The 72,089-nt window shown below is 42.7% G+C and overlaps 1 protein-coding gene across 1 annotated transcript; it reads left to right on the top strand.

Moving 5' to 3' along the window:
• Positions 1 to 1,511: 1,511 nt before the first annotated feature.
• macc1 (MET transcriptional regulator MACC1) lies at positions 1,512 to 46,304 on the top strand. Its single transcript, XM_068003701.1, has 5 exons — positions 1,512 to 1,662; positions 32,480 to 32,594; positions 33,116 to 35,184; positions 43,134 to 43,322; positions 43,436 to 46,304. The coding sequence occupies exons 2-5, from the start codon at positions 32,486 to 32,488 to the stop codon at positions 43,646 to 43,648; spliced, it is 2,580 nt and encodes an 859-aa protein (XP_067859802.1). The 5' UTR covers positions 1,512 to 1,662; positions 32,480 to 32,485; the 3' UTR covers positions 43,649 to 46,304.
• Positions 46,305 to 72,089: the final 25,785 nt, after the last annotated feature.

A 72,089-nucleotide genomic window follows, 5' to 3' on the forward strand; every position in this document is an offset into this window, starting at 1 on the left:
GATATGAAACAACCAGTATTCATGAGAGGAGTTATGTTGGAGTGGCGGTAAAGTACTGATTGGAGTGTCTCAGAGCTCGGTGGTGGGACGACTGTTTCTAATTTACATAAATAACTTGGATTCAGAAATTCAATGCAAAGTGGTCAAATTTGCAGATAATACTAAACTAGGAGGGACAGTGGAATTGAAGGAGGCAGCTCTGAGATTACAGAATGAGTTGAACAGACATATGTAAGTGGGCAGAACAATGGCAGATGAAATTCAATGCAGAAAAGTGTAATGTGCAACATATAGAAAGACAAAATAGATGTCATGTGTACTTTATAAATGGTGACAAAAAAGCTCAGTGAAGATGAAGAAGTCCGAGGAGTTTTAGTAGACTCAACACTAAGCATATCCAACCAATACAGAGCAGCAATCAACAAAGCCAATAGGATGATGAACTGCATAGCCAGAGGAGGTAATTATTAAACTTTATAGTATTCTAGTCAGACCGCACATCAAATACTGCATCCGGTTCTGGTTTACCAAGAAATGAGACATTCAAGCACTTGAGATAATGCAGAGAAGAACCCTGAGGATGATTCCTAATATCAGGGGTCAGAATTATGAAGAAAGATTGGAGGAATGGGAGGTTTTCAGTCTAGAAAGCAGGCATTTATCTGAAAGGTGACCTTTTAGAGGTATATAAGATTGTTAAGGGTATAGAAGAAGTTAATCCACAATAATACTTTAAATTAAACCGTGAGGGTATAATCAGGACATGGATTCAAACTGGTAAAAGGTAATTTCTGGATTGATGTCAGGAAATTCTCCACACAAAGAATGATCAACATGTGGAATAAATTTCCAGATAGAGTAGTAGAGGCATAAATCCTGGAATCATTTAAAAAGCAATTGGATGCTACAATGGGATCTTTCTCCACGGCTGAATCAGACGGGCCAAATCACCTTGTGTGTATGTCTGCTGTCACTCTTGTCTGCGTTTCTTCCTCCTGTCCTCAAAGTGGTGACTCACGCTGAGGTATGGTTCCACAGGAGCTGGGAGTATATTTTTTGTGTGTAAACCGAGGCTGGAAGCGTTGGCGTACAATTCCCCAAGGGCTTTTTAACTAAAGTATGTCGTCGTGTTTATTTTTTCCCCACCTGTTTCCCTCCTTTCCCCAACACAAGGTTATCTCTTCAGATAACTGAGTATTTCGATTTGCCCTCTAATCCTTCTCCTAAATGTTCTAACTATACGTGGCTGGAAGCAATATTATTTACAGCTCCCTGAGATTAGATTAGATCAGATCACGTAACGAAACTTCCCCTGATGTCCATACCGAGATTCTGCAAATTCAGGTGTGCCGCTTGGGCGCGCGCTGGGCACTCTGGGGATTGTAGTTCACGGTGGCGGAATGACATCACAGTTTAGCCCGGGGGTCCTGGGCGGTGCGGACTCCAAGTTCCACAATGCACCGGGCAGTGCTGCAGGTTGGTGGGGGGGACGGGACGTCGGGAGCGAGGTGCGGCTGGAACGTTCACCTGGAGGTTCGGAGTGTTCACCGCAGGCAGCGCGCGGGGAAGTAGGACAAAACTTTTCCATTCAGAGAAAAATTACTAATGTGGACATCTCATGCTCACAGAGGGCTTGTATCTGTTTGAAGTGTAGTTAAAATGGTAAGTGGGGTCGGCATTGGCATTTCTGAGCCTTTTTTTTTGGGGGGGGGGGAAACTTCCGCACTTTCTTGTTTCCAGACTTTGGGAGGAGAATTAATGATATTTCGATTATTGGAGAAACGAGGTTTATGTTATTTCATGATTTTGATTTAAAACTGTCACCAATTTTGCTGCATGTTACTCTTTTAAAAAAAAAGAAATAGCAACTCCATTTATTCAAATGGGATTGCTGTCTGGTTCTTTTGTGGTCGGAAATCTTATTGGTAACATAACCTTTCACATTAATAGTTCTGCATAAAGTGGAGTATATTTCAGTGTAATAAATACTGAAATAACACTGAGGCGATTTATTGTAAATGTGGGCATTTCAGACCTTTTGAAAGCTCAGTTCCGTACTGTCTGTTTAGACCGTGCCTTCGGCCACCTTCCTAAACTTTTCTCCCTCTTCCTGCCTGGATCCACTGGCTCTCTTTAAAATGCTTTGATTTGTACTTCTTAATGTGAGGTGCAAGTTAATTTTTTTCCCTGGAAAAAAATGGTATCCTGTTTGCTTTTGTGCCTTTTCAAAAAGAAGCCTACTTATTCATTGTTTTCCGGGTTCTTCGACTTTTTGGAACATTCTGATCTCACAGAAAACCAGATTGTGTCACTTTCCTTTGAAGTCCTGATGTTTCTTTACTGATGGATAGGAAAACGCTTGTAGTGCAGGACAGCATCAAGGTTCAAAGTAGTCGGACAGAAAAAAAATCTAAACCAAGGTCAGGTGACAGTCTCTAGATCAAAACCACAGCCATATATAGAGTTGTAAACAATTTTACAACACCAAGTTATAGTCCAACAAATTTATTTTAAATTTATTTTAAATTCCACAAGCTTTCGGAGGCTTCCTCCTTCGTCAGGTGAACGGTGTGGAAACCTGAGGAAGGAGGAAGCCTCCGAAAGCTTGTGGAATTTAAAATAAATTTGTTGGACTATAACTTGGTGTTGTAAAATTGTTTACAATTGTCAACCCCAGTCCATCACCGGCATCTCCACATCATATATAGAGTTAAGGGGGGAGGGAACTACGGTTCCTTCAGGATTTGCAGTAATGGTAAATATATAATCCACAGTGGTGATGGGTAAATATGTGCTTAGTCCCCTCGAGTCTGTGCTGTGCTGTGTCAAGAGAAGCAAGGGAGGAAATAGCGGAGGCTCTGACCATCATTTTCCAATACCCTCTGGCTACAGGCGTGGTATTGGAGGACTGCTAATGTTGTAGCGTTTAAAAAGGGAGAAACTGAGTAATTACAGGCCAGTCAGCCTGACCTCTGTGGTGGGCAAATTATTGGAAACAATTCTGAGGGACAGTACAAATCGTCATTTAGAAAGGCATGGATTAATCAAGGACAGTCAGCATGGATTTGTCAAAGGAAGGTCATGTCTGACTAACTTGATTGAATATTTTGAGGCGGTAACAAGGAGGGTCGATGAGGGTAACGCGTTTGATGTAGTGTACATGGATTTTAGCAAGGCTTTTGACAAGGTGCCACATGGCAGACTGGTCAGAAAAGTAAAAGCCCATGGGATCCAAGGGAAAGTGGCAAGTTAGATCCAAAATTGCCTCAGTGGCAGGAAGCAAAGGGTAATGGTTGATGGGTGTGTTTGTGACTGGAAGGCTGTTTCCAGTGAGGTTCTGCAGGGCTCAGTACAAGGTCCCTTGCTTTTTGTAGCATCTATCAATGATTTAGACTTAAAAGTAGGGACATGATTAAGAAGTTTGCAGATGATACAAAAATTGGCCATGTGGTTGATAATTAGGAGGAAAGCTGTAGACTGCAGGAAGATATCAATGGACTGGTTAGGTGGGCCAGAAAGCTGACAAATGGAATTCAATCTGGAGATATGTGAGGTAATGCATTTGGGGAGGGTAAACAAGGCAAGGGAGTACACAATAAATGTGAGGATACTGAGAGGTGTAGAGAAATGGAGGGACCTTGGAGTGCATGTCCACAGATCCCTGAAGGTAGCAAGACAGGTAGATAAGATGGTTAAAAAGGCATACGGGATACTTTCCTTTATTAGCCGAGGTATAGAATATAAGAGCAGGATGGTTATGCTTGAACTGTATAAAACACTAGTTAAGCCACAGCTATAGTTCTGCCAACAGTTCTGATCACCACATTACAGGAAAGATGTGATTGAACTAGGGAGGGCACATAGGAGATTTACGAGGATGTTGCCAGGACTAGAGAATTTAGCTATGAGAAAAGATTGGATAGGCTGGGGTTGTTTTCTTTAGAACAGAGGAGGCTGAGGGGAGATTTAATTGAGCTATATAAAATTGAGGGGCCTAGATAGTGGATAGGAAGGACCTATTTCCCTTAGCACAGGGTTCAATAACCAGGGGGAATAGATTTAAAGTAATTGGTAGAAGGATTAGGGGGGAGCTGAGGAAAAATGTTTCCACCCAGAGGCTGATGGGGGCCTGGAACTAACTGCCTGAAAGGGTGGTAGAGGCAGAAACCCTCATTGCATTTAAAAGGTGCTTGGCTGTGTATTTGAAGTGCCGTAACCTACAAGGCTATGGACCAAGAGCTGGAAAGTGGGATTAGCCACGATTTTTTGACCGAATGGCGACCTCCTGTGCAGTAAATTTCTATGATTGGAGGAGGACGGGATGATGAAAGGTGGTTTAACCTTTAGGATCTACTTAAATAAAGTATGGGGAGAGTGATATAGATCACTCTCCTGTGTTTATATTGCTGCCTTGTTCTAATCTCTGTGTAGGCCCATGGAAAATTCTTCAGGGTGAGGGTCTGTGAAGAATGTGTCACAACACAATTGCATGTCATGACAATTATATTAAATAACAGGTCAGGGAATTTGAGATTATGTTGCTTCTTTTACACGCACACGCAAGCAAAAGCCTTGGGATCATTGAAAAAACAATTGCATTCTACAATGGGGGCAGGCTCTGGATGGATGGAATAGGATGGGCTGAATAGTCGCCTTGATCCATAATTATCTTGTGTTCACACAAGTCTGCGTACTCGTGTAATATTTTTTCACAGTGGAAGCATGCTGATGCACTGAACTAGCTGAATGTATTTAGAAGGCTATAGGAGGATGTTAGCAGATCAGGACCCCTATGAAAATATTACGTTTCTCTTGCTGTCAGCTGTATGGAGGTCAAATTGTTTATGCTTATGAGTGCTGTCAACGGTACCAGCTCTATGCGTCAGCAATTATTGGCCTGCAGTAAGGTGAAAGTGCCTTAGAGGACGTGAATTGAACATATTTGAGTACCTGGGAAAAACAGATTGAGCAAGGGATAGTGTTTGATTTAAACACAATGAGGATGTAAGGCAGAGACAGTGTGTATAGACCTGGAGCTGAGTAATGAGAGAGGAAAGTTCAGATGACCACAATGGTATCAACTAAATAGAGGGATGAGCGGTTGTAGCAGAGAAAAGGATTGGAGGCTGGAGATGAGAGAAGGATTTGCCTTTTATGATCTGTCCAAAAATATGAAAGCTTTTGGAGTCTCCCCAGAAATGGTAGCTGTATTTGACAGACTTGGCATTTGTAGAGAGTTGTTGAAGGGAAAAGACATCTTTAGCACAGAAGAGGCATCCAAACTTCTTGGATGCAGCTATAGCAGGAGATATGAAAAGCACAAGATATCAGAGGAGATAGTGTGGCTGAGAATGTTAATAGAGGAAGAAGGACTATTGTTAGTGTCATCAAAGAGGTGGGATCTGTTGGTTACATTTGTGAGAAATGTAGAAACGGTGTCTTTAAAGAACTAAAAGAAACAAGATTTTCATCGGAACATTTAAAATCATGACAGAAATTTAACTGCCAAAGTACTGCTGGCTATGTACACTGAGAACATGTGATCTGAATAAAATTAATAAATGTAGAATGGGATCATCAGCAAAAAAGGGTTGGATGATTGAAGGAGATACTGGATGTTTCTTTGTCGAGCAACAGAGGATGGAGAGGTGGAATCTGGGAAAAGAAATTCAGTGTGTGGGGATATATGTACATTAGTGACTTCTCAGCCAGTAAAATAAATCCATCCTATGTAGTGTTGGGGGGGGTGGTGGTGTGGAGAGGAAGAGGAAACGAAGACCAAAATGGCAACTGTACATACAGTGAAAGAGCTTTTGTATGGAGACCACTGAGGTAAGGAGAACAAAAAAGAAAGGTACCGAAGGAAATAATAAATTAAAACTCTTATGGCATTTTATATGGTTAGCAGAGTGCCAAGAGAGTGGTGCTGAAATTGAGAATTGTGACCTGAGCCTTGCTGTCCCCATTTTACATTTACACAATGCTGTTGGTCCCTCGTGGGTTTATTTGAGGTTAATAAAGCAGGAAGCCCACGTTTTGTGCTGCCGTCGGCCATTCTCAAGGACCCACAAAAAGTCAGGTCCCAGATGTCATTGAAGATGTTCTATTGCTAATGTGCCTCAACCAGCTGGAGGATCATACGCCAGACTCCATAGCACATTAACAATGTGAAAACACTTTCAATCTAATGAAAAGAAACATGCAGATACGATTTGTTTTGTACCATGAAGCATACAAGCACTGAACATTGCTTTTCCAAGATTCTGTTGCACTGCTGTCATTGTTTCTGGTTTTCTGGTCTCTAACATCTTCAACTTTTGATTTTATATGTAGCACTTGCACTATTCACTGTTCCATGGCAGACATTACCTTCACTTGGCCACCAGAGATACACACGGTACTGATAGTGCCTGACAACATTTAGCAAAATTGGAGCAAATTTTTGGTGAGCAGTAATTCCTAGTAAACTAGGATTTCTATTATGCTGCCAGGCAAGTACAGCAAAAGAAAGACCTTGCATTTATATAGTGCCTTTTACAACCTCAGGACCTCCCAAAAGCTTTACAGCCAGTTAAGTACTTTTGAAGAGTAGTCGCCATTGTAACGTAGGAAACACAGCAGCCAATTTGCGCACAGCCCACAAACAGCAACATGATAATGACCTAGATAATCTGTTGATGATGTTGGTTGAGGGATAAATATTGGCCAGGGGATCTCCCCTGCTCTTCTTCAAAATAGTGCCATGGGATCTTTTACGTCCACCTAAGAGAGCAAATGGGGCCTCGGTTTAACGTTACATCTGAAAAACAGCACCTCCGACAGTGCAGCACTCCGTCAGTACTGCACTGGAGTGTCAGTCTAGTTCTTGTGCTCAAGCCTCTGGAATGGGAATTGAACAACTTCAGCTTGCATTATATCGCGCCTTTAACATAGTAAAATGTCCCAAGGTGCTTCATAGGAGTGTTATCAAACAAAATTTCACACTGAGCTACATAGGGAGGTATTAGGACAGATGACCAAAAGATTGGTCAAAGAGGTAGGTTTTAAGGAGCATATTAAAGGAGGAGAGAGAGGTAGAAAGGCGGAGAAGTTTAGGGAGGGAATTCCAGAGCTTAGTGCCTAGTCAGCTGAAGGCATAGCTGTCAATGGTGGAGCGATTAAAATCGGGGATGGGCAAGAGGCAAGAATTGGAGGAGCGTAGAGATCTTGTAGGGTTGGAGGAGGTTACAGAGATAGGGAGGGGTGGGGCCATGGAGGGATTTGAAAACAACAATGAAAATTTTAAAACCTGTAACTTTCTGACTCAGACGAGTGTGCTACCACTGAGCTACGGCTAACACCTTGCAAAGAAGAATCTCAACAATTAATCCAGGATTTATTGCATACTTGAGTTAGGAGACATGTGTCCCAAGTTCTGGCCATTTGTCCCTGGTTGGCTGGCTAGGAAGTTGCAGGGTAGCAATGGTTATGCTACGTTTGGACTTAATGTGCCAGAGCTAGGGAGGAGAAAATTGGCTGGGTCTTTGTTTCTGCTTGTTATTCAATGATACCTACTGAATGTGTATGGACGGAGCTGTAAAGGCTTTCTTGATCATGTAGCCTGCCAGCAGTCACTGTCCAGTATCACACCTGGATGAGGTACTGGAGGCTACTGCTGCCCATTACACTGTATCTCAATGTGAATTACCACCTTCAAGAGGATGGTAGAATTTTGAGTTTGGGGCAAAACTCTTTACTTGTCTTTGCATTATTGGATTGCAAGAGCTCTGTGCTTTGCCAAAATTATCTTTGTACTATAGAATACAAAAATATTGTTTTTGATGCCAGAATTCAAAAAGAAAACTTTTCCAACCTAAAATGTTGTTTCTGTGTTTTGTCATTCACTTAAAAATATGACGGTATAAATCTCAGGTTTCAGAACTGTACCAAAATATCATACTCCCTTTCCCCAAAGACGTCAAATTTGAAATTTGATTTTGCTCATCTATGAAAACCCATATCACAGCTTCAAGAGGTGAAAAGAAACTTGTTTTAAAACAACACTGCTTGATAAAACTGTCAGGTTATCATTCTTAAATACATCAAATACTTTTTAATGGCAAGAAAAAAAAGTTACGTTCTAATACACTGCTCGATTGTGCTGGTTCATTGAAGATTTTATGTTTGCGATCATGCAAATGAATTTTAACGAAAACTTTAACTGTAACCTAACAAGTGCATTTTGGGTGCAATTTTCCAATTGTGCCTAAAGTGGAAACTCTATCTCTTTCCCCCGCTCCCCCCAGCTCTTGCTTAAAATACAATTGTGTGCAAGGCCAATAATACAGCAGAGCTTCTCTTTAGGAATTGGTTTTGAGAAAAGTCTAAGGTGAATTATTTATTAGAACAAAATATTTTTTTGTTGTCTTTATTCACAAAATTGCTGTCTGATGTGTAATCTTTGGAATTTCAGGCAAATCACTGAATGACTTCATTGGGTTTTGATCCTGAAGTTGGTCATTTATCTGCTGGTCTCAAGACACCATATAAGGCAGGAATGTAATAACATTAAATAGTTTGTGCTGTCATATTTTGTTATTTAAAGGCTATAAACAATGCAAAATATGCATTTGTAATTCTGTTAACCATTTCTTTGCATTGGGGAGGTTATAATTGCCGTTCGAGGTTAAAAAAAAAGTTCTTTTTAGATCTCCACTTTTTAAGGAAGACATTCTTAGAATATCAAATAAAATATATTCAAGATACATAGGCATTTAGTAGTGATAATATTTTCAGTAGAAATAAGGAGAAACTGTACAAAGTGTAGAAGTTGTATGTATTTTTCATTTCTACAAAGGTTTGGAAAAATCAATGTTGGTTTTAATTCAATCCTTTTATGTAAGTCGGTTCTACTAGAAACTTAAGTCTTGTGATTTGATTAAGTGCTTTATCCATTTCAAAACTTAAAAAAAATACATATTTGGGCTGTCAAATTTATAGTTACTAAAACGGGGCAATGTTTTAAAATCAGGCAGCAAACAGTGTAAAATGTGTTGTGTCCTGAGAAAATCAACATCCTAGGCTGCACCTATTTTATGGCTCAAGCTCCAATTTCTATTTCTGTTTATTTTTTTGTTTAAAAGAATTTTCTCAACAATGTAATAGAAAAGTTTACCATATAACTAAAACAATAATACACTGAACCAATCTACTCATCCACAAAAATATAGACATCTGCGAATAGAAAGCTGTGCATAGCAAACAGCGTGGGCATTGGGCACATGAGGGCTTGTGAGCTTTGGCAGACTGGCCCACAAAGCGCATACAACTTAGTTCAATTTGCATTTATATTTCCTATTCACAGGTTTGTCCTGTTTGAATTTTCTGGACCTGGCGGTTTAGAAAGGTATATTCTTAATTGACTCATTGGTAGCTCAAAACTAAACCAGAATATCAAGATCTATTAGTATCAGCAATTTGAAATGTATGCAAAGTAATAGGAACATGGATTTGAACTTTATATGTGGATCACGAGGTTTCATGCTATTCATATAAGCGGCATGCAAAGACAAAAAGCTTACACTCTTTGCATACAGGATATAGGGCTTAAAATCGTAGGAACCAAATTGAGCTAGGTTTAATTGGAATGAGTCTAATTATCCAGACATCTATACATAGACTCTGAGATTGAGTTTGATCTTCAATTTTTATAAAAATAGTTGAAAAACTATGGTGCCTGCTACAAAAAAGGAAAGCCAGTTGTAGCAAACTAAATCTCAAGCTTGTCAGGCCTTTGGAATTAATATAAGGACTTTTTAAGTGTCAGGGTCAGCCCTATACATTCCATAGCTATGACCAGGGCCACTGTTTTATGGTAAATGAATAAATACACTTCTGTGTTTATAATTGATGTTTTGGGAATAACATTCCATGATTCCGTCTGTTTATGTTTAGCCTAATGGTTTATGGAATGCTTTTCCACAGGGAACGGTTGAGGCAGAGACTGTTGCATCTTTTAAGGGAAAATTGGATAACTATTTGAAGCAGAAGATGATACAGGAATATGGGGAGAGTGTGGGCAGTGGGATTGTTTTAGATATCTCTAGCAAAGAGCCAGCACAGATACGATGGGCTGAATGGCCTCCTGTGACTAGGTCAAATTCTATTTTTATTATATGGGTTTGTAGAATTTTTTTCAATTTATTTTTTTCCTTCGTTCTCCCAGTCTCTTTCCCCATTTCAGTTTTGTGAATCATGTTCTGCAATTCTATCTATTTTCCATGAAAAATCACAAATCAGTGCTTTTGCCTATAATCAATGGTATTAGACTAGCTGGGAAAGCTACGGCCAGAAGGACATTGGCAGTATGACAGGAAAACGACCAAGTTTGAGAAACTTGTCCTGCATGCAGGCCATTTTCTAGGTATTCTGGAACCAGGTGGACAATAATGCACTTCAAACAATGATTCACCCACTGGCATTAACCAAAACAATATGCTTTGTCGAATATAGTTAATATCGATCAACAGGTTTTAAAGTCCATGCTTGATACCATCTAAGCGCTACTACCACATTTCTTACTCTTTGTAACCTTGCTAGTGTCCTGCATTTAAGGTCTCAATATAAAAATTACACTTTGATGTGCTGGTACCGTAACACTTTATCTATTCACTGACTGAATTACTGTTAGTAATCCTCAAAAAGCTCACCCTTGATCCACCTACCGCCTTATCTTTAACTTTCCTTTCTTAAGGCCCTCAAACATGTTATTGCCATGCCGTTCCTTGCCCATCTCTCCCAAAGCTCCCTGTTCGAATCCCTTCAGTCTTGCCTGACTTCTTTAATGTTTCCTATCTTCGCCCTCCATAAATTCCATCTTGTCCAAAGCTCACTGCACGCATCCTGTCCTGCAATAAATTCTGCTCATCCATCACTCTCATCCTTACTGTCCTGCATCAGATCCCTCCCCTGAATGCACTGAATATTAAATCCTCATGTTTGTCTTCACCTCGCATTGCTACCTGCTCCTCCAGCCTTGTATCCCACCTATATCCTTTGGTCGTCCCACTTATTTGAAACCGTTTCTTTTGACATTTTTGATTGCTGATGTTGCTGTATATACAGGCTGTCCTAATATGCGTATGGTACTAACTTCTCCGCTAGGATAGGTTGTCAGAATTACCTGTGATAAGTTGTCACCATAACCACTTTGACAATACAGACTGGGACCAACAAAAACAAAACAAAATGGCCATTATTGCACAAGCCAATCAATATATGATCTCAGTTCTGACTGGCTGTCACAATCAGCTATGACAAACTGCCACAAACTTTGCCAGTAAAAATTTGGACTAGCAGATAAATGCATTAAGGGCATTTGACAGTCCTTCCAGCATATGACCTCTCAGCTATGATAGGTTGTCACAATAACCAGTTTGACAACACTGAGAACAACAATATCATAAAAATAGTTAGGAGCAAAAAGCCTTTGTAAGTAACACACTATTGTTGCTCTGTGTCTGCATTGGTAACTTGCTTTCTATTTATAAGTAAAGTCTTCAATACACTACATTACTGCCCGTGCTATGTATAGAAGCAGCGGTTGAACAAAGCTTTCTCTGACAAAGCTTTGAATTTTCTTTGAATGGATTGCATACCTCCAATATTAGTGTCTCAGTAACTCAAGCGGGTCTATTCAAGATTTAATAGCCTCGATTTTAACCCCCTGACAGACGGGAGAGGGTTGGGTGGGGTTAAAATATTGGGATCAAGCAACCCGACCCCATTCCTGCCTATTTAAAAATTTAACAAACAGAATCAGACCATCGTCAAGTTTCCAGCAAAAGGCAGGCGGGTGCCCAATGAACATTCAAAAGTCACAGCCAGATGGCATAATTGGTGCGTGACTTAAATTTAACAGTGTGAGGGGGAGGCCTCTCTGAGATTCCCAACAGCAGATCCGAGGTGGGAGGTGCCGACTGGCCAAGGTAGGTGCTGAAGATCAACTCCTTTTAGCACTTCTTGTAGGCCAGAAGGAGCAGGAGTGCTCCCCACAGGCCTCACAAGTAAGCCTTTAGCCTCCCAGCCCATGTTGTGGCCCCATTGTTCTCTTTCTGCCCCCCCCACCCCCATGATGGCCTGATCGCAGCCCCACCCTCCATTGCACCCTCCCCAATGGCAGCCTGGAGCCTTCATACTGTACTGACTGCTGGCGACCAACCCCACAGGTATCCTGCCACTTGTTTGAGCGCCTGCTCACCGTTCAGCCTGTCAATTTGGCCGACTGTTGGGCAGGAGTCTGCAGCAGATTATTTAAACGAGGCCCTGGTGTTAAAATCGGCAGGGCCTCCACATCCCCGGCCTTGCCAGGTTTCCCCCGCACCCTCCCCGCCTCCCCGTCAATATCTGGGCTAATGTGTTATAATTGTTCCATTGTGTTACAGTTTTACTCCAGTATTAATGCAGCCTTTAAAGGCTGGAAAGGCCTCAAAAATCCATGAAAAAGTTCAAATTTTCTATTTTCAAAAAGCTTTTTGTAGCTTTCCAAAATTTTAGAAGTTAAATTAAATAGTTGGGATAATTTATACATTCAGTATATTCTATATCCTTTTTGGGAAGTTTGCTGAACATGCTTACGTAGCAGTTTTTGCTATTTTAAAGTCCAGTTGTATCACTGTATTTGATAAAAGGCTTTCATCATTGTTTCTTGCTTCAGTGATGGTTACTGTTTTATTCCAGCAAGCTTGTACTTCAAATCCTAACTGAAACTTCTTGGAAGTCACAAATACAGTTTAATTGTGTTACTTCTTGTTGAAATCAGAAGGCTTCAGTGCCTTTTAAGGTATAGTGAACAGCCAACGAGGTGATTGTCAAGGGACTGAAAGTCATAGCAGCATTTGAGTTGAACTTTCTACTTCAGGCCCAGAATGACAGTACAATCCCCACCGCTTATAGCGGGCGCGTTGGGGTCAACACGATTTGTCCACTACACGCAGTGGACACAGTAACCAAGAAAGCATGGGGGCTGGAGCTGTGGCACCGGCGAAGAGCTCGAGAAGCTGGCAAGAAGGGCTCGCAGGAGTTCTAGTGGCCCTGGGGGATTGGAAACAGTGAGGCTGCTGTTGCATATTTTAATTAGTACAAGCAGTTCCGATTACAGTCAGAGGTTGCGCAAACAGCTGCTTGAACTGCCCGAAATAGTCGGCATACGATTTAAACAGTGCCTTTATAATTGACATCTGTGGAAATGGTTAGCGCCATTTCCCCAGATATAGGCAGCTGTCCGGGATAAGCAGTGATGGTGTACGTGGTGGGGACTGTACGAAATCTGAGCTCATTACTTCCGTTTCCTTTTTTTTTCATCTTCCCCTCTGTCCTTTCTCTCCCATCTCCTCCACTTCCTGTCACCCAATCGTACCACCTTGCATTTATCCCCGCCCTATCCCAAATCTTCACTATTCCTCTGCCTTCCTATTCTCCTGCCACCATCTCAACCATGAATCTGCCTTGAATAAGCCCAAAGCTATCCCCTCTGTCTCTCTCAGCATTCTCCGAAGGGCCCATTGAGACACCTGTCGCTGCCTCCTTACAAGCCCCATCTGCTGCACTGCACCTCTCTCCTGCCCTCTTTTCATTATCCCTTAACCTCTCCTTCTACATAAACGCTCTTTCTCATATTCACAGCCTCTCACGCGACCTCTCCATTACTTTCATTTCAATCATAGAGGCCATCTCTGATCACTTCCGCATATCCCTCACCACTCCAACCCCCTACCACCTTCCAACTCCATTTCCTTCTGCGCCCACTCTAAAAAAACAACCTCTCCTCCAAGTAACTTAGAACTACACTTTCAAACCTCCAACTGTCTAGCCTTTGGCACTTCATTCACCACAATAGTTCTGCAGCTGTCAACCTACTCAATCATTCCCTCTCCTCTACCTTTGAAGCTTTCGTCACCATTAAAGCCTTTACTTTTCCTCCATCCTGTCCACAAAAAGCAGGACAAATCCAATCCGGCCAATTACCGCCCCATCAGTCTACTCTCAATCATCAGCAAAGTGATGGAAGGTATCGTCGACAGTGCTATCAAGTGGCACTTACTCATCAATAACCTGCTCACCGATGCTCCATTTGGGTTCCGCCAGGACCACTCTGCTCCAGACCTTATTACAGCCTTGGTCCAAACATAGACAAAAGAACTGAATTCCAGAGGTGAGGTGAGAGTGCCTGCCCTTGACATCAAGGCAGCATTTGATCGAGTGTGGCACCAAGGCGCCCTGGTAAAATTGAAGTTCATGGGAATCGGGGAAAATTCTCCAGTGGCTGAAGTCATACCTAGCACAAAGGAAGATGGAAGTGGTTGTTGGAGGCCAATCATCTCAGCCCCGGGACATTGCTGTAGGAGTTCCTCAGGATAGTGTCCTAGGCCCAACCATCTTCAGCTGCTTCATCAATGACCTTCCCTCCATCATAAGGTCAGAAATGGGGATGTTCGCTGATGATTGCACAGTGTTCAGTTCCATTCGCAACCCCTCAGATAATGAAGCAGTCCGTGCCCGCACGCAGCAAGACCTGGACAACATCCAGGCTTGAGCTGAAAGTAACATTCGCGCCAGGCAATGACCATCTCCAACAAGAGAGAGTCTAACCACCTCCCCTTGACATTTAACAGCATTACCATCGCCGAATCCCTCACCATCAACGTCCTGGGGGTCACCATTGACCAGAAACTTAACTGGACCAGCCACATAAATACTGTGGCTACAAGAGCAGGTCAGAGGCTGGGTATTCTGTGGCGAGTGACTCACCTCCTGACTCCCCAAAGCATTTCCACCATCTACAAGGCACAAGTCAGGAGTGTGATGGAATACTCTCCACTTGCCTGGATGAGTGCAGTTCCAACAACACTCAAGAAGCTCGACACCATCCAGGACAAAGCAGCCCGCTTGATTGGCACCCCATCCACCACCCTAAACATTCACTCTCTTCACCGGTGCACCGTGGCTGCAGTGTATACCATCCACAGGATGCACTGCAGCAACTCGCCAAGGCTTCTTCGACAGCACCTCCCAAACCCATGACCTCTACCACCTAGAAGGACAAAGGCAGCAGGCACATGGGAATAACACCACCTGCACGTTCCCCTCCAAGTCACACACCATCCCGACTTGGAAATATATCGCCGTTCCTTCATCGTCGCTGGGTCAAAATCCTGGAACTCCCAGCCTAACAGCACTGTAGGAGAACCTTCACCACACAGACTTCAGCGGTTCAAGAAAGCGGCTCACCACCACCTTCTCAGGGCAATTAGGGGTGGGCAATAAATGCTGGCCTTTCCAGCGACGCCCACATCCCATGAACGAATAATTTAAAAAAATCCCCGCTGATGTAGCCCCCATCTTCACTCCCTTAAGTCCCCCTCCCCACCCCCGCCTTCCTCCCCCTTAAGAGGGGGAGGAAGGCGGGGGTGGGGAGGGGGAGGAAGGCGGGGGTGGGGAGGGGGAGGAAGGCGGGGGTGGGGAGGGGGAGGAAGGCGGGGGTGGGGAGGGGGAGGAAGGCGGGGGAGGGGAGGGGGAGGAAGGCGGGGGAGGGGAGGGGGAGGAAGGCGGGGGAGGGGAGGGGAGGGGGAGGAGGGGAGGGGGAGGAGGGGAGGGGGAGGAAGGGGGGGGGAGGAGGGGAGGGGGAGGAAGGGGGGGGGAGGAGGGGAGGGGGAGGAAGGGGGGGGTGGGTGGGGGAAGGAAGGTGGACCAACTCTCATGTACTTGGGGTTATTTATAAGCTGGAATAAGATCCTAAGTTTTTTTTTTGAGCAAGCTACATGTATATATGATGGATTGACAAAGTATTTATATGCTATGTTGTGTTTAAAACACTGGTGTATAAGTCAGTTTGCAGGTCTTAATCCCACTGATGGATTATTTTTTCCCCAAACACTACTGCTTATACCACAACCGTAACCCACTGAACCTCCCAGATGTTGGGCTCACTTTGCCCTAGCTGTAGTCCCTTCCATTTCCTGTTCTTCTACATATTTGTATCACCTGACCCTTTATGACTATTGTTCCCCTGTTTGTCTTTCTTTATGCTTCTTCCTCCCTGCTGCTCTCTGTCTTGCCATCATTTTATTTGTCTATTTGTGAAATAAGCCTCCATTGACTCTAATCTCCAGACAGTAGGATAAATGCGATCAACACACCAAGCGTCCCATGTAGTACAAATATTTTAAGATTAACCATTATTTATAAAACAAATATATGCCGTAACAAAATATGTATTGGGAAACAAAATACAGGTGTGTCGCAGCAGTCTGTAGAAAATAAATCAGTTGATTCTTGTGTTACTTGGTTTAGGTCCATAATCTGCCGACTGTGTGCATTCTTCCTTCACACCCATGTCCTATACCTAACAATATTTGAACCTCTAAACTGGTATTACAGTATTAAAAGAAGGGCCATTTCCTTGGAGCAGAAACGGATACAAGCTCGAGTCCTCCATTAAATTTCTGATCTGAGGGTGGAAAGCTGGGTAGAATTATAGAATCATAGAAAGGATGCAGCATGGAAGGAAGCCATTCGGCCCATCGGATCCATGCCAGCTCTATGCAAGAGCAATCCAACTAGTCCCATTCCCTTGGCCTATCCCCATAGCCCTGCAAATTTTTTCTTTTCAAGTTCCTTTTTGAAAGCCATGATTGAATCTGACTCCACCCTCCCCACCCCCAAGCAGTGTAGTCCAGATCCTAACCACTCTGTTCTTTGGACAATCACCTTAAATCTATGCCCTCTGGTTCTTGACCCTTCCGCCAATGGGAACAGTTTCTTTCTATCTATTTTGTCCCGACCCTTCATGATTTTTAAATACCTCTAACAAATCTCCTCGCAACCTTCTCTGTTCCAAGGAGAATAACCCCAGCTTCTCCAGTCTATCCACGTAACTAAAGCCCATCATCCCTGGAATCACTCTAGTAAATCTCTTCTGCAACCTCTAAGGCCTTTGCATCGTTCCTAAAGTGCGGTGCCCAGAATTGGACACAATACTCCAGTTGTGGCCGAATCAGTGTTTATAAAGGTTGTACTTGGAGCAGGCCATTCCTTCACCTCGTTTTCTTTTCCAACTTTTCAAAATTATGCAAGGGTTCTCCATTAAGGAGTCACCTCCATTTCTGAGAACCATGTGGTTATCACCGTAGCCATGTGGTTTACCTTGCAGTGCATCCACTCCCGGACGTTGGTAAGATCAGTCTGTAGAAACCAATTTTTGATCATCTGATATTTTTTAATTACATTTTTGCTATATGTATGCTATATATTTTGAATGTCCCAATAAGGATGTGTTCCTTAATTCTGTTTTAAAACACTAAGTACTTCATACATGTCAATCCACAACTAAAACCTCTAAACAAGAGATAGCAAAGCATTTTAGAAGTGTAACTACCCTTTATATGAAGTATATTTTACATGATGTGGAGATGCCGGTGATGGACTGGGGTTGACAAATGTAAGGAATCTTACAACACCAGGTTATAGTCCAACTGTTTTATTTGAAATATTTTATTTGAATAAAACAGTTGGACTATAACCTGGTGTTGTAAGATTCCTTATATTTTACATGATTCATGTGGTGAATAATTTTTTTTGGGAGTGTGACTCAAAATTTGGAAACAATAGCAGATAGTGACACTAATTTACAAATAAAACTTATCAGGCTAATTCCACATCTTATTGGCATTTAACTCTGCATAGGTTCCTTAAGCTATATAGTTTAATGGTATAAATAAAACTGAATGTTTTGCATGTTTCACACTGTCTAGCCTGGGAAATAAAAGTGAAAGATAAGCAGCAAGCTTAGAACACCTCTTTGTTGATTTAATTGTCCATTATTCTGGAACCAACATTTTTCAAATTCTTGTAATTGTCTGCCACAGACATAGTTAATGTGTCATTGTGATAGATTCCATTGGAACAAAAGAAATAGGAACCACATTACTCATGGTACATTTAGCTCTGCACCAAGACATTGAATACTTCTCACTGAATATTCTTTGCATCTCATCCAGTTTATTTTTGACCAGCTGTTTTGTCCTATTTACAGTTGTAACTTTTCACTGCGCCCTTTAAATCCACCCTTGTCTACACTATTTCTGTTTGAAGTTAAACCCACATACTTAAATGTTTGAGGTTCTATTTTCCATGTATGCAAAAGACGCCCACTAATTTCCAATCTGAAATGTAGATGTACTGAGTTATATATTCGGCATGTTTAAAATCAGTGGAATGTCTAATACATTTCCAGAAGTACTTTGCTACCAAATTTTTAAAAAATCCTAAAGAAAGAAGACTGAAGGCTGATTTGTTTCCACAAACAATGAGGACATCCTAAGCTACATAAGGAACTCAAAGAACATTCCATATGTAAAACATCAAGGGGAGGCAGGACAAACCACAGATGTAGATCAGAACATTGCTTTAAAAGCCTACATGGTACACTCATCATTAAACATATTTCAGGAACAGGACATGCTATATTTTTATGTTGGCACTTATTTCTCTGTTGAGCATCTTCTTGGAACTCTCTCATTCCTCTCAGGCAGCATTTACACTACAACTTTAGCATCGATGTGGAGCGAAATCACTTAATAACAAACAAGCTACAGTTGTAATGAAATTGCAATGTTAAAGCTATGAAGCATTAGTGTAGCAGTTCTGGTGCATAAGAGTGTTGAAAGAAGGCATTCTCAGTATGGGACCAAATGCCTCTGTTATCAATTTAAAACTTATCAGCTGCATAATCTTGGTGCAGGGCTAGAGAGAATTTCACAAACTAGTGAGCTGAATCAATGGATCACCCTGGATCTAGTAACCTCCCTGGTAGTTGAGAGTCTTTTGCGCACCGGTAACTAGAAGTGCCATAATTTCCACTGGGGTACCCCAATTTCCACTGTAACTTTGGTGGAAGATCAGCAAAAACCCCAGAGAAATGGGATAAACAGCCACTTGCGTCGTTTTTCCTGACTTTCCAACGAAGTTACGATGGGAGATTGGGAGAACACCTGTGGAAATTACTGGCAAATGATTTTATAATTTAAAAAATGTTAAGTGTGTAATCCAGTCCATTTATATGAACTGGAAAACTGTCAGTGTCTTCTAACAAGAATCTTTCATTGACTTTTGTGGCCATTATCAAGGACAACCTGAAGATTCTGGATAAATGCAACTAGACATCAGTCTCCAATGCATTGTTCCATTGTGCAAGATCTCTGTTCTAGAGTATGAAGGGTATAATAGTGAGAAGACAGTTTTCCAAAAGGCTGAAGATGGTGGGATTTGAGTTCTCTAAAAATGCTCCTATTTTTAGCTACAATGACTGTATTTTTAGTTAACTTTGTGGGACTTTACGATTTCAGTTCTGGTGTTAGGCTCAAGTTGCTATGAAAAAATCCAAGCATAGGTGATGTGAAAAGCCTGATGGTAAATATAAATGCTCGTGATTCTGAATATCTTAGATTGTTTAGAATGCAGACAATTCCTGGTAATTGTGTACACATATTTAGGGGGAAAAAAACCCTGAAATGATGTAATGTTAAGTGACAACAGCACGCTTTGTTGAATGTTGTTTGAGTCCGTGATTCTGTTACATTTTCCTTGTACCATTGATGTAAGTAATGCAGAATCAACCTGCGTGGACGGTGAGGATTTGTTCTGAACTTGAACCTGTCAGTTACAATTTTTAGATCACAATCCAAGAGTGAGAGGCAGAACACCACAAGCAGAGAGGCTTAGTGAAGAAAAATATTCTTTGTTATTGTGCAGCTGGCTGATGGGAAGGCAGCCAAGCAAACAGAGGGGGGAGTGTTCCAAAGGGCGACACTCCACTTCATTTTTAGCAGGCTTGCAAACAGGCACTTCCACAGGAACGCCTTTGTGCTTAAAATGGGGGAGTGGAAGAGAGGTTCTCGAAAATCCAACTGACCTTTAACGATCCTGTTTTACTTATATGCTTTTTAATGTGATTTTTAAAATACATGAACTTTTGATCACACAGCTACTAAATTGTACTGCAGCACATTGTGTGTTCTATTTGAACGCTACACTACTGTCTGCTCCACGGCATCAAGCTGGAGTACCCTGATTCAGACAAGCTCCGTGCTGTCCAGCAACGCCAGCAGTCATGTCCTTACTTGTGTATTGTGCCTCTAGGTTGTCGGAATATTTACAACAACTTGGATTTCATTATGCTTCTCACATGGAGCTCAGAGTGCATTACAGGCCAGGGGGGAGAAAAGTGGACAGCGAGCATGAGAGCAAAATGAAAAACAGAAGGGTGTGAGAAAAGTGTGGTCATTGAGGAATATGAAGGAGGCTTTTGAATGCAGGGAAGGGGTGTGTGAGGCAGAGGGTGTTTGAGAGGATGGGTGCGGTGGCTGCAGTTGAAAGAACTGCTGTTGACAGCATGGAGGGAATGAGGAATAATCTGGTGTTTGGGGATGTGTGTGAGGTCATATGAGAAGAGATTGCAAAGGTAGGGTGGGGGAGCCCATGGAGGGATTTGAAGATGAACATCTCAAACAATTTAACAACTTACATTCATATAATGCCGTTAATGTTATAAAATGTCCCAAGACATTTCACAAATGGGCTGAGCAACATTGGGAGAGTTAACCAAAAGAACAGTGACAAATATAGATTGATTAAATAAAAATCTGGAATTAAAATACTAGTATCAGTAAGGATGGCCATGAAACTACCGGATTGTCGTAAAAACCCATCTGGTTCACTAATGTCCTTCAGGGAAGGAAGCCTGCCGCCCTTACCCGGTCTGGCCTATATGTGACTCCAGACCCACAGCAATGTGGTTGATTCTTAATTGCCCTCTGAAATGGCCTAGCAAGCCACTCAGTTGTAAAATCTCGCTACGAAAAATCATAATAAGAATAAAACCGGACGGACCACCCGGCATCGGACCACGAGGCACCGGACACGACAACGGCAAAACACCAAACCCAGTCGACCCTGCAAGGTCCTCCTTACTAACATCTGGGGACTTGTGCCAAAATTGGGAGAGCTGTCCCACAGACTAGTCAAGCAACAGCCTGACATAGCCATACTCACAGAATCATATCTTTCAGCCAACGTCCCAGACTCTTCCATCACCATCCCTGGGTATGTCCTGTCCCACCGGCAGGACAGACCCACCAGAGGTGGTGGTACAGTGATATACAGTCAGGAGGGAGTGGCCCTGGGAGTCCTCAACATTGACTCTGGACCCCATGAAATCTCATGGCATCAGGTCAAACATGGGCAAGGAAACCTCCTGCTGATTACCACCTACCGTCCTCCCTCAGCTGATGAATCAGTCCTCCTCCATGTTGAACACCACTTGGAGGAAGCACTGAGGGTAGCAAGGGCACAGAATGTACTCTGGGTGGGGGACTTCAATGTCCATCACCAAGAGTGGCTCGGTAGCACCACTACTGACCGAGCTGGCCGAGTCCTGAAGGACATAGCTGCTAGACTGGGCCTGCGGCAGGTGGTGAGCGAACCAACACGAGGGAAAAACTTACTTGACCTCGTCCTCACCAATCTACCTGTCGCAAATGCATCTGTCCATGACGGTATTGGTAGGAGTGACCACCGCACAGTCCTCGTGGAGATGAAATCCCGTCTTCGCACTGAGGACACCATCCAACGTGTTGTGTGGCACTACCACCGTGCTAAATGGGATAGATTCAGAACAGATCTAGCAGCTCAAAACTGGGCATCCATGAGGCGCTGTGGGCCATCAGCAGCAGCAGAATTGTATTCCAGCACAATCTGTAACCTCATGGCCCGGCATATTCCTCACTCTACCATTACCAACAAGCCAGGGGATCAACCCTGGTTCAATGAGGAGTGTAGAAGAGCATGCCAGGAGCAGCACCAGGCGTACCTAAAAATGAGGTGCCAACCTGGTGAAGCTACAACTCAGGACTACATGCATGCTAAACAGCGGAAGCAACATGCTATAGACAGAGCTAAGCGATTCCACAACCAACGGATCAGATCAAAGCTCTGCAGTCCTGCCACATCCAGTCGTGAATGGTGGTGGACAATCAAACAACTAACTGGAGGAGGAGGCTCTGCAAACATCCCCATTCTCAATGATGGCGGAGTCCAGCACGTGAGTGCAAAAGACAAGGCTGAAGCGTTTGCAACCATCTTCAGCCAGAAGTGCCGAGTGGATAATCCATCTCAGCCTCCTCCCGATATCCCCACCATCACGGAAGCCAGTCTTCGGCCAATTCGATTCAAGAAACGGCTGAGTGCACTGGATACAGCAAAGGCTATGGGCCCTGACAACATCCCAGCTGTAGTGCTGAAGACTTGTGCTCCAGAACTAGCTGCGCCTCTAGCCAAGCTGTTCCAGTACAGCTACAACACTGGCATCCACCCGACAATGTGGAAAATTGCCCAGGTATGTCCTGTCCACAAAAAGCAGGACAAATCCAATCCGGCCAATTACCGCCCCATCAGTCTACTCTCAATCATCAGCAAAGTGCTGGAAGGTGTCGTCGACAGTGCTATCAAGCGGCACTTACTCACCAATAACCTGCTCACCGATGCTCAGTTTGGGTTCCGCCAGGACCACTCGGCTCCAGACCTCATTGCAGCCTTGGTCCAATCATGGACAAAAGAGCTGAATTCCAGAGGTGAGGTGAGAGTGACTGCCCTTGACATCAAGGCAGCATTTGACCGAGTGTGGCACCAAGGAGCCCTCGTAAAATTGAAGTCAATGGGAATCAGGGGGAAAACTCTCCAGTGGCTGGAGTCATACCTAGCACAAAGGAAGATGGTAGTGGTTGTTGGAGGCCAAGCATCTCAGCCCCAGGGCATTGCTGCAGGAGTTCCTCAGGGCAGTGTCCTAGGCCCAACCATCTTCAGCTGCTTCATCAATGACCTTCCCTCCATCATAAGGTCAGAAATGGGGATGTTCGCTGATGACTGCACAGTGTTCAGTTCCATTCGCAACCCCTCAGATAATGAAGCAGTCCGAGCCCGCATGCAGCAAGACCTGGACAACATCCAGGCTTGGGCTGATAAGTGGCAAGTAACATTCGTGCCAGATAAGTGCCAGGCAATGACCATCTCCAACAAGACAGAGTCTAACCACCTCCCCTTGACATTCAATGGCATTACCATCGCCGAATCCCCCACCATCAACATCCTGGGGGTCACCATTGACCAGAAACTTAACTGGACCAGCCATATAAATACTGTGGCTACGAGAGCAGGTCAGAGGCTGGGTATTCTGCAGCGAGTGACTCACCACCTGACTCCCCAAAGCCTTTCCACCATCTACAAGGCACAGGTCAGGAGTGTGATGGAATACTCTCCACTTGCCTGGATGAGTGCAGCTCCAACAACACTCAAGAAGCTCGACACCATCCAAGATAAAGCAGCCCGCTTGATTGGCACCCCATCCACCACCCTAAACATTCACTCCCTTCACCACCGGCGCACTGTGGCTGCAGTGTGCACCATCCACAGGATGCACTGCAGCAACTCGCCAAGGCTTCTTCGACAGCACCTCCCAAACCCGCAACCTCTACCACCTAGAAGGACAAGGGCAGCAGGCGCATGGGAACAACACCACCTGCACGTTCCCCTCCAAGTCACACACCATCCCGACTTGGAAATATATCGCCGTTCCTTCATTGTCGCTGGGTCAAAATCCTGGAACTCCCTTCCTAACAGCACTGTGGGAGAACCGTCACCACACGGACTGCAGCGGTTCAAGAAGGCGGCTCACCACCACCTTCTCAAGGGCAATTAGGGATGGGCAATAAATGCCGGCCTTGCCAGTGACGCCCACATCCCGTGAACGATTAAAAAAAAAAGGAGGCTTTTAAAGGTGGGGAGGGAAGTATCGAGGCGAAGAGGTTTAGGGACGGCATCCCAGAGTGTGGGATCCAGATGGCCGAAAACTCACCCAGCAAATGAAGAATGCCAGAGGGATGCACGGGACTATAATATGCAGGATGGGTGTCGGGCTGAAGGAGGTTGCAGAGGTAGGAGAGATAAGAGGCCATGGTGGGGTTTATTATTGAGGGCAAACGTTTTATGGAATCATAGAAGTTTACAACATGGAAACAGGCCCTTCGGCCCAACATGTCCATGTCGCCCAGTTTATACCACTAAGCTAGTCCCAATTGCCTGCACTTGGCCCATATCCCTCTATACCCATCTTACCCATGTAACTGCCCAAATGCTTTTTAAAAGACAAAATTGTACCCGCCTCTACTACTGCCTCTGGCAGCTCGTTCCAGACACTCACCACCCTTTGAGTGAAAAAATTGCCCCTCTGGACCCTTTTGTATCTCTCCCCTCTCATCTTAAATCTATGTCCCCTCGTTATAGACTCCCCTACCTTTGGGAAAAGATTTTGACTATCTACCTTATCTATGCCCCTCATTATTTTATAGACTTCTATAAGATCACCCCGAAACCACCACCTCTCCAGGGAAGAAAGTCTCAGCCTATCCAACCTCTCCCTATAAGTCAAACCATCAAGTCCCGGTAGCATCCTAGTAAATCTTTTCTGCACTCTTTCTAGTTTAATAATATCCTTTCTATAATAGGGTGACCAGAACTGTACACAGTATTCCAAGTGTGGCCTTACTAATGTCTTGTACAACTTCAGCAAGACATCCCAACTCCTGTATTCAATGTTCTGACCAATGAAACCAAGCATGCTGAATGCCTTCTTCACCACCCTATCCACCTGTGACTCCACTTTCAAGGAGCTATGAACCTGTACTCCTAGATCTCTTTGTTCTATAACTCTCCCCAACGCCCTACCGTTAACGGAGTAGGTCCTGGCCCGATTCGATCTACCAAAATGCATCACCTCACATTTATCTAAATTAAACTCCATCTGCCATTCATCGGCCCACTGGCCCAATGTTAGGAGATAGGGACTCAGAGGAGGTTGAAAGGGTGGGATGATGGGTGTGCAAGGCAGAATGCTGGTGGCGGAATTCTTGACAAGTATGTGGCAGGAGGAGAGGATTCGAGGAATTGATTCTTGGGGTAACTAAGTATGGACAAGGTTTCAGTGGAATTGGGTACAAGGTGGGGCGAAGGCAAGCAATGTTATGAAGGTGGAAGTATGCTGTCTGAGGGATAAATGGGTTGTGAGTCTTGAAGCGTAGCTCTGGACACCTAAGTTGCATGCACTATCTGCTTCAACCTGAGTGAGTGGCATGGGAGTTTGAGCCAAGGGTCTGGAGTTCCAGCAGGAGTTGAATAAAATGGCTTTGGTTTTCCTGATGTTCAATTGGAGAAGGTTCTAGTTCATCCACAATTTGATGTCAGGTAGAGGGGGAGAATATCTAAGGAGAGGGAACAGTTTACAATGTTAACCAGCATGGGGGCCAGGAAGGGAAGCTGGGTGGTCAACAATTTAGAGGGCAGAAGGGGAGATAGGAGAGAAACTAGGAAATTCGCAGGTTCAAGGCAACTGCGGGGAGAAGATTTGGCTTGATGGGAAAGGGAGGAAGCAGCTGGGGCAGCGGAACAAATGGTCTCATATTTTTAATGAGAGAGAATTTCATGAGCTTACATCTAGTGGCGGGGGCAGTGGAGAGGAGTTTCAGGAGATGGTTGATAGTGGAGAAAAGAAGACTGAGTTATCTTTGCTCTCCAGGATGATCCTGGAGTAGTGAATGATTTTGGTCCAATAGCACTTGATGTGGCAAATGCAGGGCCAAAGTCTCGGCAGCTGATAGCTTGAAAGTGCAGTTGTAAGTTTTTTTTTTAACAGGGGTGGATGCAGAAGGCAGTAGTGTTGGAGGAAGGTAGGAGGCTGTGGATGGTGAGGGATACAAGGAAGTAGTCCTCATCTGTAATTGAGACCACAGGGAGTAGAGAGAGACTGTGTGAGAGGACAAGGTGGAAGAGGTGGCTGTGAATGTGAAGGTAGAGGTTTAGGGAGAAAATTAGGTAGTGAATTCAAAGGGCAAGATGAGTTGAGATAGAAATCATCAGCGCAGAAGTTGACCAGAAACTTAACTAGACCAGCCATATAAATACCGTGGCGACAAGAGCAGGTCAGAGGCTGGGTATTCTGCAGCGAGTGACTCACCTCCTGACTCCCCAAAGCCTTTCCACCATCTACAAAGTACAAGTCAGGAGTGTGATGGAATACTCTCCACTTGCCTGGATGAGTGCAGCTCCAACAACACTCAAGAAGCTCGACACCATCCAGGACAAAGCAGCCCGCTTGATTGGCACCCTAAACATTCACTCCCTTCACCACTGGCGCGCAGTGGCTGCAGTGTGTACCATCCACAGGATGCACTGCCGCAACTCACCAAGGCATCTTCGACAGCACCTCCCAAACCCGCGACCTCTACCACCTGGAAGGACAAGGGCAGCAGGCACGTGGGAACACCATCACCTCCACATTCCCTCCAAGTCACACACCATCCTGACTTGGAAATATATCACCGTTCCTTCATCGTCGCTGAGTCAAAATCTTGGAACTCCCTTCCTAACAGGACTGTGGGAGAACCTTCACCACACGGACTGCAGCGGTTCAAGAAGGTGGCTCACCACCGCCTTCTCAAGGGCAATTAGGGATGGGCAATAAATGCCGGCCTCGCCAGCGATGCCCACGTCCCATGAGCAAATAAAAAAAAAAATCTCAGGGAGAAACTCTAGGTGGGGATTGGGGGGTGGTGGAGAACAATTTTAAAAGACAGACAGGAGGCTGGAACAAGGTGAGGTGCTCAAAAGTGAAGTTATCAGAGGAGTAAGGGGAGCATCCAAGGTGTGATTCAATGATGAGGACTACACCGTGGAGTTTTGGTTGGGACAGGTAGTGGAAATTATATCCAGGTGGGAGGCTTCAGCAAAGGACCACCTGTGCGTCAAGTTTCCAACAGGACCAGGATGTCAATGCAGTCATCCATAATAAGATTGTGAATGGCAAGGGTGGTGTTCATGAATAAACAAATATTCTGGAAGGAAATGTAGACGGGGCAATAATCATAGAATCATTGAAGGTTACAGCACGGAAAGAGGCTATTCGGCCCATCGAGTCCGCACCAGTTTTATTCAAGAGCAATCCAGCTAGTCCCATTCCCCTGCCCTTTCCCTGTGGCCCTGCAATTTTTTTCCTTTCAAGTACTTATCCAGTTCCCCTTTGAAGGCCATGATTGAATCTGCCTCCACCACCCTCTTGGGCAGTACATTCCAGATCCTAACCACTCGCTGTGTAAAAAAGTTTCTCTTTGTCATCTTTGGTTCTTTTGCCAGTCACCTTAAATCTATGTCCTCTGGTCCTTGACCCTTCCTCCAATGGGAACAGTTTCTCTCTATCTACTCTGTCTCGACCCTTCATGATTTTGAATACTTCTATCAAATCTCCGCGCAACTGTCTCTGTTCCAAGGAGAACATCCCAGCTTCTCCAGTCTATCCACGTAACTAAAGTCTCTCATCCCTGGAATCGTTCCAGTAAATCTCTTCTGCACTCTCTCTAAGGCCTTCACATCTTTCCTGAAGTGCAGTGCCCAGAACTGGAAACAATACTCCAGTTGTGGCCGAACCAGTGTTTTATAAAGGTTCATCGTGACTTCCACACTTTTGTACTCTCTGCCTCTGTTTATAAAGTCCAGGATCCTGTATGCTTTTTTAACCACTTTCTTAACCTGCCCTGCCACCTTCATCGATTTGTGCACATATACACCCAGATCTCCCTGTTTCTGTACCCCTTTAAGAGTTGTGCCCTCTGGTTTATATTGCCATAATTGTTGATAATAGGGTTAATTTATCATTTATGACAATTGTAGCCAGTTAATTATAGCTGAGATCAGATGTACTGTGATGGAGTTTATCAATAACAACCACTGCAAAATTAAATTTTGCTTCCATATGTAAGCTGCCATTTTGAGGTCTGTATAAATGCTTAGTGTAAATATAATGACAGTAACCTGAGATTCACAACCTGCCAGCCAAATTTGGGGATTCATACCTTTTTGAATAGGACTGAGATTGTTATGCATACCCAATTAAATCTGTATACACTGTGAACTGTTCAGTGGATATCCAGTACAATAATAACAATCGGTCGATGTTTGTGATGAAGCATCAAATGTCTGTCAATTGCTGCTAGTGCATAGTATTGGCACAGCTAGAATAGTGTTCAGAATAAATTATCCATTGTTTTCTGAATGAGTGATCAATATTTTGGCCTTCCATCCATGTTACTTGCATGGTGCTCCTCTTATTCGTGTTTATGGGGATTTTAAAAACTGCCCTGCAACACTTTTATCTTTTCAGTGTATGTGCAGGAGAGTGCACCATGCGCTGTGGGGTATTAATAGGCTCCTGGGGATCCTGTGTATTTTTGGCAGGGATGGACAAGGATGCAGTAATGCAAGGCTGTATCAAAGAAATAGCTGGAGGTAGGTGTTGGGCATTTTGCAAAGTACAAACTAATACTGGTACTATTGCAGATTACAAAGGGTTGGGTTTCTGTTAGTTATCTTCTGACCCCTAGCTCAGTTCACCCATTGATTGTACAGGTGAGGTTGCAAGATTTACATACAGTGAAAGGTAATTTTTTCACGGGCTGAAAGCACTCTAAAGCTGCTCATAGCATGCGTTTTTTGACTACTTTTGAGTGGTTTTACCTCCAACTTTACTTGCAGAATGATTAACTGCAGGAACGCAGTGACGATGACCACGATATTTCTTCTTTTGATTATTGTTTTCCCAATCTGGGGAAATATACAGATAATCCTCACCTTTTTAGTTTGGTTATATAGTAACTCAAATGCAACAGAATCTCAATCACAGAAGCTTAAAAAATTTATATATAGTGAATAGGTATGTTGAAGCGCATTGCTTCCTCGCAATTGCAGTTTTATTGTCTCGTTACAGTGCAAGCTCAGTTGCAATTCCCTTCACTCAATGTCTTTCATGAATACTTGTTGGATATGTGTTCAGTTCCATTCGCAACCCCTCAAATAATGAAGCAGTCCGAGCCCGCATGCAGCAAGACCTGGACAACATCCAGGCTTGGGCTCATAAGTGGCAAGTAACATTCGCGCCAGATAAGTGCCAGGCAATGACCATCTCCAACAAGAGAGAGTCTAACCACCTCCCCTTGACATTCAACGGCATTACCATCGCCGAATCCCCCACCATCACCATCCTGGGGTCACCATTAACCAGAAACTTAACTGGACCAGCCATATAAATACTGTGGCTACAAGAGCAGGTCAGAGGCTGGGTATTCTGCAGCGAGTGACTCACCACCTGACTCCCCAAAGCCTTTCCACCATCTACAAGGCACAAGTCAGGAGTGTGATGGAATACTCTCCACTTGCTTGGATGAGTGCAGCTCCAACAACACTCAAGAAGCTCGACACCATCCAAGATAAAGCAGCCCGCTTGATTGGCACCCCATCCACCACCCTAAACATTCACTCCCTTCACCACCGGCGCACTGTGACTGCAGTGTGTACCATCCACAGGATGCACTGCAGAAACTCGCCAAGGCTTCTTCGACAGCACCTCCCAAACCCGCGACCTCTACCACCTAGAAGGACAAGAGCAGCAGGCACATGGGAACAACGCCACCTGCATGTTCCTCCAAGTCACACACCATCCCGACTTGGAAATATATCGCCGTTCCTTCATCGTCGCTGGGTCAAAATCCTGGAACTCCCTTCCTAACAGCACTGTGGGAGAACCGTCACCACACGGACTGCAGCAGTTCAAGAAGGCGGCTCACCACCACCTTCTCAAGGGCAATTAGGGATGGGCAATAAATGCCGGCCTCGCCAGGGACGCCCACATCCAATGAACGAATAAAAAAAAAGATGGTTTTATTTAATGTTCAGATGCTATAACAGAAGAACCAGAGGGCAAATGGTAGAAAATGAATTTATTAGGTTAAAATATGAGGTTGCACAAAAAGCAAAAGGAAACCATGAGATTACAGTTGTGGCGATTCAGCACTGAAAATAAGTGAGTTTTATTTTAAGGACAAAACCTTAGTGAATGTGGCTTTCCGCCTCAGTAACATGTTAATAACACTGGAGTAAAAAAAAACTGACCTGACCTTTCAAAAAAAACATGCAACTGAACAAAAGCTCTGATTAAAGGCCTATCATCACAGCAACTGCTTCAAGAAGACTGAATAAGTTAAATTCCTTTTTATAACACTGGATTTCAGGATTTTTATTACTGTTTTGCAATCACAGTTGACTTCATGTATTACATATGAAAAGTCATTACAATGGGAGTACAGTTGGACACGAATGCTGCAGCTGTACACAATATTCCATCAGCTGTACAGAAATAAGTTAAAGTATACAAAATTATACTTTTTGGTGGTTCTAGAAATTTTTAAAGGAGGGAATGAGAGAGGCAGACAGTGACAGAGAGAGTAAATGAAGGACAGAGAATCACAGAGATTGAGAAAGGCAGGGACAGATAATGACTCAACAACTGGGCAATGGACTGAGGTGGTGAGAATCCAAGGAACTTAGCTTCCTTTTCCTAGATGGGAGATTTCTGTGCATGAAATACTAGCCTTGTTATTGGACTAATTTAGAATTGAATACTCTTTTTTTAAAGTTCTAATTTTACAGTAGTAACATAAGAAATGCCAAGGACAGGAAAAGATTATTCAGCCCATCAAAGCTCAACCCACTAGTATCTTAACTATCCCATTATAGAAGTTAGCTCTGAGGCTTTGCCCCTCCTGTCTCGCCCAGCAAAATCCCCCAAAAATGATCACTCTTTGAGTGAAAAAGTTCTTCCTAATATCTGCTTTTAAATTTACTTTTCACTAATCTAATTTGAAGTAATATTCTGCGTTTACTTTCTCTATACCAGTTAATGTTTATATATCTTGGTGAGATCCTCGCTTAACTGCCTCCTTTCTGGACTGTGGAGCTTTAGCTTCTCTAGTCCTCACCCCTTTACAATTGGGATCAGTCTTGTTCCTTTTCTCTGTACCCTCTCCAATTCTTGTATATATTGTTGTGACATAACCAGAAACAAGCACAGTACTCCAAGTGCAATCTGACCAGTGCATTGTAAGACCTCTGTAGACCTGCACTGTATGCTGCAGGGGTCTCCAAGTATTTGTCTTTGTGCACTGCATAAGTGCATTCCATGGTGCCTCAGGGACCATATATAAAGTTTCAATCGGTGTTCTCATTGATACTAATCGATACTGATGTTCTGATTTAGGATTTATCCAACAATGTGGTAGCAAATCTAAGAACAGCCCTTTCCAAACCTCCAGGCCCACAAAGTTCAAACAAGGCAAGTCAACAAATAACAAGTGCAAATAGGACTGGATTATTTCAGTTTCGAGGGCCAGATTGCCAGGCTCAGAGGTCGCACGTTGTACACCCCTGCTCTATTATTCTAGCTACAAATGACAGGCTTGTGAGATAAATCCAAATCTATCTATCACACAGCAAAGCATTTCGAAAGTACTTCACACAATAAACTACTTTTTGAAATGCATTTACTTATGCTAGCAATATTATATATTGCACCATTCTATTCACTTTTAAAAATTCTTCCCTTACACTATCTAGACATCAAAAATAATAAAGACTCTAATAATACAAATTCCCCTTCTAAGTCTCCCTGTACCAATGCAATGTTTACAAGCTAAATATTCACCACCCATATCAGATTACTTTTAATGTGTAATCTTATCAGTGACATTCATTCCCCTTCAAGCACCCCAGAATGAATCAGAAGTAGAAACTGGCTGTGTTAAGGAATGCTAAATAATGGGGGGTGTACATTATATATAAAGTTTTTATTAAAAAAGTATAAGCAAGACTTTTTTAATAAGAATTCCCACATGACCGATGTACCTTTGCTTAACTTTTTTTTTAAAAAAATGACCAGACAAACAGGACCCGTGCAATAAATGAGACCATTCTGTGCCCCAGTGGTGACTCCAATTTGAGTGCACTGATTATAAGGGCCGGAAGGTCATCGGCTGCCCAATGACTGTGCCCACTCATTCAACCTGGCCACCAGTTGCAGTCCCGCTGCACAGCTCATAGGTGGAGCGGGGCTGGGCCCCTGTTACCTGTGAATAGAACTAGATGCCCTGGATGCCCAGCTTGATGCACATGGAACACTGAAGCTACAACCTTGTTAACTGTCTGTCTTGCATATGTACCTCAATAGCTCCTCGGCCTGGAGAGCATTGGGATGGATTGCAGCATAAAGTGGAGCGACTTAAGTGATCTCAGATTGACAGTTCTTGAAGCCAGTGCACAAGCATATGTTGGAATTTCTGGCTGTTTGCTTGGAAAGTAACTGAATAGCAAATGTTAGTACAAAAAAATCAAATTGCTCCCAATATTAAATAAATATTTGGAAGTAATTTCAAGGCATTAATCATTCCCTAGGTATCCATTGTTTCTTGAACAATGAAAAATCATAATGCTTATTATATGTCTTTATCGTTGCTAGGACTAAATGAAAATGGCTCTTAGGACACATTCTCCTCGTCATGCACGCAGCAGGTCAGAAGGAACACTGATTGACCTGGATGAAAACCCATCAGCAAATAACATATTTCTAAAAGGTATTGAAAATTCATATAATGTATAATAAATGCTTGCTATAGTTCTGGTTTACTTCAGGCTATCTATACATCAGTTTTAGTGGATCGGTTCACTTTCTGTTGACTAAATATTTAGGGGTAGAAATTGGTATGCATTGTGCCCGTTGTTCAGGTGCAAAGCATTCCAATTTAGCAGTGGGATGGCCTGCACCCAATTGCCTCCCTTTCCTCCCCGCCCCCCCCAACCTTCAGGAGCTACCCGATCACTGCTGCCAGCATTGCAGCAGCCTGAAATTGATGTTCGCTTTGCCGCCAAGCTGCCTGGGGACACACAGTAGGCGTTCGCAGCTCGTCGGTCTACTTTAAATGAGGCTGGAGGCCTAATTTCGATCAGCGCTATGCAGTTTCTACCCCTTGGTGTCATTATTGAGAGATGGTCGAGTTGTGCCTTCTTTTGATTCTCTTGCTTATATATATTTACTGTCTTGCCGTTTGTTCTTTCAGGATTTTTTACCCACTTGTATTTTTTTCATCCTCTATAGATATCAGCAACTATCAAGAAATTTCACACGGGCAAGAGACTGATTCACTGAAAGACTGGAATGAATTGTTATTTGATCCTCCTAGCCATACAGATTCTCAGACCACAAATCCATTTTGGAATGGTTTGTCAGGATCAAACCCATTTTTAGATGAGATTGTCAAAGCAGGTGACAGTAAGGTAGCAAACCCAACATCTGTATTAAAGGAGGACCCACTGCTGCTGTTTGAAAATCCACGGGCTGCAGAGTCCATTGGTTCTTCAACTGACGAATTGGACATTGACCATCTAATCTATATTGGAAAACCTTTTGCCAAGCAGCATGGAAGGTGGAAAAGTGCTTCTGATATTTTGGATTTTTCAAACAAAGAAAAAATTGTTCCTCAGAATAATCGTCCAGTGAGCCAATTTTTGGTTCCAAATTTGGAATCATTTCAAAATGACAGAGAAGCCTACAAAATGGCATGGTTGAGCCATAGGCAACTAACTAGATCCTGTCTTGATTTGGATATGATAAGCCAAAACCCTGGCTGGGGCCAGACACAGGCTATTGAAACGCACATTGTCTGCAAGATGGACCATAAAGGGGGATCACTTCAGTTACCTGAATCGGATATAAGTGTCCATATACCTGAAGGTCATGTTCTACCAGGTGAAATCCAGGAAGTGACTATAAAAGCTTTGCTTGACCCACCTCAGGTGCTTAATAATGACCTTTGTACAACTATTAGTCCATTACTAGAGCTGAAACTGAGCAATTTCAACACAAAAGATTTTATTTCTTTAGAAATGAAGGTGACAGCTGAAGTGAAAACTGATCCTATGAGTCAAGTTATGACTGAAATTGTGTGTCTTTGTGGTGATAGTAAAGAGGGCCCTTTTGAGAAGATGCACAATCTTTATATATATAAAGATGTTATGCAAGTAAAGCTGGAAAATTTGAGTCCTTGTATGTATATTGTTGCAGCAGTTGAAGCTAAAACCATTCAGCCTCCAGCGTTGACAGTATGGGACTATCTTAACAAAATGATTACCATTGGAATTTACGGCCCCAAACACATTCACCCAGTTTTTACTGCAGTTTGCACAATTTTTGGTCACAATCAAGTCCCACAGAAACTTACAGATGTTAAGAAAAGCAATAAAAATTTGCCACCAGTCGTTCTTCAACTTTGGGGAAAGCATCAGTTTCAGTTAAATAGGCCACAAGATCTTGAAATTTCAATTTTTCCCAATGACCCAAAGTATGAGGTACAAGCAGCTGATCAGAACAAGCAAATTCAAAGAACATTGCTGAAAATGGGTAGCACAGTTCGGCAGCAATTTTCTTTGTCTATGTGTAGATCTGGAGAAGTTAATTCCTTTGAACTTGGAATTCAGGTTACAGGAGGCAACCAGGATGTAATAACACATTTCAGTGTCCAGACACCTATGCCAACAGCCAAGTCAAATGTGAAAAGACGTTTCCAGAGACGGAAGGAGCCGCTATCGGCCACCCCTTCACGTGAAGTACCATCTGTCAACTATCCCATGTTTAAAGAGAAGCTAATAAATATTCGTCAGTATGGAGTGGCACTGAAACCTGTGCTACGGCAACCAAAGATTGAGTACTTATTGGAATATTTTAAAGGTGACACTATTGCACTTCTTGGGTTGGACAAAGTCAAGGTAATAGGTCAAACAAGGATCAAAGAGTGGTATGTTGGTTTCTTACGAGGAAAGATTGGCCTTGTGCACTGCAAAAATGTGAAGGTGATTTCGAAGGAGCAGGTCATGAACTTTTCAGATGTAAAGGTTACAACCAAGATACTGCTTGATCAAATTATTATTCCTGCTAAGAAATTGACTTACATGTATTCATCCATCCGTACAATCATCGCAGAGAATATTTCCAATTGGAAGGCATTTGCTGAAGTGCTTGGATACACTGATCTCTCACTGGACGAAATTTGTAGGACACCTGTTGAGAGTGAATCAGAAAGTGTTGCATGTATACTAGAGAAGCTGAAAGAAGACTGCCACACTAGTGACAAGAAGATAAAGAGAAAATTTCTATATGAAATTGTTCTGGTAAGTAGTCCTGGTAAGGCAGTTACTTCACTGGTTCAGGTGATGTTAGAGATTCTATGGCATTTTCTAAATGTCTTCAACATTCTTCCCAAACCAAATTCAACAAAAATAAATTATTTGGTCCTTAATCTCATTGTTGTTTGTGGGACATTGCTGTGTGGAAACAGCAGCTGCATTCATTCACGTAACAGTGACTGTGCTTCAAAGCAATTCGTTGCATGTGAAGTGCTTTGAGATGTTTGAGAGATGTGCGAAAATGCTATACACTGCAAGTGTGCTTTCTTTTTGTATTGATGGAAGGGGAAAAAAAATTACATAAGCAAGTTGGTCAGATTTACACTATAGGTCTTAATGTTTTTCCAGTTTTATGTAATTTCTTGCAAAGCATCAATTGGAATCTGTACACTTCACTGTTGTTGGCTGAGTAAACTGTGATTTTGTTTACTTGATCTTAACTTCCTAAACACACTTGTTATAAGCCTGTTTATATTACAGACTGGACATAAGTTTTTCTGCTGTTCATCTGAAGATTATTTCTTGCTAAACCTTCAAAGTACCTGTATCAGTCATTTAATCCTCAAATAGAAGTCCTCAGGGCGGTGCACACCTTTGATGTCTATCAGTTGGTATCTCCGCTGGCAGCTACTGAGGGGAGAAAAACATCAAGTATAATTAAATGGTGACCGTTTTAAATAATCACCATGGGAATAATTACAAAGCAGTAATTGAGGATTTCAGCTAATGTCATAAACCATGACACAAAGCTCTTGTGGTGTATGATTACCATTTGAGAGAGTTCTCTAAATGTCCATTGTTCTCTGTGTGCTTGGGCTTTTAGTGTTCATTCTGTTCAATGCTCTCAATTAGGTTGACTATACAGTAAAATTTACTCCTGAGAGTGCAACCTTTGGGTGTTTGCCAAATCTCCAAGATTTTACTGAACTCTTGTCCTTCAATATTTTAACAACAAAACTCCTCCAATTCTTCAGCATTATGGATTTATTTACTTCTCTGTCAACGTACTGAAAATATATACTCAGAGTCATCATTACTTAGGCTTGTTTGGAAAAAAAATGTAAATTATTAGTGAAAATTGTTTTTTTTTTGATAAAGTATTGTATCTTAAGGTGAAAGATGTTAGAGTTGGGAAGTGAGACACTTTCCCACTTTGCCCAGCGTTAGGAATAGGATGGGTTAATTCTCCCTTATTTTGGCTCAACACAAGCCCTTTGCCCCAACCTGATAAACTCCCTGTTGCATAGTTGTAACCTTTGTATTTTAAACACCAACAAACCTTGTGTCCGCTGAGTGAAATTGCCAATTACTGATAAATTAGGGACAGCTTTGAGCTGTGGGCCCAAACCTAAGTGGAGAACTAACCTAAAGTCTAGGCTCAATTCAAACCTAGGTCCTAGAGGTGAAAGGATCGTATGATTTTATTTACTATGCACCCAATCCTCAAATTGCTTTAAAATTTTGCTCAAGACAGAAGGATTTATGTGTGGTCAATATTCTAACTCTTACAGGTGTTAATGGAGAAGGTAAGACCATCAGGATTTCCTTTCTGAAGAACTAGCTGATAGATTTTTGTATGAATATAGAAACTGCAGCATGGAAGCCAAATTCTAAAACTGTATACCCTTTAACATAGCACTTGCTACAATTGAGTTTCCAAATGTTGGGATTTCTCAATGTCTGTAAATGGCAGTGTTACTTGCAACAACAAAGCTTGTCTTGTGGATACTAATTCAGTTTTTAAAATGGGTTTACAGTGGGAGAGTTGGTTTCTTAAGGGTATTTCAAAAACAGCAATTAAGGTAATTAATGGGTGAGTGGATCCAACTAATTGTAGCCATGCTCCAGTTTCCACATACTGAATTGACATGTACACTTGTCAACTATAACAAAAACTTACATTTATATTATGCCTTTCATGTAGTAAAACATCCCAAGACACTTCACAGGAGCGTAATCAGACAAACATTGACACCGAGCCAAAGAAAGAGACATTAGGTCTGGTGACCAAAAGCTTGGTCAAAGTCATAGGTTTTAAGGAACATGTTCAAGGAGGAGAGTAAGGTGAAGAGGTTTAGGGAAGGAATTCCAGAGCTTAGGGCCTAGACTCTTGAAGGCATAGCCAGTAAGTTGAAGGAAGTGGGGCATGCACAAGAGGCCAGAATTGGAGGAATGCAGAGTTCTCGGAGGGTTGTAGGAGATTAGAGATAGGGAGGGGCAAGGCCATGGAGGGATTTGAACACGAGGAGGAGAATTTTAAAATCAAGGCGTTGTTGGTCTGGGAGCCAATGTAGGTCAGCAAGCACGGGGGTGATGGGCAAATAGGACTTGGTTCGGATACGGGCAGCTGAGTTTTGGATGAGCTTAAGTTTATGGAGAGTGGAAAATGGGAGGCCAACCAGGAAAGCATTGGAATAGTCTGGGGGTAAGAGAAGCATGGATGAGGGTTTCAGCAGCAGATGGGGCTGATGCAGGGGTGGAGACCGGCGATATTACGGAGGTCTTGGTGATGGAGAGCATATGGGTCAGAAGCTCAAGTCAGGGTCAAATAGGAAGCCGAGGTTGCGAACAATCTGGTTCAGCCTGAGGCTGTGGCCAGAGAGAAGGATGGAATCAGTGGTTACACAAATTGGGGTTGTATTCTTTAGAGTTTAGAAGGTTAAGGGGTGATCTGATTGAAGTTTATAAGATATTAAAGGGAACAGATAGGTGGATAGAGAGAAACTATTTCCACTGGTTGGGGATTCTAGGACTAGGGGGCGCAGTCTAAAAATTAGAGCCAGATCTTTCAGGAGTGAGATTAGAAAACACTTCTACACACAAAAGGTGGTAGAAGTTTGGAACTCTCTTCTGCAAACGGCAATTGATGCTAGCTCAATTGCTAATTTTAAATCTGAGATAGATAGCTTTTTGCCAACCAAAGCTATTAAGGGATATGGGCCAAAGGCAGGTATATGGAGTTAGATCAGCTATGATCTTATCAAATGGTGGAGCAGGCTCGAGGGGCTGAATGGCCTACTCTTGTTCCTATGTTTCCTGTGGTTAGAGATCAGACTTCATGGCAGGGGCCGAAGACAATGGCTTCGGTCTTCCCAATGGTTAATTGGAGGAAATTTCAGCTCATGTCTGACAATACATATGATGTGGAGATGCCGGTGATGGACTGGGGTGGACAAATGTAAGGAATCTTACAACACCAGGTTATAGTCCAACAATTTTATTTTAAAATCACAAGCTTTCGGAGATTATCCCCTTCGTCAGGTGAAACGAAGGGGATAATCTCATTCACCTGACGAAGGGGATAATCTCCGAAAGCTTGTGATTTTAAAATAAAATTGTTGGACTATAACCTGGTGTTGTAAGATTCCTTACATTTGACAATACATAGACAGTGGATGGGTCAAGAAAGGTGTGGTGAGGTAGAAACAGGTGTTGTCAGCGTACATGTGGAACCTGACTGTTTTCGGATGATGTCGCTGAGGGGCAGCATGTAAATAAGAAATAGGAAGGGTACAAGGATAGATCCTCGGGGGACTCCAGAGATAATGGTGTGGGAGGAGAACCCGTTGCAAGTCAAGTTTAGAACTGGTATAACTAGGCCAAATAATTTAGCCAACCCAGTAATAAAGTAACAAATGGCATTTTGCCTACATGTGATTATCAATATCTTTTTAGAGGAAGAGCAGGGCAAACAGGAAATTAAGAAAAATCTGATAGCCACCTATTTCAGTTAAAGCTTCTCCTTTGCTAAGGCAAGAAACATTATTTACTGGTCTGAGTAATTTAACACACATAGCGACCAGTAATACCAATTGTGGGTGCAACCTTTTCTGTTGCACCCACAAAAAAGGTTACTCATATTTATTGGTCATAGATAATGGTTAATTTTCTCTTGTTACGCTGGAATCATCTGAACTTTTCCCTGTGTGCTTAGTCAAAATTTCATGTGATGATTGCGATGTAAACAGTTTGAACTCTATTATGTACTAAATATGCCTACTCTGTGTATTGTATTGTCCTTCTTCATGAAACCTGTGCACTGCTTTTCATCCTGTGGCTATGTACGTGATGGGAGGTGGTGCCCTCTGTTCCTATTCTGGTACAAATACTGAGTTATACATCTAGAGATATGTGGCCAAACTCCTATCACAGACTTGCTGCTTGGAGTTCGAATGCCAGGCTCTTGGGCCACCTACTGTGGCCTCTTGACAGCATTTGTCTCAGGATATCCTTAAGATCAGAGAAACCTTCCCTCATAGTTTACTGTAATCTCTCTGAGACCGTCCTGACTGCAAGGCTCCTTTGGAGAGTACACCTTGTGAGCCACAGCATTTTCAAGCAATACCCCATGTTGCTTTGTCACTGGATCGCTGAGATGTCTGTTGACTGATATTCCTTCCACAGTAATGCTTGTTGATCCAGCACATTATATATGTCAGAGAAGGAAGGATTCATTTCTGAGATAGATCTCTCAATGTCTACAAGCCCCTTATCCATCATACTGTACATGGTATTAATGACACACTGTATCACGTTGGTGCTCCAACAGTCCTGCTCTGAATATCTTTCTACAACAGCAACTTGCACTTCTGTAATGCCTTTAAGATAGTAAAACGTCCCTATTCTAAAGATCTCCACTGTTCCTTATATCTGTAAAATGCTCCTTTCTTATTTCTGTAGGTACAGATTACAAGTTTCCTACCATGCACGTTTGGATTATAGAATGAATTGTGTGTTAGGGTCAATCAACTCATTTCCTGCTTGTTAAGGTGGGAAAATGTGATTGCTGCAGCTGAGCTCTGATTGGGAGGCTAACATTTCTGGATGGTGCATATTGCATTGGTGACACTGATTAGTAATGGCTACATTCTGATATTCAGAAATTGTGACATTTTTGTGTATAGTTTAACAGATGACACCCACCTTTTCATAGCAAAAATAAATCCATGTAATTTCAAAGATGTAGCTTTTTATTTGCAGCTTTTTGTATACGTTATGCAAAACAATGGCATCCTTAAGCTTTGTGCCATAAGGGGCTTGGTCGGAAGATGTGACCAAAAGAAATAAAACAAAATCAGAGATTTGCTTTTGAGATGCCCTGGGAGAACATAGTGACCCATATTCCTCAGCAATAACTGTGACAGGACTATGTGGAGCCGAAAAGGGCAATCTGCCCTGAAGTGAATATAGGTTGCATATTTAAAAATATTGAAAACCCAAGGAAAAATATTTGTTTTAAAAACATGCTTATCTTTTTAATGAGTTCAATGATAATACTGGAGTCATGAATATTTATCTTCTATTTCTCACAGCCAGCTGTATTTTATTTGAAATCTATCTTGTACTGAAAACTGGACAAAGGACATTCTTAATGATCAACTTCGGGCACTTGTTAATTCCAGATTTATCAATGTTATACTGGCATCCCACTTGATCCAACCACTGGCAGGTGGAAGGGAGGTGTTTAATTTAAAAATTTGGAACTGAAATATGAAAATATTTGTGTGATTAATTGTATATATTGTTTTGGCTAATTCGGGGTAGACTTGTCCATTTCCTGAAATTGCTTACTCTTGTAGGGGTACAAATCTATAGTGCCTTCCCTTGATGGCTATTTGTGTATAAACCGGGACCAAACGTGGCAGTAAGCTATTCAATAAGTGAGCTATTACAACTGAGCTTGAGCCTTTCATTACTTGGGGGTAAACTTTAACTCCCAAGAACAGGTAGGTTGGGGATGGGTGAGAGGTTAAAATAACAACTTTATGGATTGGGACTGAATCCCGGCTCCAACTCGCCCACTTCTGGGCTTAACCCAGGCCGGTTTGTCTGCGTGTGGACCGCCCCCACTTAAAGCCAGCGGGCCAATACTTAAAAGGGCAATGTACCTCATTGAAATACTTGAGGTACTTAATATTTTGTGTGTTGGAAAATTAAAATGAATTTAACCTTAACTGTTCGGGTTTCCCATCGCTTCCGATTCACATCAGGTGAAAGCAGGCAAGAAGGGCCGGGTCCATGAGGTGAGTGCCTTTATTGCACTGCTTGTAGGAGCAGGACTGCTTCACCCAGGCTCAACAAGCTCACCCGGTCGACGACCCCCGCGATTGCCCCCCCCCCACCCCTGACTCGTCACCTGACCCCCAGCGACCTCCGATCTTCTTCCTGGCTCCCCGTTCCTCACCCACTCTCCCCAGCCCATGATCCCTTCTTCCCTCCCTCCCTTCAATTCCCTCTGCGGCCTTCTTACCCAACAGCCAGCCAGTCTGTCAATCAGGCTGGCTGCCGAGTGCAAAACCCGGAAGTAAAATTGAGTGGCTTTATTAACCACCAACTTACCTTCCGGGCTTCACACCCAAAAATCTGCCTCCCCCCTGACCCCCGCCACCAAGCTCCCTTCCTGGCTGGAAGTGAAAATTCTGCCCTAAATGCATGCACTTCCAGCAAGAGTTACTCAATAACAATCAGGAGTCAAAACTTTGACTCTTTTCCTCACCAAGGCCAAGGCTGCCGCAGGGGCTGATGCAGATAAGGGATTGGACAGTTCATATCGTCTTCTGTTCATTAATCTTAAAAATGGCAAAGCTTACTTCAAGAACTGTCTTTTTTTGTCTGCAAATGTATTTTTTTATTTCCCCTCTGAAACGTTTTAGTGTTTTGATAGAGCTAAGGATTTTTTTGGCTTTATTTGTATAAATGAAAAGTTACACTCAATGTTTTTCTAAACGGATTGTTTTCCTTTCGTTCTTGGCTGGAGCTGTTTACTACCAATCATCTTTAGTCAGGGTGCTGTGGACTACTCGTGATTGATCAACAGGGAATTAATTTATAGTTGAGCAAACTGTCTGCCCTCCCCTTCCACTACAGTGTTTCATTGCCCCCTAGCTGCATCTTTGATAACTCATGAAATTTGCATTCAGTACATCATTTGTTTGTCATTTCTGTCATTTCTCCTCTGACTAAGGTTTAAATTCAGATGGGAAGGAAGTTTCGCCCCTCTGAAGGCTTTAAGTGTCCTATAAGAATTACTTTTTAGGCAGTCGCAGCGCAGTGAGTGCTTGTGAGTCTGCATAATGAAAATGCTAATTTAAAACAGTTTGTGCAAAATTAGCTCCAAGACAACAAAATTATGGGTGGTGTGGGAAATGGGAATGTTCACATTGATGTTACAGGGCTTATGGGGAAAGAGCAGGGGAGTGGGACTAATCTAGGTTGATAATAAGAAAACCTTGAACTTCAAACACATTTTTGTCCTTGTTATGGTCCAGGTTTTTAAGACACCATTTTGCTTTTAATAGTTGTACCAGACTCTCCATATGTGAGCATGCCCCTTATAATCTGGGCATCTGTGTCTTAGGCTTTTTGATTACACCTCTGTGAAGAGCCTTGGGATGTTATTACATGTTAACAGCACAATATAAATGCAAGTTGTTGTTGCATAGCACATGGCTTCCAATTACCTTATTATGCAATCACACCATACACTAGAATTTATATAGAACCCTGCTATGTTGTATCACTTTTAGAAATACTACAAGAACTGAATGTATAGGCTAATATTACGAATTGAATGCATTTATATTTAAATCATATATACAGAAGCTCTAAAACAATGACTGGAGCTACATACTACAAAAGTAAAAGACAATATTATTCCTATGCAGATAACTGAATAGTGTACATTAAAGAAGTACCTTTCCTTCTTCATACTCCTTCAATGCTACTGTGGACTTCAATAAACTGGAATGGTTTTTGGTGAAGACGTGAAAATAGAGTTGATTATTTTCAGCCCAAGGGAAACAGTCTTTTCTTGCTACTCGTAGTTGGTTCACCATCTATAGCTGTTTGTGGTACTCAAATTCTTGATCTTGAACTCTTAATGAAATCTCTATAGTAGGCTTAATCTTTGTTCTGCTAACTCTGTTGTTTTGTAGGGACTGTTAAAGCTTGATTGCCAAGGAATAGTGGCTCGTCTTGTTCAAGATGTTGTTATGCTCTCAGCAGCTGTGGAGCTCGGCGTTCGTTGGAGAGAGTTGGCAGAAAAACTATCCAAACTCTCAAAACAGCAAATAGATGCATATGAAGCGCCTCACAGAACTGGAAGTGGCGAAGTTAGTCAGGAGGTGGGTTGCCGCCTTAACAATTTAACAGTGTAGGTTGTGCCGCAATCCAACATTGATTTTTTTCATTTTTCTTGAACTCTTTTTTCATTCACTTTTTGTTTGTTCTTTTATAGACCATGTGGAAGCCAGCATATGATTTTCTTTACACATGGAGCATCAAGTTTGGAGATGGATACCGGGATGTACTGCAAGAACTGCAAAGCGTGCTGGATAAAATGAAAAACCCAATTACAAGGCATTGGAGACATCTAACAGGGGTTCTTATTTTGGTGAACTGTATGGAAATACTAAGAGCTGCTGCATTCTCCAGGCATGATGAGGAATGACTTATTTATATAAAACCATTAAGAAACCCAAGCACACCAAATCAATTCTTAACCTGTGAGGGAAAAAAGGGGATGGAAATAGAATTATTTTCTAAGAATACAATTATTTTTGTGCTAAATACAAAACAAAAGATGAGCTATAGGGTACTCGCGCGACTTGAAAATGGGTTGTGGTGATCTGAAAAATTATCAGCAACTTCAAGATTCGGTAATCATATTTTTTTCTCACAAATGTTTCCAGCTCAACGCTCACTAAGGTAATCTTGATTAAGGAAGCAGTTCAACATGTTTTGGAAAATACCGTGGTAGACGGCTGACTGCTTCATATTTTAATTTTTTTTCACTTTAAGATATGCTGCTTGTATTATTTTGGAAAGTGATAATCACATTCCAGTTAAGTTCTACCTGTCCCAAATGGTTTGAAATAATGAAAACAAAAACAAAAGGTCCTGTTGACCGTCATGATCATCAGAATTTAGTGACAATTGTAGAAGAAGGTATACTGTGCATCATGTACAGGGTTTATTTTCTAGGGCAGGTCTGGGGGCTGCCCCCACCCACCTCTCCCAAATTTTGATTTTTGACACTTTATTTGTTGCATTTACTAACATGTTGGAGTATATATATTTATGTAAATACTTTGATTTGTGTAGATTCATAGAGAATTATATCCCACCAAGCTCAACCAAACCCTATAATGAATTGTTGGGGTCATGTATAAACAAGATAATGCACTTATTTTTTGACTCTTGTTTCTTCCTGAACCACCATAATTTTTTGAGCCTAGGAATGACTGTAATATTTGTATGTTAGTCCTTGTCTGTTATTTTAATGCAGGTATTAAGGCATTTATTTTGAACTAGTTATTACTTCCATTAAAATAGCGGCAAAGGAATATCGTATGAACACATCAAGCATTTGTCTGAAAATAACCAATTTCTAGGCTTTGGTTTCAAAATGAATCACTGATGATATAAAATGTAGTATAAAAAATAGCTCTATGATCGATGTTTACGATCTTCAGAAGGTGACTGCACATATCACCTTGATCTGTGTGATTTGCCATCTCATGCTTTTGGATCTGATGTACTTCTGTGAATCCCATAAAGGAAGAGATGGTACATTCAGGTTCACAACTTGGAACTTCCATACTTGAGTTGAAGAATCTTTTCTCTCTATCCTCTTCATGTAATTATTCTCCTTTATTGATGGGTTACTCTTCAAAATTGGAGTTCAAAATTAAAAGTAGATCCATGATCTCATTGAGCAATGCTATATAGCTTCATCTGAAAATGTTCTGTCCTGAAAATATGAGGGTCAGTTTTACAAATTCATGTTCCTGCCATGGAGCTTTACACATCAAAAGCACATATCAACAAGTCCCACACTGAGGTCAATAAGCCCTGCAAGATTTCCCATCCCAGTATTGAACAGATAATCCTGTGGGCCCAAATTCCCAATGTAATTCTCATAATGTGCTCCCTATCGGCAAAGCTCTGTTCTGGGATTGCAAATTCTAAAATGAGTTCTAAGGAATATATGTGAAAGAGGATTATGCAATACTATGATAATGGAGATCAGGAATGAATGAGAATTATAATTTTGTGTTTGTGGGTGATGTGTTGATTAGGAATTAGAGTAATAGTGTTCAATCCTCATTCATAGTTTAGCTTCCAAAAATAAAAATTGAATATACTCCATGTACCCTCAATTACATGCTGCCAAAAAGTTAGTGTACTCTTGACATCAAAAATACACGGTAGGTATTATCCATATCCTCTCCACTGCACCCCTGATGATTACTACCAAAACTCCTAAAGTGCTGGATTCAACAGTGACTGAAATAAAGACTAAAAAAATAATTTCACAATGGGCTTGAGGTGTTTCCTTGAGCTAGTCTCTACTACCATGGTCTCAATGTATGGGAGTAGATATTAAATGCAAATGTGGCAATAAGAAAAATTGAGGAATATAGAGGTGTGGGGTAAACCTGGGGAGGAATGTGGCTTTTTTGCTATAGGTTATAGCTACTTTATTTTTCTTTCTTCCCCATTTCTTCCTTAGCTTACTGAATTCTGCACTGTTCTTAACTGAAAGGGCTGTCAGGCAGCCTGCTGCGTGACCTCTGATCTTCTGAAACAGTGAGGTGTAAGAGAGTGGCTTTTATTCTTATCAAAATAAAGTAGCATGGTGCCACATGTTACAAATGAATTATATGTTGACTTCTCTGTGTTGACCAAATATTTTGCAGTTAACCAGATACTTATTTTCCTTTACCATTTGTGTAGATATAAAAGTAAGTCCTTTTTAACTTATTTTCTGGTTATACTTCGGGACAGGGTCTTTCAGAAAGGGAATTGAAGCATTTTTATTTTGGCAGACATCAGTTTAATAAATGCATGTATGTTTCCATAAGAAAATAAGAATACCAGGATTGTCTCATGGTCAATAATCAATTTCCTATTATGTAACTCAGCTTTTTTGGGGCCATAAAATACTGCAGATTGTTTATGTGCAGTGCAAGGGACAATAGGGCTTATCTGGATTTTTTTTAAAGGTAACTTTTTTTTCATGCAAGTATTGTGCAACACAGAATTTTATAGGAAACAACATTATTTAGTTAAATACTGTTTGTCAATAAAAGTTTTCAAAATTATATTTAATCTGTAATTTATTTTAATGTAAATTGTATACAGAACTTATCCGTATTAAGTAAAACATTACTCTAAAACAGCAGTAGTCGGAGAAAGTAGAGATACAAAGAAACTACACAAATGCTTGCCATCAAACATGGCCTCAACATCTACCAGATCCCAATTACTGACCTGGCTATCGCAGAGCACTTCTTTACCACCTACTTCCAACCCCACTATCTTTACCCTCTGCCCCTAGAAAAAAACTTTTCCTCCACTCCCTTGCAACCAAACGTTAACTCCCAACTCTTATGTGCCTCCACCCACTATGATGACAGTGCTACTGATGACCTCCACAGCTTTTGATTCTGCCTTCAGTGCCCTCGTCAACCAAGCTGCTTTTGATCTCCTATTCCTTTGAAGCTATAGACTCAAGAACTCCATAACTGCAATTGCAGAACATTATCCCTTTTTGACTTCTCTCCAGTGTTTGACATGGTGAATCATGCCATCCTCCTCCATCACCTCTCCTCCTTCATAGGGCTGCGTTTGAGTATTTTCACCACTATATCATTACAGACAGCATATCTCCAGCACTGGCTTCCCCCATCTCCACACAGTTACTTCTGGTGTACCCCAGTATTGTCCACGGTTCCATCCTCAATCGCCTCCTTTTCCTCATTTACATGTTGCCCTTTGGGACATCATTCATAGGCATGGGGTTAAATGTATGCCATATGTTTCCATATGTATGCTGATGAGAATCCAGCTTACTTCCCTCGTTTCCACAATGACCTCTTCTGTTAGATTTCCAACTCAATGTTGTTGACGTTGAGCCAGAATTTCCTCCAGTTGAACAATGGAAACAATGAGGGTATTGCATTCGGTCCCAGTCAAAAACACTCCCCTTGCCGACAACGCTATCTCTCTCCCTGACTGCTCTTAGGCTGCACCAGGCAGTCTACAATTTGTGAGCTGCATAACACCCAAAGCTGAGTTTAAACCCCATATACTGGCTGCCACCAAAACTACGTACTCCACCAGTCCCCTCCACTCCTACCTCACTCTCACTTCAGACAAACCCTAAGCCGCACTTTTATCACCTCCCGATGCGATGACCAGGGCTTTTTGCCTCTACACTGGCCAGTCCATGATTTTTTTACCCATAAAATTAGTGGGCAGAAAATTGCACTTTGAGCACAGTAGCAGAAAATGCCAGTCAATTTCTTTAATGCTATCTCAATTGTCTGCCAAGATCCACATTCTGTAAACTCGTACTCATCCAAAATTCCCCCGATACCTGTCCTGCTTACCAATCACTATCCTTGTCAACCTACATTGTTTCCCTATGCATCAATTTGCATTCACATCGACTAATCCCTCAAAGGCTTTGCTCCACCCTTTCTCTGGCCTATTCCACAGGGTCCCTTCTTGAGTCCTATGTTACTTCTAACTTAGGCCTGTGCCTTCACCCTTCTCCTGGCAACGTTGTGACCATCATCCGTTTACTTCGATCCCTTTCTTAAAATGCCTTTAAATGTATTCTCCAAACTCCCTGACTCGATCATGACCTTGGTCACCCCTCCTAACTCCCCAACTTAAGAACATAACAACAAATAGGAGCAGGAGTAGGCCATACGGCCCCATGAGACTGCTCCACCCTTCAATCAGATTATGGCTGATCTTTAACCTCAACTCCACTTTCCTGCCTGATCCCCATATCCCTTGATTCTCCTAGAGTCCAAAAATCTATCTATCTCAGCCTTGAATATATTCAATGACTCAGCATCCACAGCCCTCTGGGGTAGAGAATTCCAAAAATTCAAAACCCTCTGAGTAAAGAAGTGCCTCCTCATCTCAGTCTTAAGTGGCCGACCCCTTATCCTGCGATTATGTCCTCTAGTTCTAGACTCTCCTGCCGGGGGAAACAGCCTCTCTGCATCTACCTGTCAAGCCCCTCAGAATCTTGAGATTCAATGAGATCACCTCTCATTCTTCTAAATTCCAGAGAGTATAGGCCCATTCTACTCAATCTCTCCTCTTAGGACGACCCTCATCCCAGGAATTAATCTAGTGAACCTTCGTTGCACCGCCTCTAAGGCAAGTATATCCTTCCTTAAATAAGGAGACCAAAACTACGCAGTATTTCAGGTGAGGTCTCACCAAAGCCCTATACAACTGGAGCAAGACTTCTTTACTCTTGTACTCCAACCCCCTTGCAATAAAGGCCAACATGCAATTTGCTTTCCTAATTGCCTGCTGTACTTGCATGCTAACTTTTTGTGTTTTTTGTACCAGGACACCCAAGTCTCTGCACACGAACATTTAGTAGTTTCTCACCATTTAGAAATATTCTGTTTTTCTATTCTTCTTACCAAAGTGAATAACCTCACATTACCCCACATTACACTCCTTCTGCAACCTTCTTGCCCACTCACTTAACCTGTCTATAATCCCTTTGCAGACTCTTTGGCCCCGATATGAGAGTGGAGGTGGAATGGTAGGAGGGGGGTTAATGAGCACGTGGGTAGCCCGCCCAATAAAAAATGTCCGCTCCCCACTCATTCACGATTCAATTGGTGCCACTTAACGTGGCTTCCAGGTTTGAACATAAGAACATAAGAAATAGGAGTGGGAGTAGGCCAACCGGCCCCTCGAGCCTGCTCCGCCATTCAATAAAATCATTGTAAACAATTTTACAACACCAAATTATAGTCCAGCAATTTTATTTTAAATTCACAAGCTTTCGGAGGCTTCCTCCTTCGTCAGGTGAACGATGTGAAAATGAAATCCTCGAAATGAAATCGCATTTATAATTCACAGAACAATGCTTGGTGATAACAGACAGTTTTTTCAACTGCACGTTGCCAAGGCAATCAGTGTGCAGACAGACAGGTGTTACCTGCCAGGTCTCAGAATATACAAATCACCAAAAAAAACAACAAACAAAAAAAAACAGAGATAGAGAGGTAGAAACATAGAAAAGACAGCAACTGACCCGTTATATTAAAAACAGATAACATTTGTTCGCTGGTGGGGTAACGTGTAGCGTGACATGAACCCAAGATCCCGGTTGAGGCCGTCCTCATGGGTGCGGAACTTGGCTATCAATTTCTGCTCGACGATTTTGCGTTGTCGTGTGTCTCGAATGCCGCCTTGGAGTATGCTTACCCGAAGGTCGGTGGATGAATGTCCATGACTGCTGAAGTGTTCCCCGACTGGGAGGGAACCCTTCTGTTTGGCGATTGTTGCGCGGTGTCCGTTCATCTGTTGTCGCAGCGTCTGCATGGTCTCGCCAATGTACCATGCTCTGGGGTATCCTTTCCTGCAACGTATGAGGTAGACAACGTTGGCCGAGTCACAGGAGTATGAACCATGCACCTGATGGGTGGTGTCCTCTCATGTGATGGTGGTATCTACTCCTCAGAATCAGTTTCTTTCTTGGACACACGAGGAGTGTACATATTACAGAGAGGGAGGTGCTGGAAGTCTTAACGCGCATCAAGGTAGATAAATCTCCGGGACCTGATGAAATGTATCCCAGGACGTTATGGGAGGTTAGGGAGGAAATTGCGGGTCCCCTAACAGAGATATTTGAATCATCGACAGCTACAGGTGAGGTGCCTGAAGATTGGAGGGTAGCAAATGTTGTGCCTTTGTTTAAGAAGGGCGGCAGGGAAAAGCCTGGGAACTACAGACCGGTGAGCCTGACATCTGTAGTGGGTAAGTTGTTAGAGGGTATTCTGAGGGACAGGATCTACAGGCGTTTGGAGAGGCAGGGACTAATTAGGAACAGTCAGCATGGTTTTGTGAGAGGAAAATCATGTCTCACGAATTTGATTGAGTTTTTTGAAGGGGTAACCAAGAAGATAGATGAGGGCTGTGCAGTAGACGTGGTCTACATGGACTTCAGCAAAGCCTTTGACAAGGTACCGCATGGTAGGTTGTTACATAAGGTTAAATCTCATGGGATCCAAGGTGAGGTAGCCAATTGGATACAAAATTGGCTTGACGACAGAAGACAGAGGGTGGTTGTAGAGGGTTGTTTTTCAAACTTGAGGCCTGTGACCAGCGGTGTGCCTCAGGGATCGGTGCTGGGTCCACTGTTATTTGTTATTTATATTAATGATTTGGATGAGAATTTAGGAGGCATGGTTAGTAAGTTTGCAGATGACACCAAGATTGGTGGCATTGTGGACAGTGAAGAAGGTTATCTAGGATTGCAACGGGATCTTGATAAATTGGGCCAGTGGGCCGATGAATGGCAGATGGAGTTTAATTTAGATAAATGTGAGGTGATGCATTTTGGTAGATCGAATCGGGCCAGGACTTACTCCGTTAATGGTAGGGCGTTGGGGAGAGTTATAGAACAAAGAGATCTGGGAGTACAGGTTCATAGCTCCTTGAAAGTGGAGTCACAGGTGGATAGGGTGGTGAAGAAGGCATTCGGCATGCTTGGTTTCATTGGTCAGAACATTGAATGCAGGTGTTGGGATGTCTTGTTGAAGTTGTACAGGGCATTGGTGAGGCCACACTTGGAATACTGTGTACAGTTCTGGTCACCCTATTATAGAAAGGATATTATTAAACTAGAAAGAGTGCAGAAAAGATTTACTAGGATGCTACCGGGACTTGATGGTTTGACTTATAGGGAGAGGTTAGACAGACTGAGACTTTTTTCCCTGGAGAGTAGGAGGTTGAGGGGTGATCTTATAGAAGTCTATAAAATAATGAGGGGCATAGATAAGGTAGATAGTCAAAATCTTTTCCCAAAGGTAGGGGAGTCTATAACGAGGGGGCATAGATTTAAGGTGAGAGGGGAGAGATACAAAAGGGTCCAGAGGAGCAATTTTTTCACTCAAAGGGTGGTGAGTGTCTGGAACGAGCTGCCAGAGGCAGTAGTAGAGGCGGGTACAATTTTGTCTTTTAAAAAGCATTTGGGCAGTTACATGGGTAAGATGGGTATAGAGGGATATGGGCCAAGTGCAGGCAATTGGGACTAGCTTAGTGGTATAAACTGGGCGACATGGACATGTTGGGCCGAAGGGCCTGTTTCCATGTTGTAACTTCTATGATTCTATGTATGCAGTATTCCAGGTGCGGTCTCACCAATACCTTATATAACTGCAGCAATACCTCCCTGTTTTTAAATTCTATCCCCCTAGCAATAAAAGCCAACATTCCGTTGGCCTTCTTGATCACCTGCTGCACCTCCATACTAACCTTTCGATTTTCTTGCACTAGGACCCCCAGATCCCTTTGTACTGCAGTACTTTACAGTTTCTCGCCATTAAGATAATAACTTGCTCTCTGATTTTTCCTGCCAAAGTGCATAACTTCACATTTTCCAATATTGTATTGCATCTGCCAAATCTCCGCCCACTCACCCAGCCTGTCTATATCCCCTTGTAGGTTGTTTATGTCCTCCTCACTCTCTACTTTCCCTCCCATCTTTATATCAAAGTTTGCAGATGATACGTTACACTCGGTCCCCTCCTCCAAATCGTTAATATAGATTATAAAGAGTTGGGGACCCAGCACTGATCCCTGCGGAACACCACTGGCTACTGGTTGCCAGTCCGAGAATGAACCATTTATCCCAACTCTCTGCTTCCTGTTAGATAACCAACCCTCCACCCATGCCAGAATATTACCCCCAATCCAGTGATTCTTTATCTTGAGCAGTAATCTTTTATGTGGCACCTTGTCAAATGCCTTCTGGAAGTCTAAATACACTACGTCCACTGGTTCCCCTTTATCAACCCTGTACGTTATGTCCTCAAAGAACTCAAGCAAATTTGTCAGACATGACTTCCCCTTCGTAAAGCCATGCTGACTTTGTCCTATTAAATTATGTTTATCCAAATGTTCCGCTACTGTCTCCTTAATAATAGACTCCAAAATTTTACCCACCACAGATGTTAGGCTAACTGGTCTATAATTTCCAGCCTTCTGCCTACTACCCTTTTTAAATAAGGGTGTTACATTAGCAGTTTTCCAATCCGCCGGGACCTTTGCCGAGTCCAGAGAATTTTGGAAAATTATTACCAAAGCATCCACAATCCCTACTGCCACTTCCCTCAAGACCCGAGGATGTAAGCCATCAGGTCCAGGGGATTTATCCGCCTTGAGTCCCATTAATTTACTGAGTACCAATTCCTTAGTGATTTTAATCGTATTTAGCTCCTCCCCCCCCCTAGAGCCCCCTGTTTGTCCAATGTTGGGATATTCTTAGTGTCCTCTACCGTAAAGACTGAAACAAAATATTTGTTCAGCATTTTTGCCATCTCCATGTTTCCCACCATTAATTTCCCAGTCTCATCCTCTAAGGGACCTACATTTGCCTTAGCCACCCTTTTTCTTTTTATATAACTGTAGAAACTCTTGCTATCTGTTTTTATGTTTTTGCTAATTTATTTTCATAATCTATCTTCCCTTTCTTAATCCTTTAGTTACTTTTTGCTGTCTTTTGAAGACTTCCCAATCTTCTAGCCTCCCACTAAGTTTGGCTACCTTATATGTCCTTGTTTTTAGTCGGATACTATCCTTAATTTCTTTACTTAGCCACAGATGGCTGTCATTTCTTTTACACCCTTTTTTCCTCAGTGGAATATTTTTTTTTTGAAAGTTGTAAAATAACTCCCTAAATGAACACCACTGCTCATGTACCGTCTTACCCTTTAATCTATTTTCCCAGTCCACTTTAATCAATTCCGCTCTCATACCATCATAGTCTCCTTTATTCAAGCTCAGTACGCTTGTTTGAGAACCAACCTTCTCACCCTCTAATTGGATATGGAATGTAACCATGTTATGGTCACTCATTCCAAGGGGATCCTTAACTCGGACATTATTAATTAGTCCTGGCTCATTACACAGGACCAGGTCCAAGGTTGCTTGCCCCCTTGTTGGTTGAGTTACATACTTCTCAAGAAATCCATCCCTAATACACTCAATAAACTCTTCCTCAAGGCTGCCTTGCCCAATTTGATTTGTCCAGTTAACATGATAGTTAAAATCCCCCATAATTATAGCTGTTCCTTTTATACATGCCCCGACTATTTCCTGATTAATACTTTTTCCAGCAGAGTTGCAACTATTAGGAGGCCTATATACTACGCCCACGAGTGTTTTTTTCCCCTTATTATTCCTTACCTCTACCCAAACTGTTTCATTATCCTGATCCTTTGTCCCAATATCATTTCTCTGTATTACAGTGATTCCTTCCTTTATTAACATAGCCACCCCACCTCCCCTTCCTTCCTGCCGTCTGAAAGCTGCGCTGCTGGTGGACTGCGCACCTGCACCACAGGCTGTCGGCTGGAGGAGCTCTATTTAAAGGGGCATTCCTCCAATGGCTTTTCCTGGAGCAAACACCCATATACCACCATATGGAGCAACACAGGGTTAAGGCTGCTCCAAGATTCAATGATGCCTCACTCCAGGTGCTATGGGATGGTGTGAGGAGGAGGAGGAGGGATCTGTTTGACAGGAGGAAGTGGCCTGCCTCTGCCACCAAGAAGGCTTGGCTCGAGGTGGCAGAGGAGGTCATGAGCAGCAGCAATATATCACGCACCTGGATCGAGTGCAGGAAGTGCTTCAATGACCTAACCAGGTCAGCCAAAGTGAGTACACTTATTGATTCTCCTACATTCCATCTTCCACATCACTGGCCCCACCGCCACCCCCCCCACCCCAACTCATTCTGCACTGCCAACACTACTCCATTACATCATTCCTCAAAACTACTTCAGGCTCATCCTCAACTTACCTGTACTTCCTCACCTCCCCATTAGTCACCCCACCACTACCACTCAACCCAATTCTCATCCAATGTCATGGCTTTATCTCATACACACCCTCTGAAGCATCTCTTTCACAGTCAGCCTCACCCAAACCAATGCATTCATCAGTTGGCCACTTTACCATCGCTCACTCAGGCGTCAGTTCTATCTCCCCTTCCAGGAGAAGAGAGTGCAAAATGCATGGGAGAGGGCGAGGACTGGAGGGGGGCTGTCACAAATCGTCGTCCTTACAGACGTGGAGCAGAAGATGCTGGAGCTTAGCCGCACCCTCGAGTGCCTGTCCTTTGGGGACGCCGAGGCTGGCAACTCACAAACGTCTGTTTTTTAAAATTCGTTCACGGGATGTGGGCGTCGCTGGCGAGGCCGGCATTTATTGCCCATCCCTAATTGCCCTCGAGAAGGTGGTGGTGAGCCGCCTTCTTGAACCGCTGCAGTCCGTGTGGTGACGGTTCTCCCACAGTGCTGTTAGGAAGGGAGTTCCAGGATTTTGACCCAGCGACAATGGAGGAACGGCGATATATTTCCAAGTCGGGATGGTGTGTGACTTGGAGGGGAACGTGCAGGTGGTGTTGTTCCCATGCGCCTGCTGCTCTTGTCCTTCTAGGTGGTAGAGGTCGCGGGTTTGGGAGGTGCTGTCGAAGAAGCCTTGGCGAGTTGCTGCAGTGCATCCTGTGGATGCATCTGGTGACACAACTTTAACATACGTCATACACAATGTGAATTGACGTTAATGTGCCTTGCCATCTTCAGCACCTCAGTATGCTCATCATAACATGACACATATGTGATGATGTTTAATATTGCTTTCTGTTCTCTTACAGGGCCTTCTGTGACCTCTGTGACGGTGGAGAGCGATTCCTCAGAGGACCTGCCAGCCCCTGAGGGTGCACCGTCACATCTGAGCGAGCCATCCACCAACACAGATACACACACCTCAGTGGGACTTAGTCCTCAGTTAGTTGGGTTGGCCCCTGGTGAGTTACCATACACATATGAGCACGAGCAAACGCTGGTGGCAGGGGCAGCTGCGGAGAGTCCGCGTTGGTGGGAGCACTCTTCTCCAGGCTCTGCTCTGCTGGACGTTGATGTGGGACCCTGGGAGCCATCCTTTAAAAGGAGAATGATCAAGGGACAGCAGCAGCGAGGTATTGGAACAGGTGCCACGTGCACTCTCCACAATAACGCAGAGGATGGAGGAGTCCAACTCCTGCATCAGTGGAATGGTGGCACAGGGACTTGAGGGAATCTCTGAGATAGTGTCACAGGGATGTGAGCAACTATCTGATATATGGTCACAGGTAAGTATGAGAATGTCTGCAATGGAAAAAAGGCTAGCCTCCATTGAGCTTCAAGCAGGGCTCACAAATTAGTCCATTCTGGCCCTGACACGGCCATTCGGACTCAGGCTGAACAACAATCTGCCGTCTTAAACAGGCAGACAGATACAGTAGTACTGGCCTTGCAAGGCATTACACACGTCCTCCAAACTGTTCTCCAGCAGGTGGAAGGAGTGATGTGGCCCTGGCCCAGGGGAGGGATGATGATGAAAGGGGACATTAAAGTGGGGATGCCACTCAAAACGCTCCCACGTCTCACCCATTGCCTCCCTCTCAACCAGTACCCGCAATGCTGCCTCCTCTCCAGGTGGCCGAGTCTGCCCCTGAACAGGTGCTGGTGGAGCAGTCTTTGGCAGGGCCCTCACGAGCTCCAGAACCCAGAGGGCGTAGGCCAAAAGCATCTAAGCAGTCAGGGCATAAACATGAGCAACCTGCCACTACCTCTGCTGCAGCCATAGGGGATGCACCATGTAGGAGTAGTTGTAAGAGAAAGGCAAAGGTTTTGTGAGCACAAAGGGTATAAACAAGGGTGTTTGGCAGACTGTCATGTTTTTCATTTATATTTAGTTTTTGTTAAAGTGACATTAAATTTTATGATTGTCACCACTGCTGTCAAGTCTTGCCCATTCTTGACTGGCTTTTGTGATAGGGCCCTTTCATGAGGTTCACCATGAACGGTGACACTTGATGCCACCCATTGGCTCACTTTACAGTGGGTGTATGTGTAGTTGCAGGACTATTTTGTGCAGGGAGGGGTGGGCAGCCTGGTGTGGGTGCTGCCCTTTCCAGGTGGTGTGAGGAATGGACTATTCACACTTTCTGATGTTAGGAGAACCATTCACATATCAGTGACTCCCTGGCCTCACAAGCAGCCAGGTGAGCCACTACTCTGCCCATGGGTTCCTCCTCCTCCTCCATGTGGGTGGCAGATGTGGATGGGGCCTTGTCAAGCAGCACCCGTCTCTGTTATTGCCCTCTGTGCTCTTGTGCAGATGCCTGTGGTGCAGCACTGTGTTGTGGAGCTCCAAATGGCAGAGGTGGACGCCGTACCTGACGAGGCTGGTGATGTTACTCGTCCTCTGATGTAGTGGTGAATGCAACCATGGCGCCTCCCATACTGACGGTGTGAGTTTGAGGGGGGTCCGCAAAGTAGTTAAATATGTGAACAGAAGAATTTTGAGTGGAAAATAAGAATTTTCAGTGGAAGCATAAAGATCTCGCAGCCAAAACTTTGTCCGAAAGAACTGAGTGCTCTCCTGCAATACGTGACCTTTTCTCCCCATCTGTCAAAGAAGCATTTGAATGTCCCACTGGCTGCTGGCTTAAACACGTCTGTTGCAACATGGAGTGTTTCCCACAGCACGGGAAACAAGCTGAGGATGCTTCAAAATCGCACCCCTGCCTCAATGTGGAGAAAATTAAGTAGTTCAACTACTTTAATTATCTAAACAACTGTGTCAAGTATCATCCCGCCGGCTTTAATTGCCGGTGGGACTTCCGCACTCGGGAGGCGGGCAAGCACCCAGACGTGTTAGTGGGGAACCCGGAAGTCTGCGAGTTGGAGCTGGATTCCGAACCCGAACGGGATTTCCCCGATTTTCGGAGCCCCCCCCCGCCCCCAACACACCTGCAATTTCCCTGCAAAATTGAGCCCTTTGTGTCCTCCTCACGGCTAACTTTCCCACCTAGCTTTGTATCAACAACAAGCTTGGATACATTGCACTCTGTCCCTTCATCTAAGTCATTAATATAGATTGTAAATAGCTGAGGCCCAAGCACTGATCCTTATGGCACCCCACTAATTACAGTCTGCCAACCTGAAAATGACCCGTTTATCTCTACTCTCAGTTTTCTGTCCGTTAACCAATCCTCTATCCATGCTAACATGTTACCCCAACCCCATGAGCTCGCTCTTATTCTTGGTGTCCATTTTTACTCCACTCAGATGCACTTTGGGACATTTTTCGAAGTTAAAGGCATTATATAAATGGAAGGTTGTTACTGAATGCTGGAAATGCAGTCAGTCAGCATCTGAAAGAGAAATGTCAGTTAATACTTGAGCAGGACCCTCATCAGCATCTGAAAAAGAAAGATATTTCTGATCAATCTGCAGTTGAAGTAGGTAAAAAGATTTTGCTAAAATTTTAAATAAAACATGATGCCTGAATGAGCAATGCATAAGCAAAGGCTTATGATAGTACTATGTCTTCATTGCTCAATTTCTCCTTTTTTCTTTTTGCAGCAGTTAAATGTCGTTTTTACCATAAATTTTAATGTATGTATTGCAATGAGACAGAAAGAGTTGAGAGAAAGTTGCTGTAATGCTACGTGATAGCATGGAAAGAGAAAGGGCATTTTTGCCCATCACATCAACACCTTCACTGATCCCCGTGCAGTCGGTCCTGTCAATAATTTCATTGTGTTCATTTATACTGAAGAAGGAAAACGCTACAGAATTCCTATGTGACCATCAAGATGGTCAAACACTTTACACCTCCATTATTCAACGCTGGCCAGTTGCTTTCTGCCGATGAGAGTTAAATGGTCCCAGCAGCAGAGAAACCATTGTATGCCTGAAATATTTGATCATCTATTTGGGCATAAGACCAAAAGTTATGAAGTAAAATTGTATATTTATCCAGTCCATTTTTCCTTTTGAAGGAATTAACACGATGAACTCCTTTTACTGGGAATCCATCCCACAGGGCTAGATAGAACTTCTGTAGACAAAAACAAAAAACTTCCAGTAACTAGTCTTGCTTCAGGCTTCTTAATTCTGCACTTGAGTTCTCTAGTTCTGTAAATAAATAAACTTTATACATCTTCGTTATATATGATTCTCATTTCCCCTCTCAGTCTTTTCAATGAAAATCACTTCAGTTCAGCAAGTCTTTCTTCATAGCTTATTATGTTATGTTTTTAGGCTTTACTTCAGATAGTTCTGTCCTGCTCTGCACCATAATCAGCCCTGTAAGCGAGAGTTTGCTCCCTTTGAACTTAATATGCGCAATATCTGATATTGTAGTCACCCAGGGCCAAACAAAAACTCTCATTACTGTACAAAAAACAGAAAATGCTGGAAACACTCAGCAGGTCAGGCAGCAAATTTGGAGGGAGAAACAGAGTTAGTATCAGGTTAATGAACTTAAATAAGAACTGAAAGATGTTAGAGATGAACAGTTTTAAAGCAAGTGCAGAGCCAGATAAAGGGGGAGGGTGGCAGGAAAAGAACTAAAGGGAGAGGTTTGTGATAGGGTGGAGGGCAGGAGTGATTAAATCACAAAAGAGATGATTGTGCTAGGCAAAATGAGGTGATAAAGAGACAAGTATTGAAACAAAAGGTGGGTCCAGAGGAGGTAGAAAATAGGAGCAGGAGGAGGCCATTTGGCCCTTTGAGCCTGCTCCGCCATTCAATATGATCATGGCTGATCCTCTACCTCAATACCATATTCCCGCTCTCTCCCCATGCCCCTTGATGCCTTTTGTGTCTGGAAATCTATCTATCTCCTTTTTAAATATATTCAGTGACTTGGCCTCCACAGCCTTCTGTGGTAGAGAATTCCACAGGTTCACCAGCCTCTGAATGAAGAAATTTCTCCTCATCTCAGTCCTAAATGTCCTACCCTGTATCCTGAGACTGTGACCCCTCGTTCTAGACCCCCCCAGCCAGGGGAAACATCCTCCCTGCATCCAGTCTGTCTAGGCTTGTCAGAATTTTATTCGTTTGAGTGAGATCCCCTCTCATTCTTCTAAACTTGAGTGAATACAGGGCAAGTTGACCCAACCTCTCCTCATACGACAGTCCTGCCATCTCAGGAATCAGTCTGGTGAAACATCGCTGCACTCCCTCTATGGCAAGTATGTCCTTTCTTAGGTAAGGAGACCAAAACTGCACACAATACTCCAGGTGTGGTCTCACCAACTGCAGTAAGACATCCTTGCCCCTGTACTCAAATCCTCTTGCAATGAAGGCCAACATACCATTTGCCTTCCTAGCTGCTTGCTGCACCTGCATGTTTGCTTTCAGTGACTGATCTACAAGGACACCCAGGTCCCTTTGTACATCAACATTTCCCAATCTATCACCATTTAAATAATTCTCTGCCTTTCTGTTTTTCCTTCCAAAGTGGATAACTTCACATTTATCCACATTATACTGCATCTGCCATGTATTTGCCCACTCACTCAACTTGTCTAAGTCACCTTGAAGCCTCTTTGCATCCTCCTCACAACTCACAATCCCACCTAGTCTTGTGTCATCAGCAAACTTGGAAATATTACATTTGGTTCCCTCATCCAAATCATTGATATATATTGTGAATAGCTGGGGCCCAGCACTGATCCCTGTGGTACCCCACTAGTCACCACCTGCCACCCCGAAAAAGACCCATTTATTCCTACTCTCTGTTTCCTGTCTGTTAACCAATTTTCAATCCATGCCAGTATATTACCCCCAATCCCATGTGCTTTAATTTTGCACACTACTTGTGTGGGACTTTATCAAAGGCCTTCTGAAAATCCAAATACACCACATCCACTGGTTCTCCCTTATCTATTCTACCAGTTACATCCTCAAAAAACTCCAGTAAGTTTGTCAAACACGATTTCCCTTTCATAAATCCATGTTGACTTTGTCTAATCCCGTTGATATTTTCTAGGTGTCCTGCTTTCACATCCTTTATAATAGACTCTAGCATTTTCCCTACTACTGATAGGCTAACCGGTCTGTAGTTCCCTGTTTTCTCTCTCCCTCCTTTTTTAAATAGTGAGGTTACATTTGCCACCCTCCAATCTGCAGGAACTGTTCCATAGTCTAGAGAATCTACAGAATAGGTGTACATGATTACAGCAGAATAGTAGAGGGGGAGGAAAGCATGGAAAATCTGGCAAAGAGACGGCTCCTATGATTCAGGAGTGCGGTGGAAGAAAAACAGTTAGACCCCAGGCTGAGTACCGAAAGGGGATCCCCGCCCCAAGGACCAGCCCGAACCTCCTCCACTCCCAGTGGCTCTGGTGCAGCCAACCTACATTACCAACACCTGCTGTCCAAGAGAAAATGGGAGCAGTGGTTAAGACCTAAAGTTGTTAAGCTCAATGTTAAGGCCAGTGGGCTGTAAGGTGCTTAGTGGAAAGATAAGGTGCTGTTCCTCAAGCTTGCGGTGAACTCAATTGGAACAGCTTAGGAGGCCGAGGACAGAGTGGAATGGAGAAGTAAAGTGGCAAGCAACCGAAAGCTCAGGGTCATCCCTGCTGACTGAACAGAGGTGTTCAGCAATGTAATCACCCAATCTGGTCTTCCCAATGTAGATGAGACCGCATTGTGAGCAGTGAATACTGTATGCTAAATTGTAAGAAGTACAAGTAAATAGTCCATTCACTTATTTAGTCCAAATTCTTTTGAATGCTACTGGTCTTGAACTTCAGCTTTCACGTGGATGCTGCCCTTCTCCATTGCCTCTCTGACCCCTCCACCGCCTCTGTGTTCTCAGACTGTTTGACATCCAGTCTTGGATGAGTTTTAATTTCCTCTAGCTTAACATTGAGAAGACCGAAGCCGTTGTCTTCAGCTACAAATCTGTACCCTCGCCACTGACTCCATCTTCCTCCTGGCCATTGTCTCAGGCTGAAGAATTTGTATTTATATAGCACCTTTCACAACCTCAGGATGTCCCAAAGCATTTCACAGCCAATGACGTATTTTTGAAATGTAGTCACAGTTGTAATGTAGGGAAATACAGGAGCCAATCTGAGTACAGCAAGGTTCCACAAATAGCAATAATCTAAATGACCAGATAATCTGTTTCAATGGTGTTAGCTGAGGAAAAAATATTGGTCAGGACACCAGGAGAACTGGCCTGCTCTTCCAAATAGTGTCATGGGATATTTTACTGTTTACAGCTTGGCATTCTATTCGACCTTGAGCTGAGCTTCTGACCCTATGTCCTCTCATCACAAGGACCACCTTTGTACATTTTTGTAATAGCACTTTTGTAATAGGGTCAAAATCCTGGAACTCCCTTCCTAACAGCACTGTGGGAGAACCTTCACCACACAGACTGCAGCGGTTCAAGAAGGCAGCTCACCACCACCTTCTCAAGGGCAATTAGGGATGGGCAATAAATGCCGGCCTCGCCAGCGACGCCCACATCCCATGAACAAATAAAAAATAAACCATTTCCGCCCCTACCTCAGCCCATCTGTCACTGAAATCTTCATTTATGGATCACCTCCAGACTCAACTATTCCAATGCTCTTCTAGCTGGCCTTCCATCCTCCACCTTATGAAAACCTTAGCTCATCCAAAACTCTGCTGTCCGATTCTACACCAAGTCTGGCTAATGCATTATCCCTGTACTCTACACTGGCTCCCAGTCCTCCAACACCTCAAATTTGAAATTCTCATTCTCTATTTAAATCACTTCATGGCCTCACCCCTCCCTATCTCTGTAACCTTTTCCAGTGCTACAATACCCCCCCTTCCCCACCAAAATCTTCATTACTCTGATTCCAGACTCTTGTGCATCTCCCACACATTTGTCAGCCATGCATTCTGTTGACTAGGCCCCACACTCTAGAATTCCCTCTCTAAATCCTTCCACTTCCAGAATTAACCACATAAGATGGGATTGGGGTCACATTTAGGCCAGATTAGGTAGGGGTGGCAGGTTGCCTTCTATGAACGACATTAGTGACCAGTATGGGTTTTTACAATGATGTAGTAGCTTGTGGTGCCAGCACAAAATTTATCTGGTTTATTGAATTCAATTTCACAACTTGCCATGATGGCATTTGAACTCAACCTCTGGGTTGTTAATCCAGTACCATAACCAACTAGACTACCATGTCTGTTAAAGAATGCAATCTAGAAGTTAAAACTGATCCTGATTAAAGGATAATTGGAATCAGTGTCTGGACAGCACAGAATTGTATTCTTCACCATAGAAGTATCTTTTCTACCTCTCCTGTAGCAAACAATTCCAAATTTATAACAGTGTTTATTGATCCTATTCAATTGCCTCTAAAATAACCAATAGATGGATTTGATAGACTTTAAATCAACCCCCACTGATAGACTCCTTTGTATTAAATTGTACCATGTTGCTGGGAGATGCATTTCCCTACAAAGATACATGTTTATACTTATCATTTCCACAGATGTTTAACTTGTCAAATGATTGGATAAAATGTTCAATTGAAAGCTACAAGAAGTTGACAGAAGAAAAAAGTTAGAATCAGTACACAACTTAAAATGATAATGAGCATAGATAATTACCATTTGACTTTCAAATATAGATTTCACAGACACATCATCAATATGAGGTCACCGACTACCCTCCAAACTGAAATTCTAGAGAAATAATTTGGATGCTCTACTAGCACTGGTTGGCTGTGGATCAGTGGTAGCAGTCTCACCTCTAGTTCAGCAAGCAGTGAGTTCAAGTCCCAGTACTGAGGGAGTGCTGTACTGTTGGAGGTACCATCTTTCGGATGAGACATTAAACCGAGGCCCGTCTGCCCTCTCAGGTGGTTGTAAATGATCCCATGGCACTGTTTCGAAGAAGAGCAGGGGAGTTCTCCCCATTGTGCTGGTCAATATTTATCCCTCAACCAACACCTAAAAACAGATTATCTAGTTATTATCACATTACTGTTTGTGGGACCTTGCTGTGCGCAATTGACTGCTGCATTTCCTACATTACAACAGAGACTACACTTCAAAAAGTACTTCATTGGTAATAAAGCATTTGGGACGTCATGATAGGTATTATATAAATGCAAGTCTTTCTTTCTTACTGGCAAGTATTTGAATTCTTTCCACTGAACCACCAGTTATGAAGTATTTAAAAAATAAGTTAGAAAGAAATTGGGACTTTTGTCATTGTGGTCCCAGCAATAGTTGAGAGTTGATGACAGGTTAAACTGAACTAGAAATGTGTATTCTGTAAATGAATCCAAACTGGCTTCTCAGATCAACCAGTTTTAAATTTGATTCATCACTTTTTTGGGGGGAAGCAGGGAGGCTGATGACAGGGAAGGAAATTGTAGTAGTTTCAAGTGTGTTGCTTTCACACAAGAATATACAAGATTTGTTTTCATGTGTGATAACAGATTGACCCAGAATCTCCTGGAAAGTTTCAGTGTATTGTGGCATAAGAATGACGATCCTTTGTTTTTTCCCTGAGGAAATTGGCGTGTAACTGATTTATGCTGAAACATCGCTACGTGCGCTGCTTCCGAGATGCGTCTGCCGAACCTGCTGTGGCTCATTTTCATAGGTTCCCCTCCCCCCCCATGCAAGAGAACAGCGCGTGAATTTACTGGATTTACGCAAATAATGTGCTGGCGTAGATTTACAGCCAAATATTTAGGCACAGCACGGCCCAAAGTCACTTGACATTATCGCAACTGAGATTTCTGGAGTTTGATAGTGATTTTCGTCGTGAAATATATATTTTTAACATTTTTTTACTGAGACCTGCATTACACGTAATCAAAGTGCTGTCAGTCAAAGTGCATCTGAAATTTTTCAGACCCCCAACCCCTACAAAGCATTCTGAAGGACAAAGCAGCTCGAATGGCCTTCCCAATGGGGATACCCATGTTCTGTATAATAATGAAAGAGGAAGAGAAGAGCGGAGGCAAGAAGCTCAGATTGAGGTGCCATGGCAGAAGAGAGCAACCCACTTACCATTACCCTTATCAATGGCACTGCACTTGACTTGCTTTATATCGGTTTTTATATTCCGGCAGAGGCAAATGAGCTCTACGTAAATTCCTGTCGACAAGATCAGCACAGAAACTGATGTAAATATCGGTATAATTTCTGTGCACAGGCGATCCAGGAAATTCGGGGTCATTGTGTTTATATAAAAAATATCGAAACATACATTTTTGCGCAAATTTTAAACAGTGTAGCATTTTGCCAATCCTAGAAATGATGGGGGTACATCTGCAGTGGAGGCCCTAAACGGGCAATGGGGGATTTGCTGCTCATATACGCCCTTTCTATTAACGTCAATGGAATGAAAAACTGGCAGGTGTATGATGGATGGCCGATCTGCTACTGCCCATTTTAGGCCCCCACCAAAGTTGAATTTTAACACCACTTTCTCTAAATTCAACCCATTTTTTCCAGTTAACATTTTAATAAGTGAGTATTATTTGATTATAAAATAGATGAAATAGTTGATAACACACAATCACTGGAGAATTTCTGCACAGATGATTGTGATAATGAATGCATGCAAAACACCCAAGCTCATTGACATCAAGGCAGCATTTGACCGAGTGCAGCACCAAGGAGCCCTGGTAAAATTGAAGTCAATGGGAATCAGGGGGAAAACTCTCCAGTGACTGGAGTCATACCTAGCACAAAGGAAGATGGTAGTGGTTATTGGAAGCCAATCATCTCAGCCCCAGGACATTGCTGCAGGAGTTGCTGAGGGCAGTGTCCTAGGCCCAACCATCTTCAGCTGCTTCATCAATGACCTTCCCTCCATCATAAGGTCAGAAATGGAGATGTTCGCTGATGATTGCACAGTGTTCAGTTCCATTCGCAACCCCTCAGATAATGAAGCAGTCTGTGCCTGCATGCAGCAAGTCCTGGACAACATCCAGGCTTGGGCTGATAAGTGCCAAGTAACATTCGCGCCAGGCAAGTGTCAGGCAATGACCATCACCAACGAGAGTCTAACCACCTCCCCTTGATATTCAACAGCATTACCATCGCCGAATCCCCCACCATCAACATCCTGGGGTCACCATTGACCAGAAAATTAACTGGATCAGCCACATAAATACTGTGGCTGCAAGAGCAGGTCAGAGGCTGGATATTCTGCGGCGAGTGACTCACCTCCTGACTCCCCAAAGCCTTTCCACCATCTACAAGGCACAAGTCAGGAGTGTGATGGAATACTCTCCACTTGCCTGGATGAGTGCAGCTCCAACAACACTCAAGAAGCTCGACACCATCCAGGACAAGGCAGCCTGCTTGATTGGTACTCCATCCACCACCCTAAACATTCACTCCCTTCACCACCGGTGCACAGTGGCTGCAGTGTGTACCATCCACAGGATGAACTGCAGCAACTCGCCAAGGCTTCTTTGCCAGCACCTCCCAAACCCGCGACCTTTACCACCTAGAAGGACAAGGGCAGCAGGTACATGGGAACACCACCACCTGCACGTTCCCCTCCAAGTCACACACCATCCCGTCTTGGAAATATATCGCCGCTCCTTCATCATCGCTGGGTCAAAATCCTGAAACTCCCTTCCTAACAGCACTGTGGGAGAACCTTCACCACACGGACTGCAGCGGTTCAGGAAGGCGGCTCACCACCACCTTCTCAAGGGCAATTAGGGATGGGCAATAAATGCTGGCCTTGCCAGCGACGCCCACATCCCATGAACGAATAAAAAAAAATATTTACTGTGTCTGAATTATAAATAGTTTAGATGCATATAAAAATACATTTAATGTTTCAACTACTGAGATTTTATTTTGTAACTAGATTTAGAATTGAAAACTGTCCGTTGGAACAGGTTAAAAACCCTGAAGTAATTGAAGATCCGTCTTGTGATGTTAAGATTCATTAAGATCTTACAAAAAGGTGTTTTACTGATTTGCATTATGTCTTTCACTGGATAATATGGTTACATTTCAGTTGCCACCCTTTGCCTAATTTTATGTGTAGTACTACTGAATGGGACCACATCAAAAATAAAACACATTGTAAGCATCTTGCAGTAATAACATGTTATTTGCAGTTGCACTGTATATTTGATAAAAGCCATTCAATAATTTTTCCATGGATGGAAATTTCATAAATTAATTATGTTTTACAATTGCATGTACAAGTGGGCACCTGAATATCAATATATTCTTCCCACTAAAGCTCTTCTATGAAATCTGCAATGTAGTGACACAAGATCAAGATACAGAAATAGGTTTTGCTTACTAGTGACAAAGTGAGACTTGGAAAAGATCTTTTTTGTGTTTTAATAATATGGAATGGAATACTCTCCTTAGTCATTTTCTGCCCATTAATTTTCAGGCAGGCCTTGGTTAGATATATTGTACAGCAAGCAAGCAGCCATGATCTAATTGAATGGCAGAATAGGCTCGAGGGGGCTGAATGGCCTACTCCTGTTCCTATGTTTCTACATTGCTACGTGATTTAGACAAAACCATTTTTATGACTTCCAGAATTAGAATTGTCTAAACTTCTTGATAAAATTTTAATACATTTTTGTTTGCTCAAAAACGTTTAAAGCAATTATTAACCTGCTATTTAAAGCAAGTCAAGGTAACATCTGGTCTGTCTTAATCTATAACCTGTTCCCTGAATATCAGGAACATGTTTAATATGTAATCTAGTTTTATGGAAACCGCATTAAAATACTTTAATAAATTAAAATATATTTGAATTGTCAGCAGGGTTTGTAAGGTATGTGTGTGGGAGAATAGGAAATTTTACATGATTTGATACTCTCTTATTCTAAAGACAAACATGGACATGTTAGTGAGTTATCAACCATTAATGATATAAATGTAGAATAATATAGTAATAGTTTGAAATTTTATTAATTAAGTGAATTTGCCACAAAATGTCTTTAGATTAACTTTCTACAATTTTTATGCAAAACATCTATTGATGAAGCCAATAGCAAAACAGATCATGGGATTTATCTTCTTATTTGTAATGGAAATGTCTTCCCTAAATCAAAGTAAAATATTGATACTGCAGCAATCAGTACTGTTCAAACACTCCCATCAAATTTTCCCTCACATCTCCATTGTCTAACAGTCCTGTATTTAACAGTTCAATGGCTACTGTGGACTGACTCACAGCTCTCTTTACAGTTCGCTGTTTTTCATCATGAACAACAGGGGTGCTGATCATAAATGCCTTGTTTAATTCTTCAAAAATTCTTTCTAGATGTAATCATTTTAAGTGAAGACAATGGCAGCAGTGTTATAGGTTTCTAAGGACTCTGTAATTTGATTATCACAGGCTCATTCCAATTGCCATCGTCCATCATCCTCTGTTTAGCTAATGGATCATCTCCATTGTTGCTCTGCAATGTGCTAACATGTGTGATTAAGTGACACGTTTCTTCTGACCTAAGACTGAAGCTATCGTACTGACAGCTGCGAGTATCTCAAGTGAACTGAGCTAAGGCAGCCTCAACATAGCTGAATCAGAAATGATCCCTTGGGTGGTGTTAATTTGCTGGAATTTCCTGTTATATGAAGAATGCACCTGAATCAACATATTTATATGCCACTATGATATTTTATTTATTTTAATTTGTGTATGTGCATCATGCCTGGACCTCACAAGATGCGCACTTCATGCTGCTGATCAACATGATAACCCTTGGAATTGTAATATAGTGCAACTTGATATTGTTATTGTAGTGACACACAATTTGTTTTCTGGGAGTTTCAAGAGACATATGTAATTATTTTCCAGTTTCAGTAATCCTTTCATTTAGTAGTGTTATAATGCAAATTTATGCTCTGGTGTTAGCATTAAAAAAATATTCTGTCAACAATCACAGTTAACTAGTTCTTCTCATGTATGCTAACACTAGTCACAATAGAGAGGATTTCTCTGGTCACTCGATATAGTGTTCGCAGATGTATTCAAAAAGATGTTTATGATTTTGCTACACATGGCGACCAGAACAATTCTTGCCCATCTGTTAATTTTCTTCTCTCACTATAAACTCTCCTTTTTAACCATCATCAAAGTTTTGTGTCTCCACAATTTCTGAGAAAAGAATTTCTAGCACCACATTTTGAAAACTTAAAATACTTTTGATACATTTAAAGTCTTCAGAAATCAATTTAGTTGAGCTTTGATCTGCCTTTATATTGCTTCAAAGTCAATTGTTGAATTCCCAAGACAATTGACTGTATTGTTTATTAACTTCAGTACCAATTCAGTTTGCTTTTCTCTCCACGGAAAATATACACTTAAACAGAGGTTAAAGTGGGTCAGAATAGTCTGGTACAGTGTCCTGGTTCTTGAACAATCAAACCTGATGGGTGTCCTTATTAATGGAAGACTTGTACATTCAGTCTTTTTTTCATTGGGCAATTACTAAAAGATTTGAGACTGTAATCTGAGCAAGCCTGAATGTTACACAATGTCTTGGGGTACAGTCTGCAGCCCGGTATGTAGGTAACACAATCCTGCTCCAGTCCGAGCTTGACATCGCTGCCCCTGCCAATAGAGCCCCGATTCCCACTACCACCTGGATCAGTTTGAGTATCAGTGAGTTAGAGTGTTTGTGTATAGTGTATCAAATCAAAGGTTGGTGAAAATTCTGAAGACATTGGGGAGACATTCACCTAGAGAATGCTCAGTTCCCAGGCGCAGTGAAGAGGAAATGGGGACAGAGACCCTCTACGTCAGGTCTCTACAACCACTACACTGCTCCAGGATTTCCTGGGCTTCCCCAAACTTATGTCATTGGGCCTGCACCTGCAGTAAGCACAGACCTAGCATAATCATTGAAATGAGGCAGGAGTAGGTGTTCCCAGCCTTCCATCTCACTTTCCTCTCACTTCACTTGTTTTAGGTACCCTAACCTGAAGAAATTTGGTGGTGGGGCTTATACTGGCACCCTCTGCAGGCCAGAAGATCTGCGGGGCCCAAGAGACAGCCCAAGGATCCAGACAGGCAAAAAGGTTGGTCATGTTTTTACATCCTTCACCCCTCAGTCTCTGCACCTTCTTGTGGCTGTTCTCCAGCAGCAGCGAGAAGGCCCTGAAGTTAGCAGTCAGAAGAGCAACTGTGGAAATCAGAGGCCTGCAATTCCACAACTGTTGCTGCTCTCAATCCCAGAACAAAGCCCTGTCATGGGGTAGACCTGTACCCAAAATGTCAGGAAAATCATGAGCATCTCTCCCGTCACTGGTGCAGAGTACCTGCTGTACGCTGTCCCTGTTGGACATCTCACTGGGGCCTCGAGAGGACAATCAGCCCTGGAGAAAGGAGACTTCATGAATGGTAAAGTGTCTATTTCCTGCTGACAGTCAAGCACCAAATATGTATTCTGCTGCAAATAGAATGTCAAATGCTTTAGGTGTAAAAAATGTGGACATTGACAATCTGGGTAAATGAGGAATAGCCAAATAGTAAATTGACCAAAAGAGGAAAATGATATTCTTTTATATCCAAGTAAGATAAATATATAAGGGAATATGTAAGTGTGGAGTGAGCCTTGGCTCAGTGATGGCATTCCTGCCTCTGAGTTGGAAGGTCATGGGTTTGAACCCCAATCGAGACAGTCCAAGTGAGCAGATTCAAGAGCTCTGAATACTGGCTTGACATCCAGCTGGATACTTGCATCCGATGCAAGTGGACTAGTGACCTCTCCTTTGCACTTAGTTGGTAGGGAGTTGTGAGTCAGGCTAATGACCTGTCCACTTAGACAGGGAATTTGTTACAGAAACAACCCAGAGCACGATCTGCTGGATGTAAAGCAGTGGAAGAAATGGGTTGTCTCGTGCTGTTCGGCACGGAAGAGAAAAAGATAGATAAGTGTCCTCGCCTGCGGTAAGATATGTGTCCTGCTTTAAGCGCAGATTGGAAAATTGTGGGCAATGTATCTGTGATTTTCTGATCCACACTTGCAACAGGCCAGATACCTCACCATGATGGTGAGCTTGGAAAATCCAACCTGTGTAATAACACACAACAAAACCGCTGTCGTTTGCATTTCCCCAGTTAGAATTTTCCACATATTCTTATAAGTATGTTTTAATTCACAGGTATACGGGTAATCACCAGCAATTAACATCTATAGTACTCCTTATATCATCTCACTGTAATTAAAAAATGTCTGTCTTTAACACCTCTCTCAAACCTTTAAAGAACAAGTTTCATTAAAAAAAAGTTTAAGATGAAGAGGTCCAGTCCTTCTCCTCCTTGGCGCTCAAAGACTGATCCCTCATCCTAGTATTCATTCAGTTTATAGGTACTTTAAGAAATCTGGTCTGTTTATCTTAGTCCACTGCAGCTATATTTTAAAGTATTGAAGAAATCTGTTCAGCAGCATTGTTATGGGTCCTTGTTTTTGCACCTCCATTCTCTCTGATTTGTTTGTAAGTAGTTTATCTTTGTATATTAAGTATTTTACATTATTTTATTAATCTGCATTTTATAAGTTTTAAGTCAGCAGTCCTAAAGGTGGGGTGAACAATAAATTATTGCATTTGACATAATAAAATGTCTTAGAGGTGAAAATAACCAGATTTTAATGGCAGAAGGGGTGAGATAGAAGAGGAGGCAGGCGATTGGACATAGGCAGTCGTGTGGATGTGGAAAGAAGGGTGCTAAGGTTAAAGCTTAGGGGCACACCCAGGAAGACCATGCAGGGGCAAGAGGACAACCCTTGGCAGGAGATATGCTGTTTTTATTGGAACAGACAGGAGTGTAGCCAGGCTAGGGCACTGCCAAGAAGGAGGAGCACAGAGGAGAGTTGACTTTGTTGAAAAACGCAAAGGATGGGAAGGGAAAACACTATGGCCACAGTCACAAAGAGCAATCTTGGTGCTGTAGGCGAGTTTAAAACTGGGTGGAAAGGATTCGAAGAGGATCAAATATTACAGGGCTAAGTCAAAGGTTACACAGCTCAAGAGGTGAGCATGCACCCCTTCTTAACAAATTTTACTTTAACCACTGTACTTAAAATATGTAACTTTATTGGGAAGATATTTATCAGAGTTGACTGTATAGAGTCCCACAAGAATGAATGACATCCCCTGCAAACATTCCAAACTGAAAAGTACTAGCACCTTCCTCCTGGATTCAGAGAGCATCTTTAGTTGCTGAGGTTCTCTTTCAGTTGCTCTATTGGCTTGGGGGCTGAACACAATCCCCTCTTTCATGGCTTTCCTGACATAATTAAATATTTTTCTGACTTTGTGCCAGCTTTGATTTAGTTCTGAAGAATGAGTTGTGCCATCATGTAACTTTATTTTAGGTTTTTAATCAGGTCCATGAATTTTGGGGAAGCTAACAGTTTTGAGTATTATGGACTGTCCCACAACAATAGCCAACTCCTATTCTGTGAATCTGGCCTTTTTACTTTTGGCCATTTTCATAGAATCATAGAAAGTTACGGCACAGAAGGAGGTCATTTAGCCCATTGTTTCCGTGCCAGCCGAAAAAGATCTATCCAGCTTAATTCCACTTTCCAGCACTTAGTCTGTAGCCCTGTAGGTTACGGCACTTCAAGTGCATATTGACGTACTTTTTAAATGAGTTGAGGGTTTCTGCCTCTATCACCCTTTCAGGCAGTGAGTCCAGACCCCCACCACCTTCTGGGTGAAAAAATTCTCCTCAGCTCCTGTCTAATCCTTCTACTAATTACTTTAAATCTATGCCCCCTTGGTCACTGACCCCTCCACTAAGGGAAATAGGTCCTCCCTTTCCACTATCTATTCTTACTAACTCAGCAGCAGAGGCGACAATCTCCTTTCCTGCTTGTTCAGGTATTTAACTGTAATTATTGCAACTGTCTAATGATTGGATGCCTTAATTTGCTGTCAGCAGTAAGTTGAGACGTAATGGCTCAGAATATGTAGCATTAGCAGTTTGGCAGTAAATGTGCGTGCTTAATACCAAAACACTGTCTAAACTTCCTTTAT

This window comes from Heptranchias perlo, chromosome 2 (assembly GCF_035084215.1).
Source record: "Heptranchias perlo isolate sHepPer1 chromosome 2, sHepPer1.hap1, whole genome shotgun sequence".
In the NCBI taxonomy this organism is placed as follows: domain Eukaryota; kingdom Metazoa; phylum Chordata; class Chondrichthyes; order Hexanchiformes; family Hexanchidae; genus Heptranchias; species Heptranchias perlo.

Excerpts from the sequence above, each read along its gene's own strand:
- macc1 (XM_068003701.1), top strand. The coding sequence starts at position 32,486 with ATGAAAATGGCTCTTAGGACACATTCTCCTCGTCATGCACGCAGCAGG. Across the intron at positions 32,595-33,115 it reads AAATAACATATTTCTAAAAG|ATATCAGCAACTATCAAGAA; the intron begins GTATTGAAAATT and ends CATCCTCTATAG. Across the intron at positions 35,185-43,133 it reads TTCTATATGAAATTGTTCTG|GGACTGTTAAAGCTTGATTG; the intron begins GTAAGTAGTCCT and ends GTTGTTTTGTAG.